Here is a 52881-nt window from a genome sequence, read left to right as displayed (position 1 = left end):
TACCTCCTCAACGCAAAAAGAACAAGCTATTGGAAGCTATTTTCGTGGCACATTATGTTTAATTAAACAACATCATCAGTGTTTCGGTTCAGTTCACGTTCACCCAAAATATAAACGCGTTCGTGAACGATCGTTCTTTGAACACTTTCGGGTACAACACTGCCCCTTCCTATATACGAACCAATTTCAAACTCAATTTTAACCAGCGAGAGAGCCTCGGAGTAGAGTCGCTGCTTCTTTGCTTGGAAAGGAGCCAGTTTAGGTGGTTCAGGGCATCTGGTTAGGATGCCTCTCCAGTGTTTCACTATAGGGAGGTCCTCGATGCACGTCCCACTGGGGGGAGACCTCGGGGCAGATAACTGGCCCTGCCTCGGGAAGGATCCCCAGGAGGAAGTTGCTGTTGCTCTAGAGAGGGACGTCTGGAGCTCTCTGGTGGAGCTGTTGCCCCCTTGACCCGACTACGGATAATCGGCTGAAGATATGGATGGATTTTAACCATGAATCCATGACAGATTCAATGGAAGAAAAATAGACAAACTAAAACATTTCAGACAACTAAAATGTGACTAAAACTAAATCAAATCAATCAATTTGCTGTAAAAATCAACACTCCATATCCATCCATCCCACCTCAGCTCCCTCTTGTGCCAACCGTTAAACGCTCACGTGACAACAAAACGGCACGAGGATGCTGCAGAGCAGCAGCGCTGAGCGCCAGAACGTTTGAGAACTGAATACCCCGAGAAGGAGGTAGATTTCTCCCGTCTCCCGTGTTTATATATAGTAGCCTAGCCTACCCGAACCGAACCCAGCTAGTATATGATCCACTGATCTGCAGTTAACTGCCTGATCGGTACCAGCTGCAAGTATACGAGACGGGCCGGTTGGAGGATGATGATCAGCGCGCGAGCACTGCAGTAATGATGCGTTTTATTCTGGACTGTCTGAGGACGCCGAGAGCGCGAGGAGCCCACCATGGAGAAGAGGGGTCTGTAAAGCATGCACGATCAGGATCATGGATTCATTGTTTAGTCCCATTTATTGATCATTTATCGATTTATTGGTTCTTACAAGACAGTGAGTCGGGGGGTAGGAAAGAAAATGCATCCTATTTTAGACGAAGGATTAAACTGGATTAAAACTAGCCCAAACATTTAGATTCTCGTAGAGGTTTGAATCGAAAAAAAACCTCTACGAGAATCTAAATGTTTGGGCTAGATTAAAACAATGCAGAATTTTGGGTTACACATGTGAAAGGCTGCAGTTTTGTGTTGTTAGCCTATATATTTACTGTAATGAAATTACATGTTCTCATGATGATGAGCCTTAATCATTTTATTCCCCTTTTAAAATAATCTCTACATCTCTGAACCCCCAAACGTAGTAATGGTATTGTTGTGAATGGATGGGATGTGTGATTTGTGAAGGGCCAGGCTCTCGTTTCCTTCAGATAATAGATAATAAGAGATATCGATTGGCGTTATTGCAGATGTAGGCTACCGGAACTGTCACAGCTGTCCTACCATAGCTGCAATCAACTGAGAAGAAGTCCCCCAGGCCTGATGATATAGCTAACAGTGATTATTGCTGCTTGACGTCACACATTTAATGGAGGGGGGATGTAGAGAAAGTGGGATATTCCTAACAGGATGATTGACTCACTCAAGGTTCAGATTAGTGAATATATTGCTATGTATGAATATAATTGTTTGCGATCTAACATGCCAATTGCAACCCCAATGGAATATAATGTAGTCAGAAATCTCTTTTGAATAATTAACCTACAATCTCTCAGGTCCCACAAGGCCTCAGCAAACATGATATTCATCTTTTTCTCCATCACTGCCAAGTCAGTTCTTTCACTACCAGGTCAAGTCTTCTGCAGAAAGACTGCTGCAACAATAACTCAGTAGGCCTAATCTTTAGACATCAATGTTTAAGTCTTAGTTTATGGGTTTGTAGGCCTATACCTAAAACTATAGGCCTGTTAATAATTAAGGTAGGCCTATAAACTTTTGGAAATGTGGTTAGAGCCCACATGATGTTTCTTTAGGCTTATTACAGAAGCCTTTGAGTCTCCTAAGCTTAGTTTATAGTTTGCTGTGCGACTGCACCACTCGCTGAAAATAAACACTTATTATAATTATAAAATGTTATGTCTATAATAATCTAATAATAATGAATAGTTTCTAATTGTAGCCAACCTATATTGTCAAATCATTTAGCTGATATCATGCCAACTTATTTGCAGACTCACTGCACAACTGCTGTCTCAAGCTCTCTAAATCCACATTCCACAATCTATTTAATGACTGCACATTTCATAATTAATTTAGTGCTAGCCTGTCATTTAACCCTGGCAAATCTTATCATGTCTTATCAGGTCTAACATCATTAGGCTATTGTAAGTGTGATCTTTCTTTATATAAAGGTCTAAGCCTTTATATAAATATAAACCCCAACCTTTAGACCTTAGACTCTCTAAGGTCATTAATATGTATTGCTGTGTGATTCTTTCTGTATGGCCTACCAATGAATGGATATATTAAGTACTGTATGGATGTACACATTATTGCTAACTTTAGAAAGTTAGATCCTCATCTATTTTATGCAGATTAGGCCTAAATGGAATCTGGTATTTGAAGTATGAGTTTGTAATTGAGGTAGGATACTGTAGTAGGTAACTAGGTGTAATGTAAGGACCATATAGCCACTATAGCTACTGTTATGCAACGGTTTTGTTCTCTGCTATGAATGGCCATAATTCATAACAATGGCTAAATTAAATGATGATAGGTGATTATCGATTGATCTGCCTCTGGTTTGCTTGTAGTAGTGTAAATCATGGTTGTGTTCTGCTCTGGGAATTTTATGAATGGCTCAGTTGGCATGCACTCTCACCCTACATGTGAGGGAGAGAGAGAGAGAGAGAGAGAGAGTGTGTGTGTGTGTGTGTGTGTGTGTGTGTGTGTGTGTGTGTGTGTGTGTGTGTGCGTGCGTGCGTGCGTGCGTGCGTGCGTGCGTGCGTGCATGCGCGCGAGCAGACTCACATCAACCATGACTGATATAGGCTACTACTGTATACTGCAATGAGTATACAGTAGTATATAGAGGGAGGGGGATGGAGTCCATTAACGTGGGGGGGGCGGGGGGGGGGGGGGGGGTGCTAGGGAAAGGTAGGGGGCAGGGCAGTAGAAAGATGAAAGGGGGAGGGAAGAAAAGGAATGAAAGGAGGGAAGCACTCATGTAGCCTTATGGATTGGTTAGGTCCCCCCCCCCCCGGCCCACTCCCTCTGCCCATTCTTTTCACATAATCGTCATGGTTCATTCCAGCTCTTGGCCGTTGGCACACAAAAACACATCTCCTCATGGTTCATTCCAGTTCCATCACACACACACAGGACACTCATGTACCGCACACACACACACACACACACACACACACACACACACACACACACACACACACACACACACACACACACACAGCTCCTCCTCTGCGGCGTCAAGATAGAGAGAGAGACAGAGAAACGGAGAGCCAAAGAGAGAATAAAAGGAGAGTAGAGAGGGGGACATGGAGGAAGAAGCAGCCATGCAGCAGCAGGAGCAGACAGAGGTGGCAGGGGATGGAGGGACGGGGACGGGGAAGGCGGGATGGATGCATGAGTGCTCCCTCTCCTCCATGCTCAAACGGTCCTGTCTCCTGTGCTGGTCGTCTCCCAGGGACACGGGCGTTGTGGAGACGGACGAGCCGGTCGTCGCCAAGGCGACGGAGATCAGAGTAAGACCACGGCCGCAGCACCTAGCACTGGTGTGTTGTGTGTGTTTGGGGCATGTGCATGCTGTGTTGTTATTATTATTATGTCTGTGTTAATGTGTATTATATTTGTGTGTGTGTGTGTGTGTGTGTGTGTGTGTGTGTGTGTGTGTGTGTCTGTGTGTCTGTGTGTCTGTGTGCGTGTGTCTACATGCGTGCGTGCGTGCGTGCGTGAGTATTTCCCATTCTTGCCACAGATAAACATAAAGCACAGGTCAACATAAAGCTCTGTATGTGGGTGTCAAGTAGCATCCCTATTGCCAAAAATAGCAGATCTACAAGCTGTGGATCGGGTATTTTTGTCGAAATGATTTGGTGCACATAAAAAGAGAGCACACCAAGTCGCGTAAAACGCAACTCGGGTCTGTTTTTACAAAGTATAGAGTGTCAATTTAAGTCAGATTACAACTTGAAAAGGAAACTTATAGTATTCAATGAGGCTACAGTTGACACACATTTTAAATGCTTCTTTTTTACCATCCCTCCAATGTTTCTGCATTAGAATAGAACTTCAGACATCATAATGACAGACTGTCTGATATAATATAACTGGGAATTGTATACTTCACAGTAGTGTATATTTAGCATCATCATCATCATCATTAGAGTGTACAAAAGCCACACACAGGCATACACATAGGCACACACGCGCACTCACGCACGCACGCACACACACACACACACACACACACCATCTGTCACATCCCTCCTCTCATCGGGCTCAGCCGGCAGTGGGTGACTCATTCCGCATCATTTCTATTTTAACATTGATGGATTGCTCAGGTGTGCGTATGTAGGTTTGTTTGTCTGTCTGTTGTTGGTATCGGCATGTATGTGCAATTGTGCATGCTTTCCTGTTTCAGTCCAAAGTTGTTATGTTAAATCACACAATGCTTTAACAGGTGTAAGGTTAAAGGTTAAGGTGTAATTGTTTAGAGACTTATGTCATATTTCGGTACGTAAATACTGTATGCACATCTTTCCCGCTAAGATACAATATGTCACAGAGAAAAACTATCAGTTTCCATTATAGGATAGACTGAAAATTACTTTATACTTGACGTTTAGCAACTTGAACAACAGGGTCCCTATTAAGGGGGAACGTTCACCAACAATAGCTGATCTACAACCTCACGTGTATAGATCTGCTATTTTCGGTGAAGAAAGTTGTTGTACTGTAGATGGAAAAATAACTCAAGTTCAGTGCAACTCGGGTCCGTTACAAGTCGAGTGTCTAGGTCATTAAACTGAAGTGAAGTTGATCAATTCCAAATATTATCAAAGTATTATTCTGACCCTGGACTTGTGTCACAGCGCCGAGGGTGCCACGGTACCCACTTTGAGAAACCCTGCTCTATCGGAGTTAAATTAATCCCGGCTTTCACTGTGAATGTGTGTGCATGCATGCGGGCGTGTTGTGTGCTCGTGTGTTTCTATAGGAGTTGGAGAATGCAGTGTCGGTGGAACACTTGGAGCTACAGGAGCAGCAGACCGACCGCAAAGAGCTGCAGGAAACGCTTGAAAAACTAGATGCACACAGGACGAAGTTACAGGAGGAGCTCAAGAACACTAGACAGCTGTGCTCTGAGGAGAGCCAACAGGTAGGCATTCAACTAACCATATATCAGCTGTGCTCTAAGGAGAGCCAACAGGTAGGCATTCAACTAACCATATATCAGCTGTGCTCTAAGGAGAGCCAACAGGTAGGCATTCAACTAACCATATATCAGCTGTGCTCTAAGGAGAGCCAACAGGTAGGCATTCAACTAACCATATATCAGCTGTGCTCTAAGGAGAGCCAACAGGTAGGCATTCAACTAACCATATATCAGCTGTGCTCTAAGGAGAGCCAACAGGTAGGCATTCAACTAACCATATATCAGCTGTGCTCTAAGGAGAGCCAACAGGTAGGCATTCAACTAACCATATATCAGCTGTGCTCTAAGGAGAGCCAACAGGTAGGCATTTAACTAACCATATATCAGCTGTGCTCTAAGGAGAGCCAACAGGTAGGCATTCAACTAACCATATATCAGCTGTGCTCTAAGGAGAGCCAACAGGTAGGCATTCAACTAACCATATATCAGCTGTGCTCTAAGGAGAGTCAACAGGTAGGCATTTAACAAACCATATATCAGCTGTGCTCTAAGGAGAGCCAACAGGTAGGCATTCAACTAACCATATATCAGCTGTGCTCTAAGGAGAGCCAACAGGTAGGCATTCAACTAACCATATATCAGCTGTGCTCTAAGGAGAGCCAACAGGTAGGCATTCAACTAACCATATATCAGCTGTGCTCTAAGGAGAGTCAACAGGTAGGCATTCAACTAACCATATATCAGCTGTGCTCTAAGGAGAGCCAACAGGTAGGCATTCAACTAACCATATATCAGCTGTGCTCTAAGGAGAGCCAACAGGTAGGCATTTAACAAACCATATATCAGCTGTGCTCTAAGGAGAGCCAACAGGTAGGCATTCAACTAACCATATATCAGCTGTGCTCTAAGGAGAGCCAACAGGTAGGCATTTAACTAACCATATATCAGCTGTGCTCTAAGGAGAGCCAACAGGTAGGCATTTAACAAACCATATATCAGCTGTGCTCTAAGGAGAGCCAACAGGTAGGCATTCAACTAACCATATATCAGCTGTGCTCTAAGGAGAGCCAACAGGTAGGCATTCAACTAACCATATATCAGCTGTGCTCTAAGGAGAGCCAACAGGTAGGCATTCAACTAACCATATATCGTAAATTGATTCAAAACTATTCAAACTGGTTTCAATTTAAATCGCCCTTAAACATGATGCAAACAGCAGAGGGTGTGTAAAAAAAAGAGTCGAAAATACAGGATCTTTGTAAGAGAATTGATGAAAACATTTGTTTTCAGTCATTTGCTATATTGAAAAGAGGATAAGAAAGAAAATACTGGATTTTACTGGAAATTAAATAAATAAAAAAATCTCATTGTATCGTGAGTTGAGTGAATGCCTACCAACATGCAAGGAGACACTCCATTCTGGTACTGACACAACTGTATAATCTTTTAATTGAACGGAACCATTTGGCTACATGTTACACTCATTTTGCACAGAATTTGACTGTGTAACTTGACTTTGTTTTATTATAGAAATGCATGCTTTCTATGATATCATATAACATTGATGTATATCTTGGTATAATATGCAATGCATCATTTCTATATTATAGAGTGATGTGAAATGACACTTCTTGTGGGGTTTTTATGGTAATAATAAAACTGACACTGCGATTGGTCAGGCAGTAGTCGTGTCTAGCCTGACCTTATGATTTACTGTACTTTCCTTGCTGTACTATAGTTGTATGTTTCAGTGCTCGCTTTGTTTGTAGTAACATTTCATTTTACATAATAGCTATACTGATTGAGATAGTGTTGCTGTACACATCATCATCCTTCCCCCTCAACACCCCATCCAGATCTTGTCTCTGCAGACAGAGGAGGTGAAGAAGGAAGGCCAGGTGGAAGAGTACGAGCGGGAGCTAGCCAGGGCCCGGTGGAGGCTCAAAAAGCTGAGGGAGGAGACGAAAAGGCAAAGGAGGCGAGTGGAGGAGGCTGGAGAGAGGGACATCCCTCTGCAAGACTCCATCAAACAGTCGTATGAGGAGATCCTAGAGGTAAACAGACAAGAATGCTGTAACATTATCTTCGTTATCAAAATCAATTGCAGTAGTACTAAACCTGGAGAAGAAGAAAAACCGTATACTGTACAGCATTTTATTAATTAAAATGCTGTAAGTGAAGACAGTGTGCGGGACTTTCTACTTCTCCAGTTCCAATTAGCCGACGCACCTGTCCTCCGTAGGTGTGCATAAGGACCTTTTGAGTGGTGCAACCACTCCCTTACGGAGCTATGTGTGTGGGTGGCTGGATGGCTGGGTGGGTGCCTGGGTGGGTCTGAGCACGAAAACAGCCAACGCAGGGAAGCTGGAAGTACCCTCACTAAAAACGCCGGGACAACGCTCCACACGTCCCAAACTCTTCTCCCTTCTGGCTCCAAAACTGTGGAATGCACTTCCCATTGCAGTCAGAACTGCAGCATCACTCCCAATCTTCCGCCGTAGTCTGAAAACCCACCTTTTTAGACTCCATCATGGCCCATAGCACTTACCCTACCCCCTTAGATAGCATTTCTGTAGACGTAGATAGCATCTGATACAGACTTATAGCATGTTATGTAGACGGCACTATAATTGTATTGTATATAGTCATAGCACGCCATAGTACATATGTACTGTATAGCATAGTAGTATATATATATAGCTTATATGTATAGTCTCATAATATAGATATTCCACTGTTACTTTCTTAGCTTACGCATGTTTTATGATAAATGCTTTTGTGATGTATTCCCATGCTTTTGTTCCTGATTATTGTAAGTCGCTCTGGATTAAGAGCGTCTGCTAAATGCCTAAATTGTAAATTGTAAATGGTTGTTTTTCATCACCTGTGCGCAACCTAACACACACACAACACACACGCACATATTAACTGTATATTTGAAGATCTTCGGTTGTGCCAGTACAGTACAGTACAGTACAGTACAGTACAGTACAGTACAGTACAGTACAGTACAGTACAGTACAGTACAGTACAGTACAGTACAGTACAGTACAGTACAGTACAGTACAGTACAGTAGAGGGACACCCACACAGTAACTCTGTCATTTCTCAACCGTGGAGCGGTACGCCGGAACCGGCCCGCCCCCCTGGGCATGTTCCCCCGGGAAAAAGAGGCGTTTTCAATTTAACCAATAGTTATTGCTCATTTTTGAAGTAAGGTTGTATTGCATAACTGGGCTTATAGACATGAGGTAAATTCAAACCAATTTTTTTAGTTGAAGCATTCAGAGCTGAACATTATGTCCCGGTTTCTGTGTGGCTGCAATTTGGTAAAGTGCTTACAATATAAATTGTCTTTTGCAGGGCAGACAGCAGACAGCAGACACCACGTGGTTGCGGTTATGAGTTATATTTATTAAAGTATAATACCAATTATCCACGTTGTTGATCACATACAAATACAATTCATAGTGTTATCATCCGGTAGATATGGGACCTGGCTGGGTAACATCTGTGTTCCAGATGCCAGGTCAGCAGATAGAATTAATTAGGATCATTAATGCAAAGGGCGCATTTCCCCTCAGATCAATAAAGCTCTGGTCCATATCAGAAGGCAGGGTTCCAGTATCCTGGCCCCCTCTTGGGGCTGAGCTGTGACTTATTTTTGTAATCCCATTGTTGCATTTGCATTCCAGCTGTTTCCACAATTGTGTGTTGTTAGAATAATATATCTGTTCCTGTGACATTGCTGCTTAAAGATGCACGTGTGTGGCTTGCGTGTGTGTGTGTGTGTGACTGTGTGTGTGTGTGTGTGTGTGTGTGTGTGTGTGACTGTGTGTGTGTGTGTGTGTGTGTGTGTGTGTGTGTGTAGGGTGGGTGAACTTGGTGACTACTTGAGATCAATTTGTTTTGTATTAAACTATATCTTTATAGTTAGTTATATTTATTATTTTAGTTATATTATCATTATATTATATTAGGTATACTGCTAGGTGTTTTTAGTCTACTGGTCTGTATTCTCACCTCCTTCCTGTCTCTTCCTCACAGGAGGAGGTGACTCTGGGCTCTCTCTCAGGAAGTGCAGTGACTCCATCGAGCCAGCTGGACGAGTCGGCATCTCCAACCGACACTACTGAAGAAGAGCCAATTCCCGTGAGGCCATGGGGAAGGAGCCAGTCGCTGCCTGCCTATGCAGACTACATAATGGTGTGTATGTTTTATATGTCAGTTAAGAAAAAGCCAACCACAAAAAGAATGCGTTGGCCTGGGAGAGTTGTTACTGTGGCAAGGGGAACAAACACACACATTCAGTGTATAAATATGGTATAATATAGAAGTAGTATATGAAATATAACACTATGAATAGAATACTATATAGTACTATATATAGTACTATGTAGTAATGAACAAATAAATAACAAATAAATAAATGAACGGTTCTGTCTGTCTGTCTGTCTGTCTGTCTGTCTGTCTGTCTGTCTGTCTGTCTGTCTGTCTGTCTGTCTGTCTGTCTGTCTGTCTGTCTGTCTGTCTGTCTGTCTGTCTGTCTGTTCTGTCTGTTCTGTCTGTTCTGTCTGTCTACCTATACCTATTACCTACCAGAGGACCAGTGGTTCGTCCTTCAGTAATAATCTCACAGAGACCAGGGAGGAGGAAGATGACAGTCGTTCCAGCACACCAAAGGTAGACCAGGCCCTGAAAGTAAATATTGCTATTTGCTAACATATGAATGATTCTGGCTAAACCAAAAACTGTCTAAACTAAGCACTGCACCCCTGGCTGGATGAGAGCTGGTTTGCGGAATAAAACCATTAAGGCTAAGAACCGGATTACTTCAAAACTAAATAATGTATTTGATAAATGTGTGTGTGTGTGTGTGTGTGTGTGTGTGTGTGTGTTAAGGCTGTACCCTAGCCCTGTTTTTAGGACTCGAACATTTGCAGGAATTTCCGAGCGAACATCCGAACCATTTGGTTAATTGGTTCTAATTAATTAATTTCTCCGAGTGCTTTTAACCAGGCTGCAATTCATAAATAGATCCTCCGGGGCGACGTTGCATAGACGATCAGTGAAATAATGGTTAAGTTCATCAGGGGTTGGTGAGGGTTGCTACCGGGTTGGCCGACCGGGAAGGTGTGCATTTTGATTGTGGATACAACCGTCTTTACTTTTAATACACTATAATGACAACACGAGATATCCGTCTTGAACATGATCAGAGCGCAGCGCGTCTCCCCCTCCCTCTCTCTCTCTCTCCCAACACGCGCGCGCACACACACACACAGCGTCTAGTGGCTCTGATGACATGTGCTCCGCTGCTGGGGCCGTGCCACGAGTGGCCGTGTGTGCATCCTCGCAAACAGCGAAAATAGCCGATCTGTGACTGCATGAGGAATAGGCTCGCAGCACTCTCGTCGGGAGGGGGGCAGCACAAATATCCTACGAGTAGGGCAACCAAATGGTCAGCTACTCCCTGATGCGAGCTCATCATTCCATAAAAATGAGCCATGAGTTGAATGAGTTGCTGGCAGCCTGGCAGGCAACGAGAGCGTAGCTTGATCGTTAGTCTCTCTTTCATTAATTTGTTCCACCTGTGTATGTAGGCTACTCTCAGAAGCGCATTGAGTGTGTGTGTGTTACTGTGTTTGTCTCTTCTGCCGTCTGCAGGAGTTTCAAATTATTGTAAACACAACATGAACATAGTACTCTTATTATGCATATCGCATTCTCGCCGAGATATATTTCTGAGTAAAAAAATATATATATATAATAATAAAAAAATATAATAATCAAAATTAAAAAAACGAATGGTTCAAGGCCATAAATTAAGATTCGAGTGCCAACCTTAACGAGCGAACATTCGAACCCTGAATGTTCGGGGACAGCCTTAGTGTGTGTGTGTGTGTGTGTGTGTGTGTGTGTGTGTGACTGTGTGTGTGTGCGTGTGCGTGTGCGTGTGTGTGTGTGTGTGTGTGTGTGTGTGTGTGTGTGTGTGTGTGTGTGTGTGTCTGTCTGTCTGTCTGTCTGTCTGTCTGTCTGTCTGTCTGTCTGTATACAGTATACATACACATGAACTTCACAGAAAGCACTACCTTCTCCTCTTCCACATACAGATAAACAGATGTGACAGAGAGGAGGGACAGGGGAAGATCAGAAATGACACGGAGAAGAAGGTGAAGGAAGGGTTGTCCACCAATCCCAACCCCACTGACCAACTGGACTTCTACCAAGCTGACCCCTTTGTCCACTGCCAGACTGAACGTATGCGCCTAACACCTAACCTCCACTGTCTGAATGGACATTATCTAACCTCCACTGTCTGAATGGACATTATCTAACCTCCACTGTCAAAGTGAACAAAAACAATCTAATACTATAGATACCACTTGGGAGAGACCATTAGGGTCCCATTAGCACATTATGAAGTTCCTCAGCTTTACAAAGTAGCCTTTTTCAATTACAGTAACGTTTTTGTGTGTGTGAAATTGTTTTGTTTGCCTTTTGTTTTTCTTTCCATTCTACAGTCAATTTATTGATCTGGCAGTTGTTTAAATAAGTTGGATTATATATATATAAATTAAACTGACTTTTGTCATCTGCATTAGGCTGCATCATTGTGGTTAAACATTCCAGGATATACTGTATCAGAGTTTAGAAGAACAGTAAAAAATATATATATATTCTATCAACATAAAAAATGACACACAATGATTACCGAAATGATGTTTTGTCTCCGGTTTTCTAGATGACCTATTTGATGAAGACTTATTCCCAAAGACGGACTCTTCTGGTGAGTAATGATAAACTACAAATCACTTTTCTAGATATCTTTCATTTAGAACTTTTGGTAGGATTACAAAAATGCACTGTTACCATGGGGTGGTTTTTCTTCACACTGCTGTTATAACTTGAAACCCCTCAAAACCCACCAATTTTAGTTCATGCAGGGGGTTTCTTAGGTGAAGGTTTCCATGGTCCTTTATGGGCTGGGTAGTTAGGAATATCAAATTGAGCTATTTTAGCTCATTGCTAAATATACAAATATTTCCAGGTGCATTTGGGTCCGACCCTTTCAAAGGCACCGACCCGTTTGCAGCAGACACGTTGTTCGGAGATGCGGCGGGCAGAGGTGAAGGTGAAGGTGACGAGGCAGACCTGTCCTGCACTGAGAACAAAGCCTCGACAGCAACTCAGTGTTTTGAGTCAGAGTTCCCCGATGAAGATAGCGACATAGAGATCAGCTACAGCCGAGAGGACCTGGACGCCATAGCAACGGGAGGCGAGGCAGCCCACGAGGTGATGGGTTTCAAACCAATCCAGAGTTCGTCAGAGGAACTGGGGCCAGTTCGAGGCTGGAGGTCGCAGGGACAGTATTCGACGGAGTCGGATCCCAATGGATATGAGCTGGACCTGGGGGCCTTCTCACCTCCTTCAGACATAGAAGAGCTCAGTATGGGCTCTCTGCCCGGAGGGGATGTCACAGAGACTGCAGTGAGCAAACAACAAGGTATTTAAACATATTTTTTAAACTAGAAACATATATTTTACATTTTGCCATCATACCAGTAACATGTTATACAAGTTATAAATGGAAAGATAGAATAATATGAGTAAGTAGTGTCATCCATCCATTTTCAACAGAGAAATATCCCAGCCGGGATATTAAGCAATATTTAAACGGCAATATACAAGAGAAAAACACTTGAGTTTATTCCAGATGAATGCAGCCACTGCAAGGAGTGTTTGGTTGACTCCTCACTAGTAAGAAGTCAATTCCCTAGGTATTTAGCCAAGCAGGAGGCCTAGCTGTCTAGAGATCACATTATGAAGCTGTTGTGTGTTTTAGTTCAAATCTGCTGAGCCAAACAAACAGGAATGCCGCCTTCTGGAAAAGGGAACTACAGTCGTTAACAGAGCCTATACACAGCAGTAGCAGAACAACCACCTAACAGGCCACCTAACCCTAAACCACAATGCAGTGAATTGAAAATCGTAATGAAATTAAAAACGTAATTGTCGCCACAGGATTGGAAATCAAAGAAAATGTTCCCTTATTTCCATCTTTAATGAATGTCCAATGTTGAACTTACATTGCCTTCTATTTCCAGGTCTGGTCATTGATCCAGCTCACAATGTGTCTGAGCTCCAGATACATGCTTGCAGCTCTGCTTCTCAAGCCACCACATCAGTGGAATCAGACTGGATTGACCTTGGTGCGACAGAACATGCCTTCCCCTGTGAGGAGGTGGAGTCACTGGAACATGAATGTTCCGTGACTCCCCATACCTCAGTGGACACCCAGGGCCCACTGGGCCGGTCCAGCTCTAAACCAAGCAGAGAGCCGAGTTATGAATTGAGCTATGAACCATCATTTGATCCATATGGGTTCAAGTTGAGCCCAGAACATTCCATTCACGACCTCTTAGACTCTGATGAGGCAGTATCTAGCCCAGAGCTAAATGAGCCAGATCTGACCTTTGACCCCGAGCCTTCCTCTGCTCAGCCCAATCAGCTCAGCTTTGACCCATATGGGTTTGAGCTCAGGACCTCTGAGGCAGTGGGTCAAGACGCCTTTGACCCTTATGGCTTCAAGCTCACTCCCGAAGGAGAAAACCAGGAAGTTGTAGACAACTGTAGCACGGACAACCAGCAAGAGCTGGAAGCTTGTAACTATGACAACCAAGAACTGATGCAAACAAGTCACTATGACAACATGGAAGTACTGGAACCGTGTACAGATGACAACCAGGAAGTGCTGGAATCCGGTAGCCCTGACAACGACGGACGTAACAATGGAAATCAGGAAGTGGTGGAACCCTGGAGTAATGTCACTTACGAGGTTCTGAATGTATTTAGCTCTGAAAATCAGGAAGTCCTGGACTTTTGCAACCAGGGCAACCAGGAAGTGCTGGAACCCTGCGAATACGGCAACCAGGAGCTATTAGAATCACAAGACAACCAGGTACTACCGGAGCCCTGTAGCTATGGCAACCAGGAAGTGCTGGAACCCTGTAACCGTGACAACCAGGAATTACTGGATTTCTGTAGCAATGAAAACCAGGAGGTGCTGGATCCAGGTAGCCACGACAACCAGGAAGTGCTAGATCTTTTTAGTAAGGACGCTGAAGCTAACAATAACGATTGTGTAGCGGAGGAAGAGCTGGACGTTAACGCCACCATCAACTCCTCCGACAGCTCCACCAATTCAGCCAACAACAGCTCAACCAGCATTGCATCATCAGTGGTCTCTAACAGTCCTGCCACCCTGGACCTGCTGGGCTTAGAGCTTAGCAACACAACTATTGGCAACACTGACGCCACCAACAACCCCGCTGAGCCTCTCTACGCGGCTGCAGGTGACGACCTGGCCACGCGCAACACAGCCGCCAACCAGAACCCGGCATCGTTCAGCATGGCCGCCACCAACAGCTTGCTGGACGGCGATCTGGGATCTATATTCGGGACCGGAGGCTATGTTGGCTGTCAGGACGTGGCGGACGATCTGGAGCCCCTGGCCCGCAAGCAGGTGAAACCTGTAGCAGAGCCGGTACGACCCGTCAGACCTGTCCGACCCCCGCGGCCCTCGCTCATGGTAAGTTACACTCGCTTGTACATGCATTGATGCATCGCACCAATTAGGGCTGCAACTATCGTTTATGTTCTTAGCAATTGTTCTATCTATAGATTACTCTTTCAATTAATGAAATAATCGAGAAGCTGTTTCATAAAATATATTAGTGTTATTTTATACTTTGTCATACAAAGGTGTCTTGCAAAAATAGCCAATATACAAACTCATTTCAATATTTGTATATATCTGTCTTATATATATATATTATATATGTATTATGTAATATCTGTATCTATTTGTTCAAGATTTGTAATATCAGATTTATAGTGTGTATAGTCAATTATGAATTGATTATTTCATTAAATGATGGATGATATATTTATAGAGTTGAAGGTCTCTGTCTCTTACCTGGGTTGTTCTGTCTGTGCAGGCCAAGGACCAGGCTCAGTCCAAAACTCAGGGCCTTGACCTGAAGTGAACTCTGAACTGTGGCCTGGTGGTGACGTCACTACATCGACCAACACCCACCTGGGGTTAATGTGACAACTGATAACATTCTCCTGGGGCTCCTGTGACAGCAGGGGCAAAAAGAGAAACACAAGAGAGGGTGGGAGAAAAACGGTGAGGAGGACGCATATTGAAGGACAATGACGTGGGGGGGAAGAGCAAGGACAGGAGAAATGAGGCAGTAAGTTATTTATTTGGTTGTTTGTGGTTAATCCAAATGTTTTAGGGTCTATTATTGGACGGTTAGATGAACAGTAAGTCAGACAGCAAGGTCAATGAACTTCCTGGTGTATTTAAACAACTCCCGAGCTGACATGGAGCCAGAGGTGAACAGAACCAGAGAGCTTGTTTGGTCCAAAAATATCTCTGGTGTCATCGCCGTCAGCAAAATGTCACACTTTTGCTGCTTAGGCCTGAATAGCCTAGAGACCTTAGGCCGGGGAAGGGTGTTGAGCAACAGCGCTCTCTGCTGGAAAGAACAGTGAACAACATTCCCAGAAAATGGTTTTTAGAATAAGCCATTTACCCAGCGACTGTAGCCTACCCTAGGTGGAGCCTGTGAGTCAACTATAAAATATATTTATGTATATTAATTTATTTTAATATTTATTTATGAGTGCCGTCAACGCAACTTCATTTCTTGGGAATCATCCTTATTTTCATTTCAACTTTTCTTTTTTAAAGGATTAACTTTCAGTAGGACCACTCAGTCCAAATGGAAAATGATTTCCCTTTTTTTTTGTCAACTTGGGGTTGGAAGCCAGTCTAGCGGTCTCTGAGAAAGCATGTATATACATTAATTTAATCTAAAAAGAGTCTATTGTGGATTAGTGCTTCTTTAGGTAAATAGTAGTTATAAGTATAGGTTAGAGCCGTATGGTGAGCCAGGTGGAACCATGGCCGCCTTGTTCCTGTGACCTTTTCTAGTACCAGGAAACGTGGCTGTAAAATAAATACACAACAAGCTCCATATGTTATCTGGAGAGGTTGATGCGATCTCCTGATCCGCTTGAAGCAGGCCGGGCTATGGAGTCCTATGGCTCTATTCTCGCCAGTGCCCTAAACTTCTTTGCCATTTTGAAAAACATTTTTTCTACAAGCTCACAAAACGTGTCAATATAGATCGCCTATTTGAAGTTGTTGCTGAGTGTTGAATGTTTTTCAAAATACAATAAAGGCAAAAAAGTTTAGGGATAAGGGGTAAGGCACCGGCAAAAATAGGGCTCCTAATCTCAGCTCCCGCTGAACTGCGAAATGACGCAAACTCTGCATTTCTTGGGCTCTGGATTAGGCGATGAATGATGTGTATGAAACTTGGTTAACAGATCGGCTGTAGATCAAACTGCATGAAGTGAAACATATTTCATCACCTGTACACTCTTAAAAAAAGATCTGTTGGGAAAAAAAACATTGAATGCACATACTATAACTATTCATAAACAGATGTATTGAAAAATGAACTAAAATGTGTTGTTGTAGACAAATGTAATTTTTCTACACATCCGGTATCTGTTCAGTTGTGTACAATACATCTTGTTTTATCTCATTGTTTCTTTTTTTCTATTCAGAGTGTAGAAAACAGAAACATTACTGCCTGGTGAAAAGAAACAATGCACATTAAAATATTCCATACAACTAATCTGTGTTCTTGTACTGCCTGGAAAGTATACCATGCAACCATATTTCCTCTGTTTACAACTTCGACTAAACATGAGAATGTATCATGGGATATTGTTGTGCCCATGCAAATGCTATAGCCTATAGAGACAGATAAATACACATAGAAGATGACTGGCTACATTTACACAGGTAACAATGTATTTGCTCTGTTCATGCCTACCTCATTGACAACTTTGCTAAGGTTGCATGAAAACACTGTGAACATTTAATTTGTGGATTGTGGATTGTATGGAATCAGAAAGTGGTAAAAAGAAACAACACTTCAAATGTAATGCTGGTGCTGCAAATGCACCCAAGTTTCACTGAAGTCATCGCCTGTGGCGACATACATTTGAGCAAACTAATGCTGAAGTATGAATGATCAAATGCTTACATACTGTATCTGATTCTGCCTGAATGCACCCATTTAGGCACATCACATCATGTTCAGCTTCAGTCCCAAGATTCCTGTGTAGATGCTGTCATGGACTCAGTCTCTAGAAAGCACACAGACCACCCTGGCCACTAAAAACCAATGACGGGTCTGGCTGGCTTCCAATATATCTTGGAGGAACCTGGTCTTCTCTCGCCCAGTATAACTTTTGTCCTAAACTGTGATGCCCTTTGATTTCAAACAGACATCATATAGACCTTAATGTAGGTTCCTCTCTGCTGTTTACTTCCCCCCTCCATAGCGTGTCTTTCCTTGCCAGAATCAAGAGTTTTTCCACTCATTCATTGTATGCAGAGAAAATGCAAGGGAAGTGTGAAAGTCATTTTTAATAGTGCGGCTTAGTGCCCATGGAATTTTCTTCATACAGAAGCCGACTTAATTATGGCATACGTGTACTGTTAATAAATAGTATGAACACACAACTGTATACCAAATTGTTAGTCAGAACACATACTGTAAAACCTAAACTAATGACATAATGCATCCTGACCTAACTAATGACTAATGGCATAATGAAACAGCAATATTAGGTAAAAATGGTGCACTTGGTAGTTTTTCTAAAATGATTAAAATATGTTTTTCTTAATTTTTCTGACTTTTTTTTCTTGACATTCAAGATTAAGATTATTGATCCAGGATAGCACCCCTTCTATCCTCTCTGTTTACTTGCATACTGCCTAAGAGAGTTTGGCAGTTTACTGGGTTTCCTGCAGTCTGTCTTGCAATTTTTGATCAAGAGGTGATTTGTTGTTGAAATTGAACCAAATGGCCGGATTGGGTAATTGTGCTACTGTAAATGGGTCTGTCATTTTTTTTTTTTTTTTTCATGTTCCTATGTAAAAATTCTTTGTGGTTGAAACAACATGCAATAATAGAATAGTGTTAAGCTGTAACTGATCAGCGGTATTAATAGAGCCAAAACACTTGATGCTGTTTTCCTGGGACTAGTTTGAATTCACTTCACTTCTGTTGATGAAATAGACGTGATACTTCCAGCATGAGAAGATAGTCACATCTAATTATTGAGAATATGGTTTTTGTCATTTGCAAATTTTTCAGTTTTCTGTTTTTACTCTAGTTGTGAGTTTAATGAATGTGAAGTGAAATGAGGCCAGTCTCAAGACTACCGTATATTCATAATCCATGTGTCCTCAATCACACCAATTCTCTGTTTCTGCAGAAACTCCCATCTTAACATGTGTTTTACTCTTGGATTCAAACATTTGAATTAGAATATTATTCAAATATAAAGTGTCACAGTATGTGGGGTCATGGCACTTAATTCCAGTGATGTTGACAAGAGAATGGTGTTTGGAATTGGAAGAAATTTTCTCTACATTTAGAAAATAAGAGAAATATTTGTAAATACAAGATTTAAAACACTTGTTTGATAGACCATGTTTTTTCTGGGTTTTTTGTAGTGCTCTCATTGGCTTCCAGTTCAGTTCTCACTGTATAGTGTACATAGACAAATGTTACTGTAGCATAGCAAACATGTCCACAATGTCCATGTTTCTTTTTTTTTCTCTTCATATTCAAGTTTTTCAAACTAGTGCCCCTATTCTGGGCATGTCAATAAAGGTGAACAGTTTAAAAATAAATCCAAAGATTTCAATTAATCTAAAAACCTCTGAGCTAACAAGTGAACTATTTTCACTATTCGTTGTACGACTAAGTGTATATAGGGCTAGTCATTAAAGTATTTAATTGGAATCATCGATAATTTTACTGGCTTCAGTACATTTTTACTGGTGGATCAGAGATTCAAGAGGATAATATCCACTTTAACTACAGTATATGATCAAGACATAATCAGGAAACAAATTAAACTAGTTCAAGGTAACTGTGTAGTAAGATTAATGAAGGTATTTTACATGAGAGAGATCAAATAAAAGCTTGTCATTTTTGTCAGTGGGTGTTTTCTATTATCCAGACAAAGAATTCAAGGTACTTGATTCAGATATATGCACTTTAAAAGCCACGGTCTAATAAATAATAATAATAATAATAGAAAATAACATCATTATAACTGTGTTGCCATGGTAATCTCACAGTTGACTGTAATTATACTAATAACTTCTTTGCCATGGTTACCATGGTAAAGAGTCATGGTTGCATTGGTTGGGTGTAATAAATACAATAATATTAACTAATAATGATAATATAATATAATATAAATGTGTGATGCTGTATGTGTTGTTGTCTAAATGTGACATTCTGTGTTGGAACAGTAAAGAAATAAAAGTATCAAACATATATAATTTAACCATACGTATGTGTTTTGTCTTTATTTAGGTCTATAACAGTCTCCCACAGAAAGAAGACATATGTTATGGGTTATGAATAATGATAGTCAGGAAACAGCCATTATAATAACAACACAGGACTAAAGCATTCCATAGAAAAACAACATAATTGTCCACGAACCCGAGGACCCACGGGTCCTTGAGGGGGTTCCTGGGGGTTCAAAACAAAATATGGAACAGTTTAACGATTTTAAGCCTATTTTCTATAGGCCTACCATTTTTGATGGTTCGCTCAAAATAGTGAAAGGATTAACCCCTGCCTGCCTCACTGCTGCTCTTTCCCTGTGATCCTGCTATCCCATTAGTATTCCCCACTGACACATGCTGACAATAACCTACTGAGCAACTAGTGAGTAATGCCCCAGTCGAAATGAATACATAGACATGAATGTATGAAAAAATAACTGTATTGACATAGTGGTTAAAACAAAGTGTTACATGTACAGTAGAGTAGAATCTCAAAAGCCTGCTAATGAGATTCCCGACAGACACAAATGCATATAATATATTGTATGGACATCGGTCATCATCTCACTGAAAATTAATACTGTGATGCAGCAGCAAAAACACATCATAAAACTCATACAACAAGATGGAAATACAGATGGAAAAAAAACTAACAGGAGACCAGCTCCCTTTGTATCTCTCTCTCGTTCACAAGCACGCGCACGCACGCGCACGCACGCATGCACGCACGCGCACGCACGCATGCACGCACGCACGCACGCACGCACACACGCACGCACACACACACACACACACACACACACACACACACACACACACACACACACACACACACAGACAGACACACACACACACACACACACACACACACACACTCATACCACCTGGCCCTGGGCAGTACGTTCAGGTAGCTGATGTTCAGGTAGCCTTGTCTGCTGGCGCTGGGGTGCTCGTCTGCAGCAGAGGAATGCCACGGTGAGGATGATGACAATGACAATGATGAGCAATATAAAGATGATTCCCAGCAGAAGTCCTATATTCAACTCTGGAGGAGTTAAGAGAGAGAAGGAGAGGGAGAAAACAGAGTCAGTGTAAGTGTCTGTGACACTTGATTTTTGTTTTGTTTTAACTTCAATCATTTCTTTAGTTTGAGGTTAATTTGTTTCTATGTTGCTTATTTTGGTATACTATATTTTGAAACTTCCTGTATATTTTGGTTTCCTTTATTTTGAAACTTCCTGTTACTGCACCTGATTCCTGAATGCACATAGCTGAAGCAGCTAGCTTCACTCACTCATTGCTGAGGTGGAGAGATACACACCAGCATGTGTTTGATTCACAGCGCTACACACACAGTACGAAATGTTTGATAGTTTATTTGCAACATTCATGTCATATGTATACTCAATTATTTAAGTAATGTTGAAACCTGTAAGATGTTTGCACTTTAAGTGCACAGTTGAGTGAAGTTATTTATTATATCCACATTCCACAGTGCCTACCCTGCAGTGCCTGCTATGCCGTGACTCTTTGATGTACCTGAAGTTCAAGGTGGCTTTTCCCTTCGCACCTTTGATTAGCGGAGCAAGGTACGGGATTGTTTCTTTGTTTATTGATTGTTTGGGTTTTCATTCATAATTTACTTTGGGATCTAATTAATTGTATTTTGTTTATGGTATTTTGTTTTGGTTTATGGTACATTTGGTTATGGTGCATTTTGCCTTTTATATTGAAATTAATTGAGTTATTGCATCACTGAATTATAATATCTTGGTGATTTAAACTATTGAAAGTGATTCATTGATTCAATTGTTATAGTTTTCACGGTGCTCGAATGTCAGTGTAAAGACGAACATGTCGCATCGCATTTTCACTTGGAAATCTGTCAAGCCTCATGATTTGTGTGTGTGAGTCTCCTGTTAGTTAGTGTGTGTGGGCTGTTTTAAGACCTTAAAGCATATATAGCTAATATAATTTTTAGAATGTATAGTATAATGTAAGTGTGGGTCATGACCGAAAGAATAAGGGCGTGAATACAAGCGGCCGAAATGAGTTTTCTTCGACGGGTGGCTGGCATCTCCCTTAGAGATGGTGTAAGAAGTTCAGTCACGCGGGAGAGACTCAGAGTAGAGCCGCTGCTTCTTTGGCTGGAAAGGAGCCAGCTTAGGTGGTTCGGGCATCTGGTTAGGATGCCTCTCGGGCTACTCCCTAGGGAGGTCCTTGAGGCACGTCCCACTCGGAGGAGACCCCGGGGCAGACCAAGGCACAGTTGTAAGAACTTGAGGAAGCACATCGACTCACTGGCCTTGGAACGTCTCGGGATCCCCCAGGAGGAAGTCACTAATGTTGCTCTGGAGAGGGAAGTCTGGAACACTCTGGTGGAGCTGTTGCCCCCGCGACCAGACTACGGATAAGCGGTTGAATACATCAATGTATACATCAATAACAGAAAGCACAGTCTACCTCCCAAGCTGTCTGTAGATGTGCACTGCTGCATGCTCAATGCTCCGAGCTGGGAATGTTTGGGTCTGGACGGGATGTATGCTGCCACAGTGAAACAGTAACCCTGTCCTGGGTCTAAGTTAGGCACCACTGCAACACTGCTGTCAGATATGTACTCTCTCTGTAAAACAACATGGTAAATTATTGTAAGTTAGGAAGAAATTTTACCGTTACAGGTCTGTAACAGTGAGAGTGTAGGCCTACCAATGGAACAAAATGGACATTTATAGTCCTCAATTTGAGTCAATTTGGTTCTATTTGTACACTTTCAGAGTTAAATGAACACTGAGGATTTTACTTAGCCGAAAAGGTGGCTTCAACATCTAACGTCTATTCAGTATTTTAGCCGTGACGTGAGCGCCCCCTCCAGAGATACTTCCGGGTCCGACTTTGTGTCGCTTTTCTTTCCCCATAGAGTTATACTGTGACGTTCTGTGGGACTAAATCTGAGACGAAAACAACCACGAAAGTCTCATTTTTCCTCTTTCCCCGCAACAACAAAGCTGCTGCTCTCCCAAATCTGGCTGTGACAGGCCGTCTGCCCCACACGGAATACTATTGCCATTTTATTTCATTGTGTCAACTAAATCCTCATTAATTGCAAACTAGATTCAACATACTCAAGCCTGCACACATTCTAAATATGCCCCCGAAATATTGTACTGAGCTAATGGACTGTTACCACCTTCAATAATAATGATAATAATAGTCTCTATTGTCTCCACATCATATATTTTTGTTGTCATGGACACTTGTACAAAACATTAATAATTCTACTAGAGTTGGAAGCATTAAGACCCATTTTAACCCTCAATGGCTTCCTTTCTGAAAAATAACGTCATTGTAAAAAGATTCACACGTTTAGATATTCTATTTACAATGAGATGCGGACAGGAGCTGGTGCCACTTGGACCCGGACATAACGTAGCACTACAAAATGACGTCGCATGAATTGTGTGTACAGTATAATACCTTTCCAGTACTTCCAGCCTTGTTGTAGTTGATCTTGTACTTGAGATCCTGCTTGAGGACATCTCTGATGGTGAGCGGCTGCCCGTGGTTGTTGGTGAGGCTTGTGATGGGGTCGCTGATGTTCAGAATCACGCTGTTGTCTTTAGTAGGCTCCGCATTGAATGACACCGCAGTGATCTGACCTGACACACACACAGACAGGCAGGCACAAATTTGTGTGTGTGTGTGTGTGTGTGTGTGTGTGTGTGTGTGTGTGTGTGTGTGTGTGTGTGTGTGTGTGTGTGTGTGTGTGTGTGTGTGTGTGTGTGTGGGTGTGGGTGTGGGTGTGGGTGTGGGTGTGGGTGTGTGGACCTACTTTCTTTATAAGGGTTGAACTCTTCAGACATGGTGTGAGGAAGATCCTCATCGTAGCTATCAGAGGTCGAGGATTCTGATAGGATGTCAGCAGTCCAGGCCCTGTCCAATAGGAATACAGTATGATAATACCCAGATGTCAAATATCCTCAAATGCAGTTAACAAATCAGATTTTCTTCTACCTCTAGTATGATCTATTTCGATAGTTGCCTATTCAGAAAAGTGGGAGTAAAAAACAACTGTCTAAGAAACATGCAATGGTAAGACTGGCAAAAAGTCACACACTTCTCTGCAAAGTAAAATCATCAGTGTTCATTTAATAGACTTTGACTGGAAGACAATCACACTTTCACAATCATGTGATTTGTATGAAATGGAAACATTGCCTTATTACCTCAGCTGAAGGGATAAACATCAGTAACAACCTGGCAAAAAACAACTAAACAAAGAGAAAAACATTTTCCTGTTCCATGTAACAATGAGGCACTTCTTTCAGTCGGCCAAGTGATGAACTAAGGCTTTCTAGCCTCTCCTCTAAGCCTTGCCCAAATAAAGTGCATGGCCACAGCCACACACATAAACAAAGAAGTGCTTTTACAGCTGTATCTGGTTATCAGATACCATCATTCATTCAAACTGTAGTTAGACCACAGGAATGCGTTGAGCAAGAAAGCCCCATATTTTCAGCACAGCTGATTGCAGTTCAATGCTATAGCATTGAAAATCACATTCTTTCTTTTTCTTTGCAATTTGTTCCAAGTACTGTGAGGCACAAGAGCAGAGTTCATTTTAGAGCCTGAATACAGGCCACTAGCCACAGGCGTGTGAATATTCTTCATAGAATAGAATAGAACATGTATAGGCTCCTACCTGTCTAGTGGTAAAAGGTGGTTGGTCATATCACATTCTGTCTCTGATGTTGTGATACAGTGTGTCTGCATCCAGTCATCATCCTCCCTACAACATCACACAGTACAGTTAGTAACACAATAAGATTATTATATAATTGCAATTATTTTTGCAATCGTTTTCATTCATGTGAAATGTAATGTAATTGACAAATGGCAGATCTACACACAGATTTGGTATTTTTACTATTATTCAAAACCTTTAAAGGTATAACATTATTTAATGTATAGCCTGTTCTGGCCTATTTTGATTATGGGACAGGTCAGTCCTTTCTGTGTATATGCAAGTTAATTGTCATATCTGCCTTGTGCAATTTTTGTTTACCAAGCCTAAAAGTAAAAATAAATGTAATTGTTATTTGACATATTACAATGTTCAAAGCCAAATAATCAATCAAAGCCAAGTTAATCGCAATTATTTACGCGACAATTCATCATCAACTAATATTTAGTGATCGTGAGTCGTGACTGCCATAGTTTGTATGTGTGCTTGTTCGTACATGTCTGTGCATTCATTCATTCATGTGCATGCGTGCTGTGTACTCACTTAGTGTACTGGACAGTGTATGTGTAGTCACTTGATGACGTAGTCCAGGTGAGGAGAGTCTTAAAGTTGTCAGAGACCCAACGCACATTCTCTGCTCTGACATCAAAGTCCTCACCTTGGATAAAACAATTTAAAATACATTTTTATCTTACAAAACATACTGGATGTAGGCATACTGTATATCTATTATGGATTATAGATTTTCAGTTGTAGTGATGAGTCTTACTACTTCATGTGATTCATTATATCTAGTCATCCTGCCAAATGAACATATGTCAGTAATTTAAAACACAGCTCAGGAGAATAGCGCATTACTCAGTTTTGTAACACTACTTCATGTACTTCTCTGCAACCTGACTCATTAAATGAGGCCTTTATCTATATCTACTACAAAATATGTTTTCTCTTCAGCAACATTCTCAGCATTCCAAACCAACAGTATTCACTTTAGTACTTTGTCAGGGCATGTACTGTTTTTATACATGACCCATGCATGGGTGCCACTGGCATGATTAGATTCAGCTGTTTGCTGCCTGACTCATTGTCTCCCTGAGTCTCTGTCTCACTGCACTGTAGTGTAAATGTAAAGTATATGAAGTAGAGCTGTTCGCCAACTCACACTGGGCCAGGTCAAATTGTTAATTTACAAAGATAACTACAGTATTTATCCTACAATTATACCACAGTACATTTAACACAGTACATTGAGTACAAGTATTATAACGACTGTATAGTAGGCCTAGTTATAATACTTGTAGCCTCGTCTGATATCTTGTTAATATCATAATCCCATAAAGGCAACAATAAGTATTCTGTGTTGGAGTCTGTTTCCAACTTACATATTCTAAGAAAGGCTGTCATATCTGTCAATGTTATTTTCACTACAGGCACAGGCACCGAAACGTGTTCGTTGTTATGCTGTCTGTTAGCAGCATACCATACCTATAATGAAACAATAAAGTGCCTTAATGGACGGTTCTGTGAGTGCTGATATTCTCTGCTTTAAATGCACTACAGGCACATGCAACATTTCTTCTTCTTTTGTCATTGAGAAGGGTTAAATCAGTACAAAATATGTTCTCACTACAGCAAGGGCAACATCTGTCAAACCAATTCAATATTATTTGATAAATATTTGTTTATTTGGGTAACTAAAAATGCCTAGAAAGGAAAATTTGGGGTGTAGTGGAATTCATCTTTTTCAATGTGTTACAAAAATGCCAAACACACTCCCAGGTGCAATGTAGGAAATAACAGTTACATGTATACCACATGTGAAACATTTCTGGGATAAGAGGGTTTTTCCCTAGAGTTCCTGAGAAGTATAGTAAAGTTGGTGAAGATAATTGTGAGTCAAGCTAAATCGATTGATTGTAGAAAAACTAATCTTTGACAATTGTAATGCAAGTCTGAATCCCCTGTGCATTTGTCTTCAGACTGTACACCATGAATAAAATACTGTATAGAAATTGTCGCAATTCATCTGGCAATTTAGGTAATGTAATTTGATCCCAATAGAAGAGAAAAACAACCACTCAGTCGAGTTTCAGTCTGTACATGCAGTTTACCGGGTGCACGGCTCAAGAAGATTTCTTTCTCATGTAATTTGATCCCCCTGAGACAGATTGGTTTTTTCTACAGAAATAAGTCTTGTTTTTCTCTTGCTAGTAGAAAGAAAGACTATTGTTCAATCTGTAATAATGTCTGTCTTTGATTATGGTGATGTGATGTGCTGTGCATGCTTCTCTCCACGCTGAAGCCTCTTGAAGCACAGTGCTCTGTGATTTATTAGCCTACTGGTGATGGCTATCTCACCCATCGTGGCATTTCATATGAAAAAGTGGATTGGGCATTCTCGCAGTTCGTAGAGACCAACATTATATTTTTGAGTGGTGCAACCACTCCAAGGAACAGCAATGTCCGTGACTATGTGACTGTTACTATGTTTAGAGTACCAGTAGGGGCAAAAGTGGCGCTGTTGTGCCAGAAACAGAGAGAGATAGTGCTGCACTGTTGCCTGCTAATGAGAGAGCGAGAGAGAGAGAGAGAGAGAGAGAGAGAGGGAGAGGGGGAGGGGAAAGGGGAGGGGGAGAGGGGAGTTGCACCACTCAGTTCACACGGGTGTGATTTTTTATTTATGTGGTAAGTTTCCTTTGTACCTATCCTCGCTTTTAGATTCAAAAGTCACTGAACATTCAATTGATTGATTGAAATATTTATTAACAGTTTGCAGAATTACAGTACATTTCAAGCACAAACTCAATACAAAGACTGTTAACTGTGAGTGGACGACCCAATTAAGCATTACACTTGTTTACAACAGGGTCCACCATGTTCAATTCATCAAAACATTTAGAGACGTACAAATAGACACTTCTATATAGTTAAAGAACAGAACAGGAATTCAACACAGTCAGTTAGTCACACACACATAGATAGGCCTACCACGTAAGAATGGTGAACGCAAAAATGGAACAAACTTCAGGACTCTCTGAAACTGTTTTGATTGGTCTAGAGGCAATGTGTGCTTCTTGAGGCCACACTACATATAGTCACTGCAACGGTTCATGTAATAGCTGACTATTTATTGTCTCCACCAGGCCGAAGGCATGGGGAGAGAGTATGTTTTGTGCTCCGTCCGTCCATGTGTATGTGTGTCCCCGTCCGTCCGTGTGTCCGTCCGTCTGTGTACAGCTAATCTCCGGCACCGTTGGCTTGATCGCAGCCATACTCGCACACAAACTCAATTCAATTCAAAGGGCTTTATTGGCATGAGAAAACATACGTTTACATTGCCAAAGCAGAAAGAACAATACAGCAATACAATCAAAACAAAAATGATGTACATTTGAATGCCACAGCTGAACCTCTGCCCCAAGGTTTTCACATTGGCCTCTTATAACCTACAGATTTGGTCCAAACATCACGCAAATTGGTACACACTAGCCATTCAACGAAACGGGTCTTTCAGATTTTTCAGACTCCATCCTGATTGGCTAAAATTGGCTACCAAAGTTTGCAGGAGTGCACGGTTTCAAACAAAATGCCGCAAATCATGAACACATCGTATGATTTCCATGAAATTGTGCACGCACATTCCCACTAGGCCGAGGAAGAAATGCCATTGGAACATTTTCAACTCAGCCTCATGGTGGTGCTATAACTTGCCAATTAGTGTTTTTACCTCTACCTGCACGGATCTGTGTAAAACTTTGTATGCACACTTCCTAGAGGCCAAGGAAAAACCTATGGGTGGAATTTGTCCACATCTACTCTATATAGCGCCACCAGGAGGCCGACATAATGTAAAACACATTTTATTATTACTCCTTCAGATTTTATCCAAATTTCACGCAAATCGGTACACATGCTCTCCATAGTTATGTGATCAAGATGGGTTTGTTTGATTTCTCATCCATCCTGATTGGATACGATTGGCTTCTAAAGTTTTCAGGAGTAGCCCGCTTTGTACCCGTTTTGTACGAATCACCACAACTCCTCAACGCAGCGTCCAATTGAGGTGAAACTGTGCATGCATATTCCCACTAGGCTGAGGAAGAAATGCCACTTCCCAGTTTTCAAATCGGCGTCATGGTGGCGCTACAACAGGCCAAGTCGCGACACACACACACACGCACGCGCGCACACACACACGTGTTTATATTTCTCCTAAACATTTTGCCAAACATCACACACACTCCTATCCTCCTGGTGGAGACCTGTGCCCAGAAGGGCACTTTTTCTAGTTTGCATCTGTGACGTTGCACTGTGGTTTCAATAGGTTTTTTTTCATTGTGTGTATTGTGTTTTATTTTATATGCAGCTGTGATGAATGGGCTTCTCGAAAGAAAGAAAGAAAGAAAGAAAGAAAGAGACTGAGATGGGCCTAAACTATAGGTAGTTGGGTGGTTGGGCACAGGGTACTTGGTATAGGTATAGCATTTTAATTGCTCATATTATATATAAGAGTTCTTCAAAGCAATGTCAATATTATGCCACTCTTGCTAAATCATATTGTCAAATATAATTGGGAGGAGTCTATTTCACACAACATGTAGGCCTATTTATCATATGAATAGTCAAAGGGGTTTTACATTTTAATCTTTTTAACCTGGGCTTTCTCTTCACTGAGAGCATCAGGATGCATTCCATTTGTGTCCGAGAGGGGGCAGAATCATCTTTATACAATAACAAAACTCATCTGAACTGCACAAAAAGTAGGCCTACATTTTATAGTTGGGAAGGCTAAGGAATAGGCTACACATTTCCTGTTTTGACTATAATGTATAGTATATTCGTACGTCTCTTAATGTTTTGATGAATTGAAAATGGTGGACCCTATTGTAAACAAGTGTAATGCTTTATGGTGTCATCCACTCACAGTTAACAGATTTTTTTGTATTGAGTTGTACTTGAAATGTACTGTAATTCTGCAAACTGTTAATCAATCAATCAATCAAAAAATCTAATGTAATTAATTAATTTGACAGTTTTCTCCCTCTGTTTTCAGACTCCAGACAAATTCTCTAATGTTTCTCTCTAAATTGTAAGCTCTCTGGATGTCTCTAGGAATGTGTATTGGAATAGGCCTATACATCTGCTGTCCATAATATGTTTAAGTCTTCATCCATCTTCTGGATCAACCTAATTGATACGTTTTTTCTTTTCTTTTCTTTTCTTTTTTTTATGTAAGAGCAGTGAGTTTGAAGAAATCTTGTATAGGGGTCCCTGGCGACATAATATTTTCAGATGGGGTTTGCAGTCCAATACATTGGGCCGCAGACCCCACTGTTGTACAGTATGTCAGACCGCAGCCCGGTGAAATAGCACGGATTGGCAATTCCGTACATATACACGCATAGAAAATCCGTACATATTATACTAGGCCTAATACTGTTTTTACCGTGATGGAGCCTCGTGGCTACTATATTGTATGTACGTTATTGCCAATCCGTGCTATTTCACCATGTTTGGGTGAGATCGAGAGAGACTTCGCCTGGAGCCAGGTTAGGTGGTTCGGGCATCTGGTTAGGACTGCCTGCCCTGCCTAATGGCATAATGGTAGTAGGCTACATAATGAAAGTAGGGTACTTTACTGTAGTTGGCACAATTCCAAGCAGCGAAAGGCTCATTAATTTGGTGGGGAGCTGGTTTTTCAGTTCACTGAGCAGTGAATGGTTTACATTGTGCTTGTAGTGCTCAGAAGTGGTTTGGGGGGGCAAAGCACATTCCTTACATGAACCTCACACTGGGTATGGACAACAGCTGCAGGCCAGACTGATAAACACTACATGCCTCTATCCAAATAGCCCATATTCTGCTACAGTCTGTAGCAGAATACCGAATACATATTATGCTACAGTCATTTGCAGTTATGATCAAACTTCATGTACACTGCAAATGAATGAAAACCACTTCCAAAACAAAGACCTTCAAACTGTTCAAATCCAATCTCCACACAGACAGGACCACATATAGTGGGCATATTCCTTTTCTTCTTTCGTAATAACACATAATCGTAACTAACAGTATGATTCACATCATTTCAAATGGGCTTGTTAATAAACTGCTTCTGCATACTGCTCTGCCTTGGACAAAAAAATATCCAATGAAAGTGTATTAGCCTATACTAAATAGTAAATACAATTTAACCATGTCTGCATGTCTATCTGTCTATCTATCTGATACCGTGTGTAGATTACTATCACATTGTTATAGACTAGTATAAAGTAGCCTAATGTATGATGTATATATACCTGCAGTTGTCGTCATCAAGGTTCCAAGATAAATCACAGTCTTGAGGAAATCCATGTCTGCTCTGAGTCTAACAACTGCGTAAAAGAAAACGGATCGATACGTTGTACTTGATCGCAGGTGAAAGAACTTGTATTCTTCTGTTTCTACCAAAAGTATTCCTTCCGCGATGGTCTTGTAGTTTAGTGTGGATTTCTATGGAATGGTTGGAGAGATTTTACTGCAGATGAAAGTTGTGGAGTGTCCTACAAGTTCGAATACAACCTGAGAAGAGACGGTTGGAATGTGGGGTGATGGGAGCATGGGACCAGGGAGTTTTCTCCTCATGTGGTCCCCCGCCCCGCCTACTGACTTCATCGTGACAACTGTACAAAGATTTGTTCAGTTTGATACCATGACTGACTGACAGAATCAGAATGACCGTGACTGCATGGTCCAGTCAGATCATATAAAACGGAGAATCAACCCTGTAACGTTTCTTCTTCCACCCGAAAAATGTTATGTATCGCTATGAAATAGAACGTCAGCGTTGGTGGTATAGTGGTGAGCATAGCTGCCTTCCAAGCAGTTGACCCGGGTTCGATTCCCGGCCAACGCATATACTTTTCACTACAATGAAACATGTTCATTTTTGCGATCGATTTTCCAACCTTATTATCTTTTACTACAACGTGATTTGTACGTTTATTTTCTCGGAATTGCAGCTGCAATTTTATATTGTATTATTTATATGATCCGCTTGCGTTTTCTGCCATTTGCAGCATACTACACACAAGCCGCGTCTAACGCGCACACAGCGGCGAAGTTATATAGTTTGATATATGTAGGCCTAATCCACGCAAATGTGGAAACCTAATAACCTAGTAACCTAGTCTGTTTAGTTTGAAACCAAACAGGGAGTGAAAGATAAATGTTTTCTTTTTTCCCGAGAACAGGAAACTATGGAGCTGTGTATGCTGCCTATCTCACAAACAGTGAATCAGGTTTCATTATGCTGACATAGTGTTGTCCATACATGGTCATCCGGATGGATGCGCCGGCTGGCGGCAACACCTGGATTTCTGGAATGATTAAAACATGAGCAATAGCTGATGAGAATAGCGGTCTATTACACGTATCTGAGAGATTATGAAAGTCATATCTAGAATATGTCTGATATGACATATTAAAAAAGAGGCCATATAAGAAGTTGCGAATAGGCTAATAGAAATAGACTCACCCAGGAAATGTAGCCACAGCACAGCACAGCACAAAACAGCACAGACTTCTTCGGAAGCATGACACTTAAATAAAGAATCGATCATCATTCACAGACTTCAGTTTTGTTAGAAGTAGTAAAAGTAACAAAAAAGAAGTATAAGTAAATGATTAGCCGAAATTCACAACAAGTAAATATTTAAAATAAAATAAAACATAAATGGATGATTTGTTCAAACTAATGGAAGGATAAGAGGGGACCATAATTATACTCTATTTGAGCAATATTCTTTATGAAATCACAAGCCTGAACAAATGACTGGAACCTAGGTGTTTGGAGACTGACTTCTGATTTGTGGCAACATGGGAACCATAATTGTGTTGGCAATTTATCTAATATGTCTGATCAGGTCTAAATACAATAAACAACAGTCACTATGTCAATGTCATCCAGTCAATATAATCCCAATAGAATATAATGTGAACATTATTGATTGTAGGCTACTAAAGCTTTTTCCATTATTACCGTATAGGCTATTCATATTTTAAATCCACATGTACTAATCTGTTGTCTGAAATGTCACATAATACTGTACATATAGGCCTTAATAATAAATGTCACATAATACTGTACATATAGGCCTTAATAATAAATGTCACATAATACTGTACATATAATAAGAAATGTCACATAATACTGTACATATAGGCCTTAATAAGAAATGTCACATAATACTGTACATATTAGGCCTTAATAAGAAATGTCACATAATACTGTACATATAGGCCTTAATAAGAAATGTCACATAATACTGTACATATAGGCCTTAATAAGAAATGTCACATAATACTGTACATATAGGCCTTAATAAGAAATGTCACATAATACTGTACATAGGCCTTAATAAGAAATGTCACATAATGCTGTACATATAGGCCTTAATAATAAATATCACATAATACTGTACATATAGGCCTTAATAATAAATGTCACATAATACTGTACATATATAGGCCTTAATAAGAAATGTCACATAATACTGTACATATAGGCCTTAATAAGAAATGTCACATAATACTGTACATATAGGCCTTAATAATAAATATCACATAATACTGTACATAGGCCTTAATAATAAATATAACATAATACTGTACATATAGGCCTTAATAATAAATATCACATAATTCTGTACATATAGGCCTTAATAAGACATGTCACATAATACTGTACATATAGGCCTTAATAATAAATATCACATAATACTGTACATATAGGCCTTAATAAGAAATGTCACATAATGCTGTACATATAGGCCTTAATAATAAATATCACATAATTCTGTACATATAGGCCTTAATAAGAAATGTCACATAATACTGTACATATAGGCCTTAATAAAAAAACAATCTTAAGATCTTAAATCTTAATAACACCAATAAGACGTCCTGAGGGCGAGAAGCAGCATCCACCTGGGTGATGGCAGATTGCTGGGCTGCGGGGCAGCGGTGGCCGAACGGTTTGCGGAGCGGTCTTGATATCGGAAGGTTGCTTGTTCATATCCCCGGACTGGCACATTAAAATTACCACCGCTCAAGTGCCCTTGAGCAAGGCATTGAACCCCTACCATGAAATGTTCTATATGAGCAGGTCCTGGCTGTAAACAAGTTCTTGACCTTAGTCCAGTTACCCTGGGTAAACATATAGTACCTTTCCTTTCCTGGCGCTTTGGCATGGGGGGAGGGGGGGGGGGGAATTCAACATATGGAATGAATTCTGTACTGGGCTACTGGCCATATATGGAGCGTGTCTTGAGTGTACAGGGTTTGATGAGGTCAAATCAACATATGGAATTTTGGAACAGGTCAGCTCCATATATGGAGATCTAAGGGTGGCGACGGGGGCTGTGTCTTGAGTGTACAGGGTTTGATGAGGTCTGGACATATGGAGCGTATCTTGAGTGTACTGCAGGGTTTGATGATCATCATATGGAAGGAGAGCACAGGTCAACTCCATATATGGAGATCTAAGGGTGGCAGCGGGGGCAGTGTCTTGAGTGGCCGGTTGAATGAACTGCAGGTATCAGTCAAAAGGGAGACATCGAAGAGGAAGGACATTCCTCTTCGATGAATGTCCTTCATCGAAGAGGCTGTTGGTAGGGCGTTTCACATTTTGGTGGCATAGGAGCGAAATTAATTTAGTCCCTTGTTTTTGCCGAATCTGGGTTGCACATGGTTTGTTGAACTCCCTCTGGTGTTGTGGGTGTGAACTTCGTTGACATTAAGGAAGTATTTAGACAGTTACATGGGTATCTTGGTGGTGTAGCGAATCTGGCGGACCAGACCTTGTGACCTTGTGGCCCCTGTTAGCCATTTGCTCCGTGTTACACCCCATCTCTCTCTCTCCCCATTTCCTGTCTACCTATACTGTACTATCAATAAAGGCATAAAAACAAAATAAACCTTTAATGGGCTTAAGTTAAGTGGTTAACGTATAACAAAAACATCACACCTGTGTGAACTGAGCGGTGCAGGCTGCTCAACAACACCGCTGGCTGGTAGACATACACACGCAGCCAGTCATTGGAGCAGTCACGGCTCAAAAATGTGTGTTCATCTGTCCTTCCGACCATCCATGCGTATGTGTAGCCTACGTGTGCGGAGGGGGGGGGGGGGGGGGGGGGGAATTAAAAAACTTGTGTGTAGGCACAGTGCAAGGAATAAATGCATTCGCCATGTATCCGAAGGAAGTCTGATCCAATCACTTTTAGATTTCTCCAGTTTAATCCTGAGTTTAAGTTTTGTTGTGTTCAAGATCTGATTAGGCATGTTTAAGCCTCCAGGAAAATCCGTGTTGAGGTTCTTAATCCACTGTTTTTCATTAAAACGTCTTTGTCCTACTGTCCAGTTGGGATTGTGTTGAAGTCCAGCGCATTTTAGAGCTTCAATGCCGTGAGCCATGAAATGTTGCACAAACCTTGTGGTTGTCTTTTTTCCATTGTTAATATTGTATCTGTGTTGTCCCAGCCTTTATACCTATTGTTTTACCCGTTTCTCCGACATATTGTAAACCACATTTTTCACATGTGATTAAGTAAATGCAGTTGCTGGTTCTGGCTGTTATTTGTTGTTTAATCTCTAACACGCGTTTTGTAGTTCTATTTTTGACTAATTGTTTGGGTTTGAAGTATTCTGGTCCCTGGCGTGCTGGTGTGTTTTCTTTTAGCTTGCTGTGTACTAGATAATCTTTAAGGTTTTTGTTTTTTCTGTAGGCCGATATAATTTTATAATCTTTTAGAAGATCATCCGTTCGGTTCTCAAAATTCCTTTTTATTCTGTTCTGGAATGACGTTTTGTGTAATAGGGTGTGGGTGTCTGTTTCTTTAAAAAATACTTTTAAGTCTAGTTTCCCATTTGTGTTAAAGTTTGGGCCCTTGAAGATTGTTACATCAAGAAAGTCAATCCTATCAGTGTGTGTCACAAATTTTATCGTTATGGATCTATGATGGCTATTTAGAAAATCAATACATTCCTGGAATTCTTCTTTGCTATGTTCCCATATTCCAAATATATCATCCAGAAACCTATAGTAATGTGTCGGTTTAAGTCTGCATTTTTCTAGTGCTGTCTGCTCCCATATGCTCATGTAAATGTTTGCATAAGATGGTGCAAATCGCTTTCCCATGGCCGTCCCTTTGATTTGTAAATAAAACTTGTTGTTAAAGGAAAAATCATTCTGGGTTAGATTTAAGTCTAGTAATTGGAGTAATTCCTCCTCTGGTCGATTTGTGTCTGGGTATTTACTAAAGACTTCTTTAACTGCTAGTAGGCCTGCTTCTGTCTCAATGTTTGTGTAGAGGCTGTCTATATCTATCGAAAACAGAAAGGCCTCCTTTCCTACTATAATAGCTTTAATTTTGTCCACAAAATCGCAAGTGTCTTTTATAAAACTGGGGTGTTTTATCGACAGTGGGTTCAGGAAATATTCAATAAACTCTGCTGTCTGATAAGTCTCACTGCCACAGTCCGACACAATTGGTCTCCCGGGGGGAATTTCATATGGTATTGTCCATGAATCCGGGCTTTTGTGTATTTTTGGTAAAAGATAAAATATCCTAGCTCGTGGGCTGTCCTGTCCTATTAAATATTGTTGTTGTTTGGCATTTATGTGCTTTTTTTCCCTCAGTTTGTTTACGATGGCTTTGGCCTTTACAGCTGTCTCTGTGTAAATTGGTTGGTCTAATTGCCTATAATGATCCTGATTGTTGAGCTGTCTCTCACCATCTAACAGGTATTGGTGTCTGTCCATAATTACTATGCAGGAGCCTTTGTCTGCTGGCTTGATTACGATTTGTTTGTTGTTGATTAGTTCCCTAAGTGCCCTGGTTTGTTCTGTTGTGAGATTATCTTTTTCCTTAATATGTCCTGGTATGCGTTTTACCGTATTCATGTCCTCCTGGATTAGTTGTTTAAGGCTGGTAGGGAGCACCGTCTCTGCAGGTTCCCAGTTTGATCCTGGTCGAAAGGGTTGCATTTCCCTTCCCTGGTCATTTCCAAAGTGTGTGGCTAGTTTCAGTCTGCAGTGATACTGGGAAAGGTCTTTCTTTAACCTGTTGGTTTGTTGTTTGTAGATGTCCAGAGTTGGAACAAATGAAAGTCCCTTTTCCAGCAGTTCGGTCTGGTGTTGATCTGGCTGGAAGTAATGGGACAGATTAATTATGTTTGACTTACCCCCCCTCCTTTCTTGGTTTATGGGGTCATTTTTAAACTAGTTTAAACTAATAAGCCAATTTTCAAGCATTGCTTTGCCTGTCTCTTTTTTCCAATGTATGTTATCAGGACCTACTTTAAAGTCCCTTTCATCCAATTTCGGGAGGAAACTATGGCCATGGCCTTTTACAATATTGCGATTTAACTCTCTTAAGTTTACTTTATCCTTGTTTGAGAGGCCATTTGAGAAGTTGATTAAAGGGACATGGATACTTGCGGTTGGAAATGCGTTCTGTGCTGCTGCGATGGTCTCTCTCAAGGCCCTCTGTACTGTTTTTTGACTGTGGCCTCTCTCGTTATCCCAACCGATAGGATGCAATGTGCTACAGTGGTGTTCTTTGGTATCCTCTCCAGTAGGACCTTCGTATGTTGGAATGCCATTCCTGGGTAGCCATCCACTTGCAGATCCGGTCGTCTGAGAGATGGGATGAGAGATGGGATGTTGCACATGTTTGAGTCTCCCACGATGACGATGCTTTTCTCTGGGTATAGTCTCCAACGTATGTTCTTCTTCCCCGTGGAGATGTGTTTGTAGACTTCCCCTGGGGTCCTTGGCTCATCTATCTCTGGTTCGTCTGTTTCCTGTACCCGGTTCTCTCCTGGGTCTGTAGTGGTCCTACTCGGGGCTGCTTCTGTGTCCTGGGTCTGGTTCTGTGTGGTCCTCTCCTTTGTTGGTTCCGTCCTTCTGCGGTCAGCCCTCTGGGGTTGTGGCGTGTCATTTGGATTTGCTCCCTTGGTTTTGTCTTTTTGACTTCGTGTTTGCCTCTGTGGTGGGCTCTTCTGTATTGGTGCGGCCAGGGGAGGGAAGTCTTCTTGCGAAAGGGGGACTTGCACTATGGTTGGTAGTGGTCCCTTGGTGATAAGTATGTCGGGGAACCTAGAAGGGGTGGGGGTCAGAGAAGGCGGGGAGAGGGGAGCAGTGGATATACAAGGGTAGGGTAATGGTGGAGAACAATGGGGTATTCTACAAGTAGATGGGGTAGGGGGAGTGGAGGCATGCATAACAGGAATAGGGGAAGGAGGGCGTGAGGGCGGGGGGGGGGGGGGGGGGGGGAGCTCCAAGGAAAAGGTTTGGGAACCACTGTGGGTCCACTCCCCTGGGATAGCTAAAGATTTTGTATAGCTGCGTTTCTAATACCTTTGTTGATGGTTTTGGGGGTTATGGGGGTTAATACCACTGCTCTTTTATAAAAAGTCATGTCATATTCAATTATCATTTAGTCAACATTTAGTTATAACATTTAGTTGGACATCATGATCTTTTTTCAGGACTAGTGTGTTGCAATGCAACATGATGACATTAGCAGCTTTGCTCTCGGTCTGTCCCTAGAGTCATGGGCAGAAGGGAGAGGGGCCAGGAAACAGGGTAGAAGGAATCTCCCTGGTAGAACTTCACAACTTATCAGAATCCCAGAAAAGGAATTATGAACTCTCACAGGATCATACCAGCCATATGTCAATAGTTTTTTTTTCTTTCTTTCTTTTTCATTTATTTTTCTGATACTAAACACGAGGAAAACAGTTCAATCATAGCTGAGCTGTGGGAACATCTCAGAAAACATTCCGGCAGAAATGATAAACAATCTGAGAAGTGCACTTTGGTGCACAGAGGGTCCAGGTTTGACTCACTAAATCCACACACACACACACACACACACACACACACACACACACACACACACACACACACACACACACACACACACACACACACACACACACACACACACACACTATCACCCACATTATACTAACTTTCAGACATGTTACTAATATGATCTGATGACAAAAGAACAGTCTTGGTAAGGAAACACCTTTTCTGGTTTTCCACACGATTGTGTGAATATAAATTATTTATTTTGGTGGTCCATTCAGTCATTTGGATTTGATTAAATAAGTAGACCATTGTCATTAACAAATCACTTAAGAGTTTCAAATGACGAAAGATAAAGCATAGACTGTCATGACAAAGTTCATGATTTTAAGAATATTGGGAAAAGCCAAAAGGTCACATGTACTGGCATGTGGGAATGCAAGGGAACAATTCATTCCCTTCGTTAGATGAAAAGAAAATTAAATGATACATTTAGGAAGGAACAGCAAATCCCTCATTGGAGAACTATGCCAGCTGAAAGTTATTCTCCCTTTCATCTGGGGAAAAACATATAATGACCACAAAGTTTCCTTTTTACTATCTCAGAAAACTAGCCCTGGGTTTGTATTGGCCGGTTGTGTCGGCTACATGTAGAAGATGCTAGATGCATAAAAGGACAATGTAAATAAACGTTCAAACTAAATTATATATAAATAACTTCAAATTCCAATCATGAGTTTATTATGTCTATGTCTCTCTGTAGATCCCAATGCAAGTTACATTTTAAGGAATGAAAGGCATATAAATACATTAATGTTCTACCCATCATTTGCCCTATCGATGTATTTCTGTGTTTTGGTAGTTCAAAAACACCCCTGCCCTGTCTACCAAAACAAACAGTAAATATCTAATATCTACTACTGAATCAAGCAACTTAAAAACTGTCTGGTGTGTTCACATAAGCCTGAGTAATCATCATCATAGTCATAGGCTACTGTAGATTTGGACCTTACCCTTATCCCTAAATCTAGGTTACAGTAGGCTATTTGCCATTTTTTACTATTTTGAAAAACATAGTTCAACTAGCCGATCTACATCGACACGTTGTGAGCTTGTAGATCGGCTATTGTAACTATTTTAAAAGGTAAGGTGCAAGATATAGCACATAGTGTCAGGATCTGTTGCCTTCTACCTTTATTTTGTAGTGACGTCCTAGTGTTTCCTGTTTTGTCTAGTTACTGTTACCTGTCTTGTCTCACCTCTCTGTGATTAGGCCTACTAGTTTTACCCCCATGTGTCCTGTTGTCTCCCAGCCAATCCCTAGTGTTAATTGTCTTTGCGTTTCACCTGTGTCTATTTAAACCCCCAGCAGTTGAGTTCCCTCCTGGCTCCTGCTGCCAGATCTTGGACGTTGTTCTCTTGTGACTTGTTGTAGTGGTTTCAGTCCTGTGCGTATTCTACAGACTTAACGATTTAAGTCTGATCTTTCCGACAAAGTTTGGTGGTCGGAGACAGTATGGACTGCCCTTAAGGCTGTTTGACCTGAGGTAGGGTTAGATGGGAGTGATACATTTTGTTCACTATGTTGCGGCTGATTCATTTATTGGGGATTGTTATCAGCCACAACACTTTGGTTTCATCCTTTTAGCAGACCTTGTTTTGTATTGTACTGTACCTATCCATGCAACCATGTACTCGATCAATAAAAAAGAAAAAGAAATGGCAGCTGACACTACTTCATGAGAGAGGGACACTGATGAGATGTTCTTGTTCAACCAAAATGATTCCAAGATACCCCTCGAACAATACTATAGACTTTAGAGGAAAGTTGTGTCACAGAGATCTGAAATAGAGGAATAAAATATACCAGTAGGCTATTGTGAGTTTTGGACATCTATATTTCTTTGCAGAGTAAGAATGTCTGTTAAATAAACGTAACACATAACCTGACATACTGAAATGTACTGTAAGGAAATTCCCCCCTTTTACGTATACCGGTACTTTGACCTGAAGGTCATTGTGTGGTTTTACTTTCTAAATGTTAGGACTCTCAGGCTGAAACAAAATACTCTAGGCTGTTGAGTACTGAGCTCACTGTATACGTTAACATTCCTGTTGGTATTTACAACTGGAATAATGTACTATCTACACTAGCTGTATCCAAATCAATCCACTTTATTTATAATAGCACATTTCACAACTCAATGTTTAGAACGTGCTGTACAGAAAGTTATAAAGCTAAATGCACTGTAAAGCTAAAACATAGAAACAACAGCGAGAACGACAAAGTAAAAAAAGAACATAACAGTGAAACCAAACAAAACCACAGAAACGGAATTAAAAGCCATGGTGTAAAGGTGTGTAGGCTCGCTTAGCCAGCCTTCAATCTGCCTTTGCAATGCATTTTGCAGTGATATTAGTATGACTACGCAAGGCTAGTAACTACCTGGTAAATGGTATCCAATCCGAGTGCGTGGCCTCATGCATAGCAACCTGGGGGTCCTTGAAATTAAAAAGGGTTTAGAATCCGTGTGTCCGTCTTTGTGTGTCCCCGTATGTGGACATATAATCTCCGGCACCGTTGGCATGATGCCAGCGAAACTGTGCACACAGTCACACACTACTGCAGAACCTCTGCCCCACATTTTTCACATGGGCCTGTTGTAGCACCACGAGACGGCCGATTTATGCACAGCACGTTTTTTGTCCAAACATCATGCAAATCGGTATACATAGTATCTCTAGTCCATAGTCATTATCCATATTCCATTTTGATTGGCTAAGATTGGCTTCCAAAGTTTGCAGGAATGCTCCCTTTTGAACAAAATGCCTCAAATCATGAACACAGCGTGACATCCCACTAGGCAGAGGAAGAAATATGCCAGTTGAAAATGACCAAATCAGTGGCGCTATAACAGGCCATGGGATTCACACACTATAGTTCTGTGCCAACGGCTCGACTAGTTGGTCATGTCCTTAAAGGGAAAATCACTGGATTTTACATTGTCATTGTGTCCCCACACAAAGCATCACAAAACCTCACTGGCAGCTGCTTCACATCAGTGAGGAATCCAACCCAGACTTTACTGCATGCTTATAAACATTTGGAGTTAATTTAGCCAGCCTTCATGAGAGCAGCCTGATTGATAATTCAGTGCCTTGTTTGTGCCAAATTATTCCAAGATAACCCCTCGAACACTACTTTAGAGGAAGAGTGTGTAACAGATCTTGGGCACATGGTGAAAGGTGAATTTAAAAATAAATGTAAAAGTTATCAAGGAACTGATGGCGTTTGTAAATATTATTTTCTTAGAATGTCTGTTAATTATAAACTAGAAATGACAACTCTATTGAAACAAATTTACCTGAAATATTGAAATGTACTGTAAACCAAACATTTCCTTCTTACACGTTGTACATTGACCTGAACGTCATTGTGTGGTTTTACATTCTAATACTAAAAATAGTCCTAATATAGGACTCAGGCTGAAACAAAATACTGTAGCATGTTGTTGAGTGCTGAGCTCGATTCCTAACTGGAAAATACACTACAAAGTATCCAAATACTGCTTATTTTGTAACTTATGGTTCACAGATGCAAAGATACAGTCTACCATTCATTGTCAATGGAAGCTGTTGAGCTAGTTTCAACTTCAACTACACAGATGCAAAGCTACAAGTACGCTGTGTAGCTTTGCATCTGCCCGTGTGACCGCAACATTAGAGTAGGCCTACATTAAATAGGACAGCTGTTTGGGACCAGCTAGGAACCTCACAGCTGTTGGAAAACTGTTCTCCATTGCGTTCCCATCAATACTCTGCCGACCGTTACATAAAAAGTACAGTATATTATCAAAAGGCATCAAGGGAGAAGGAAAATGTAGCCCACAGGCCGCAGCTATCTTTCATATTGTTTCTTAAATCACAATTACACAGTACTATATCTTCAGACTATTGAGTGCGCTCAAGTCAATCAACACTTTATATCTGTGAGAGCTTTATAACAGTAAAATACACAACACACTGTGCACACAGAAGTAAATGGTATGGTATTCAAAAAGAGCATAAAAAACAATAATCCCCATTCCCAAATGGAAGATGACACATTTTCTAACATTTTCTTGTCTAACAAAAAATTTGATTGATTGACACATTTGTAAATTAGCATTGCTATTTAGTTCTAAGCATGCTAAGCATACTCAAGCACTTTTGTACTGTATACACCCTTAAATATAAGAGGGGAATGAGTCATTGTTCCCGATACCGTGGCAGGGAGGGTGGGGATAAAAGCTCGAAGGATAGCAGCGTTAGAGGGGATAAGCTCATTAAGACAACATGTGTTTTTAATTAACATCACATCACAGTAAGAAACAGTGGACGTCATGTTTGTAACCAAGTTGTTTGGGCTGAACACACACAAGGGATCAGTAAATGCTGTTGGGTTGAGTTCAGAAGACCTACACTATAGGTTAAAGGTCAAATGCAGACCAAACTGTGATCCATGATGATGGGCGCGTTCAGAAATACCACACCGGAGCACACTCGCCTATTAGTTTGCATTGCACAGTGCGCTCAGTGCGCTATTTCCGAACGCGCCCAGTATGTGACCCCTGGAATCTGGTTCCATAGACGGAGAGCTTACTTTAAAACATACACTTTATGTCGTCTAGTTTTTATTTTTGTTTATTAAAGCCATAATAATCAGATTAGATTATAGTATTAGGAGGTATTGAGGACTTGGAAATTCCAATGGTATAACTGTGTTATTGTTTATATGAATTGTGAAAACATCAGCATCATATTGTTAACAACCAAGGCTGCTGTGGTAGCCTACCTACAGTGAACATCACTGCCTCCACTCTTATCTTGAATAGAGTTCTAGATTACGTGACTGTCTGAGTCTCACAAGAGACAGTACGGGCTGTAGCATGCCACTTGGACACAGGGCGGGGTCTGATCAGCCTTGGTCGAGTCGCCTGGAGGAGGGTGTCTGTTGCAAGACCCAGAAACATCCAATGATTCCAAATTACAACACAGATGATGTGTCCAAGTTTGTGCATGAGTAATTTTTTATTCATGCAATTACCTAGATTGGAACAAATGTTATGTTGTAATTATTTGCCATTGTATCAGAACAAGCAGGAGTAATAGCAATTAGTTTGCTGTTACATACCATATACTCAGACAAACAGATAACAGACAAACTATACAGAAATAAAATTGTATTAGTCTTACATCAACTGACAAATTATATATAGAGCAATAGGTATGGTAGTATGGTCGTACAACTTAGCGTACAAGTACTTTGTTTGGAAACATCTCATAGAAATGAAAACCGTGGGGAAAACATAAACATATGTGGTATATTTTCACAAGTTCTCCTGTACAAGTGGCTCTGAGAGATTCTAGGCTAAACTGGGACAGATGTTTTGAGAAGCAGGCAGGCAGATAGGAGATGTTGATCAGGTCCATTTATCTGCAGAGTACAGAGATGACTAGAAAAAGTGCCCTTCCGGGCACAGGTCTCCACCAGGTTATCCACAGATCCGTGCAGTTAGAGGTAAAAACACTTTTCGGCCAGTTATAGCGCCACCTTGAGGCTGAGTTGAAATTGTTCATGTGGCATTTCGTCCTCGGCCTAGTGGGAATGTGGGTGCACAATTTCACGGAAATCACGCGATGTGTTCATGATTTGCAGCATTTTGTTTGAAACTGAGCACTCCTGTGAACTTTGGAAGCCAATCTTAACCAATCAGGATGGAGTCTGATAAATCTGAAAGACCCGTTTCGTTGAATGGCTCTAGAGAGACTGTGTACCAATTTGCGTGATGTTTGGACAAAATCTGTAGGTGTACTGTGCAAAAACTTGTTTTGCACAAAGCGGCCTCCTGGTGGCGCTATAACAGGCCGTTCTGGAAAGTTTGGGGCAGAGGTTCATCGTTGGCATCCAGGGAGTGTGTGTGCAAAATATGGCATCGACCGGGTTAACGGTGGCCGAGATTAGCTGTTCACGGACACACGGACGGACGGACGGACGGACACACAAACGGACGGACGGAGTGCAAAACATACTCTCCCCACATGCCTTCGGCCTGGTGGAGACAATAAAACAGATACATAAAGTTGCGCAACTTATTACTGATGCTGTGCTAAGTGGAAGCACTACTCAGTGGGATTGGAACACAGAGTGTGTGTGACCACAGGGCCCCTATACTGCCTCAGCGGGGACTGTTATGTAATGGATGGTTACATTCCAGGAAGCGTGAGAGAGAAAGAGAGAGCCTGGAGAAACTCAGACCTGACTTGAATAATTATGAACATATTTCACCCGAACAGCTCCCTTTATCTTGAGGTGCTGAAAAGTATATCGCCAATCATGTTAGGAATGTTAGATTCTTTCCTGGGAGTGTAGTATACTAGGCAGAGAAAAATAAATAAACGCTCGCACACAGAGGGCTCCAATGTGACAGACGCTTTATTGCATCACAAAAAAGCTGTGACGTTTTATGCTTCAAAGCTCTTCCTCTGACCCCTTTTTTCAGTGTGGTATACTAGGAGTCTAGGACAGACTCGGTTCTTGTCCAAAGGGATGTGGCTTATTAAATGACCCAACTGTTAGCTGAAAGTCAAGTAACCACCCCACCCAAACACTTGATGCCTTTTGCCCTTCACACATATTTCATAAAGGAGTCGGGCGTTTCTTTTTTAAATTATGCTTCAGTACAGGGATTTTCTGTACGGTTTTACATGTTAATGGAACAGAATTCCAGTCGTTGCCGTCTCATCATGTGTAATCTATTTCTCCTCCACCCTCCAATGTCTCTGTGACCTCATATACTCCTACATATACCGCACACACTAATAGACCACTAGAGTCAATTAGTAAATCAGCAGACATAACTGATTTGTACCCTTTTCCTGTAGTGATGAAAGGTCCTGTCAGGCATGTTGTTAGCCAGCCGGGATCCCGGCGTCTAGACCTCCAACTCCAAGGACAGGACGCTAATAGGAAGTGACAGGCCCGTGACATCCATGACAACCACTATCGCGGAAACACATTTTCAATCTGACACTCGGGGTCCTGACTTCTCCCTCACACACACACACACACACACACACACACACACACACACACACACACACACACACACAGTTGAGGGCCTGCCCCTCAATTGTACTCCGAGTTGAAATAAAGGTTAGTCAATAATGATAAGGATAGGAAGAATAATCTGCCATATTGATGATTACATCATGCTGTATGGCTGCCCAGGCTCTCTGAATGTGTGTGTGTGTGTGTGTGTGTGTGTGTGTGTGTGTGTGTGTGTGTGTGTGTGTGTGTGTGTGTGTGTGTGTGTGTGTGTGTGTGTGTGTGTGTGTGTGTGTGTGTGTGTGTGTGTGTGTGTGTGTGTGTGTGTGTGTGTGTGTGTGTGTGTGTGTGTGTGTTCCATTCAGTCGTGTTCTGAGTGAATAAGAAGGAAAGAGTGTGAGAGGAAAGAGCGATAGAGAGAGAAATTAGAAACCATCTCATGACACCATGAAGCTGATGTGATCTCACTCATGCATGCGTGTACTCTATCTCACCGGCTCCAGCATTCTCTCCGTGTTTTGTCAGAGAATTTGACACTGTGTGACTGGGCTGCTAAGATAGAATAGAACTGTTGTATTTGGAACGAATTAGGCACATTAGACAAACTGCTCATTGTTGTCCATACAGTTCACTTAACGTTCTTCACATTATCCTTGGCAAGTCTATCTGTCACTAACCTGCATATAACCCAGACAATGACATGCTCATCATTCTAGCTGTCTCTGATCCAGTAGGCCTACAGTAGCCGACACTGAGTGGAGGCTGGGGCTTCCCATTTACATGAGCAAGACGAATGAAACACTGAAGCTGAAACACACTAGCTGTTCCTGATGAGGGTGGGTCCTTTTAGATTTATCAGTCAGACTATAGTTTCTTTGACCATTCTTTGTTCAGGTCTGACTCCTCTAAATGTATACTTCACACTGTCATACGAAAATGACCCAACCCAAACCGTCTGAATCATACAACCCTGATATTGACCCAGACAGACAGACTCCCAATATCCTCATAATTTTTCTCCATCTGGACCATTATTAGTAGGCTGTATTTCCTTCCTGATAAAACAGTATTACATCTCCCATCCCCACAATAAACATGTGTTCAGCATGTGTTTTCCATACAACTAATGCCCCCCTAGGGTTCATTGCAGGAGAAACTTATATCCTGTTGCAGCAATCCTCCAACTGGTTGTATTAAACCTTACTTATCTCCCAAATTCCCAATGCAATATATACACTGGGTATACACTGGCCACAAGCAAAGCTGAGTTTTATTTTCTTATGTGGTGTTCATTCATTAATTCATATGTACTGTATGTGCACTACTTTAAAACATTTCCATACAGGAAAATATAGGTCATATTGATAAATCCTGTAGTAATAGCCATTATGTTAGAATGTAATCTTTTTTTATGGGAACTGTCATCGTACTATGTTGTATGTAGACAGTGGTGTAAAGTAACAAAGTACATTTACACAAGTAAAATTTTGAGGTATTGTTATCTGCATATTGTATCTGTCTCTCAGTCTGTGACCATCTCTCAGTCTCACAAGATACAGCGGGACTGTAGAGTAGCATGCCACTTGGACACCAATCTGGGAACTTGGACACAGGACAGGGTCTGATCAGCCTTGGTCGGGTCGCCTGGGGGAGGGTGTCTGTTGTAAGACCCAGAAACATCCAACGATTCCAAGTTTGTGCATCAGTAGATGTTTGATTTACTTACTACTACTGGAGTATTTCCAATTTTCAGTACTTTTACTTCTACTTCACTACATCTCAGAGGCAAATATTGTACTTTTACTCCACTACAATTATTTGAAAACTTTAGTTACTTTGTAGATTTTGATTATTATTACAAACATCAACAACATACATTAACCACTTCAGGCCTATACATTTTGGCCATTTCAAAATAGCGGATCTACAAGCTCACGATGCGATGCATCGTGAGCTTGTAGATCTGCCATTTTCAAAAGATTATACATTTGAAAACTTGTGAAATGTGACATTCTGCATAATAAGTACTTTCTACTTTTGGTACTTTAAGTACATTTTTATACCGATGATTGTGTACTTGTATTCAAGTAGATTTTGAATTTCGGACTTTTACATTGCGGTATTGATACTTTTAATTAAGTATAACATGTGCGTGCGTTTTCCACAACTGCATGAGGACAGTGGAAATAAAGACATCAGCAACGGGTTCCTAACGCCAAATGAAATGGGTTCAGATCTGAGCCGAGTCTCCTGAGGAGGCGCATCTGAAGCCTGTCCTCTAGGGGGTAAAAGCAAAAGCAAATCCATAATTGTCAGTGGGCATATGAGGAGGTGTGTGCTTCAATTGCAAAAGTACTTTAAACTTAACAGAAGAGGATCAGCTCACTGAAATGTCCACTTGGTCTACTACTCTGTCAAGAGGTCACGTGAATGAAACACAGCCCCTGAATGAATTGCCAGAGCTAACAGTAAAAGCAAAGTGATACTTTTGCTGTAAAAGTGTTACTTTTGCAACTTTTACTACTGTATCTCTGTGAGTGTTTTTCTCCTGACATACCTGAAGAATAAGTACAGGATTAGGTTGATTAGGAAAATGACACAAGAAGGTCCCTGTCCACCATTATAGCCAAGTAGTGCAGCCTATGGAACTCGGGGGGGGGGGGGGGGGGATCTTAGCCCATATCACAACAGTGGTCCGCTGGTTGATTCTTACTAGTCAGGGTGGTGGTCCCTGGTTCACAATCAGTTAAAAAAACAAAAAAACTTAGGCCTAAACGTAGCTACATTTAGTACATTGTTGTTATACCCATCACTCTTCAATCAAGAATTAACTAAAAACACACGCCACCAACATTCTGTTGCAATCTAACCACAACGGCTCCAGAATCAACAACCCGAGAGTCCCTTTTCCCTTTAGGCCGAAATGAATTGATTACATTCCGTTCCAATGAGTCTTAACTACAATTTACAGAGTCTGGTGCAGAGAGGGATTGCCAATAACCGCTGACACATACAGTATTGTGTTTTCATTCTGATATGGCATTAAGTTGCATCCTGCCTCAGTGTCTCCTCTGCTCTGCTAACGTTACACACAGACAGATGATGGAAAAGGACCCGTTAAAACAAAACAATGATGAAAAGGATATAATTCCCTGTTTAACCAGTGTCCAAACTAAAATGAGTGAAAGAGCCTATTATGGAACATTTGCAATTAAAGCATCAACGTTTGGTCTGGACTGAATCTTGTCCTGTTCTATAACGAGAAGGCTATTTCTATACTGTACTGTTTCAGCAAGTTTCCCCCATTTGTCCTGGGCAAATGGTGGATTTTTATTGGCTTTTGAGGCAAAACACATTGTTAGAAAGGTATTTTGTTTAAAGGCCTACATCTAAATTAATTAATATAAATATTACTTAAATGAAAAAAGGTTTACAGGAGAGTAGTACTTATTATGGGAGAAAGGGGACATGTAGTAACAAATGGCTGCCACAAGAGGGAGCCTTGGGACTGGTTTATAAAGTATGGCGCACCCAGACACCCAGAGAATATTCCATCTCTGCTCTCCAGGCAAGACGAGAACTGTTCTTTCAACTGGAGATACACGTTCCATTAATCTGACTGAAACAAAAAAGTTGTCTCAGGCTGTTAGGTTTATAGGCACCGATTGATTGGCCTATTCAGATTTTTTGTCAGGTGAAACCACCTGACTATAATGATAATATGAAAGCTCATGAAATGTAGACAACCTAGTCATAAGCTACTGACAAGTTTGACAGTTTGTTGTGTACATCTCGAAGTGACTAAAAACGAAACCTTTATTAAACACAATGAAAACAATTTAGCTAATTTTCAAGATTCAAGGAATATAATTTAGACACAAATGAACAAGTGGACCCGTAGTCTAGCTGTAGGCCTATGTGAATTTCTCTTAATACGTATTTCTTTGCTGTGTTGCCTTGGCGGAGCTGGTTGGTTCTGCCCTGCTGCAGCGAAGGAGTTCACTGCAGAATATATCTCCACAGGCACTCAGGATGTTTACAACAGCTTCATGCTCCAGTAACCCTCTCAGTTCCAAGCCAAACACCACATATGCTCCAAATATCTAACAAAATGTGGTCCAATGTTTATCTCTATCTCCCCCTCAGACTGTTAGGAAGCATATGCCACTTGATCCATCTGCTACACAATAAACCCAACATTTTGACTCAATACAAAGAGGGGTAAGAAACTGAGACCAGAATTCTCCATTGACCCAGGCCCCAGCATTATGCACGGCCTGGTATTCCTGAAGTAACCGAAGTAAATTATTCTTAACCCTCTAAGACCCAGCGTTGCTTTTTAGCTACAATTTTATTTTATTTAATTACAAAATTAATATTTTTTTCTGTTCTTTTTTCACCTAAACGTCATCAGTGATGTTAATTGCAATGCCATTTCAATGCCATTGGTCATGATATTTGCATATAAATACCCCCCACAGAGGCTGAAATTCACACAAATAAAAAATGTCTGGACTCTGCAATTTTGAACATTTTTTAACCTAAGACCTTGACCTTTACCCTAATAAAAGTAGGTAAAATAATTGTAATATGTTTTTTTGTGATTAGAATGTCTAGAACATGTTTTATTTATTATTGTGAAAGATATCCCCAAAATGTAAATTATTAATTTATTATATTATATAATTATTATAACTTTTTCATCAAACTTTATTTTTTAATTTTTTGTAACATATTTTTTAGTCTTAGTCCTAGTAGTACAAAGTAGTAGTAAGGTTGAAATCTATTTTTTGCAAGTAGAAATTAATGTGGGTGTTAGAGGGTTAAACGGTTAAACCTAACCTTATTCCAGTAAAACTATGCCTAAACCTAACCCCAGTAAAACTATGCCTAACCCTAAATTTATTTCTGACCTTATTCTCAGAAACAAAAAAAAGAATACAAGAACCGCGTCACCGATTGGTCGGCGGGGAAATAAATCGAGGGCCGAGATGGTTTAGGGGTGACCGTACCTAATACCACTCTCATAACTCTGAAGGTGTACAAATGGACCCATAAGTCCATGTAAGGGTCCACTTGGTTCCTAACTATCAATGATTTAGCTGGGGACCCCCTACTGAATATTTGTTATAGAATGCTAAGATGTCTTATTTTTCCATTCCTGTAGATTCTACAGTGTAGAATATCTCACTAGCAACCTTTGTACACTGACCAGCTAGAAGCACCATCCTGTGGTGGCATGGTAAACAATTTAGGGACAGATGTTGTAGAAAATCACTAATATGCTGATCAGATCTTAGAGACTTGGGGCCAGCAGTTGAACGGGTAGGTAAAATGTCCTTTGGGGATATGGTTATGTAGGCTATGTAGGAAATAAACATGGCGAACTCAGTGTGTAGACTGTAGGGTTAGGGTCACTCATTATTCATTGATCAGTCAATTCTAGGCCTTCCTTCACTTAATGATATACTGCCACCTCCAGGAATTTACAAGTAAGCCGTCAGTGAGTATTTATATTATAAACATGTAATTTGGACAAATTCAATCTGGAATATTCTCCTCCAATAGTTTGCATTTTTGGTTCTCTGGTAGGGGAGGGATGCATTTATTAAAGTTAAAGTTTTAAGCAGAAGAAAGTTCATTGGGCACCTTTTAAAAGCAAGGAATACAAAAATGGCGTGTCTATAATATGTAACACACAGGCACCCCGTTATCAAATTAAAATGTCTGTCACTGGTAACGCATTTAAGAAAGTACACAGGATTTAATTACAAAATGCAGCAAAAGTATAGGTAAGGTATTTGTCAGCATTTGCACCTTGCCCTCACCATTAAACAAAGATTAACCATAACCATGTACAACCCATCTCTCCATTCACAACTCCCAGGACTCTGAGAACAATAAAACCATTAAGACATTGACACACTATTTGATCCAAGACATAAGAAGCATCATCAATAATTGTGAGTACAATAATCAGTCAAATAATCAAATGTATCAGGATTACCATTTTAGATTTATCGGTAATCATTCAGGCGTTGACACAAAGGTTTCAGCGGCACTTGCCCATTGAGCAAGTACAGGTCATGTTCTACTTGCCCAAAGTTCATGCCCACTTGCCCGAAAAGTAAATCGTGATAGGTCAAATTGGAATTACTGTTCATTTTAACACGCATGCGTTTACTTTGCTTTACTAGTGTCAACACCTGATCATACTGTCACACATCCAAACAGGATACACACACAGATCCGACACGCCAAAGGTCCGACATGTGGAAATCACCTGTCGCTCCCTATATTGCATTGGTCCGACATGTGTTGCGCCCTTATACTCTAAGGTTGCACCGTGCTTGCGTTTAGGGTTTTGGGTAGGGTGTCGGTCTAATGACAGTCATAACAATAGTATGTCGGAACTAAAACAAACAGCACTCTTTGAACATAATTTGCGTTGATCCATCCAACTTTTACTAGTCCATAAACGCCATCCTAAATTCTCATAGTTACACCACCAACTACGAGTTCTTAGTCTTTGGTCCCGACACTGATCCTGGAGTGTCATGGGGCAGGGCTGCAGGGGGTTACCAGTTTTTCTAAAGATCTGTGGGAATCACATGCTGAGAACAACCAGGTTCAATGCTAGGTTAGTTACCAATGACTAAACTAAGAAATTAAAACTAAGTGTTGGAGAAAATGAAAATAATAAAAATATAGCCCTAGATCTTGCACCACCCCTTACCCCTTATCCCTAAACTTATTTGCAATTTCTTTCCATTTTAAAACATTTTAAAATAGTACAAATACAAGCTAACGTGTCAATGTAGATTGGCTAGTTGAACTATTTTTAAAGTAGTAAAAAATGGCAAATAAGTTTAGGGATAAGGGGTAAGGGGTGGCGCAAGATGGAGCCCAAAGTGTTTTTAATGTTTTCGTAATTTTAAACTACGAAAACATTTGAGAACTACTGATTTAGAAGGCATTTGTAGAATCTTCCTCGGGTCATAAAGGGTTAAAGAAAATACTGAAAATGTCTTTTAGTCTGCATTTGGTCAACTATGTAAACACAACTAAGCATGAGGAGGCATTGGCATTATTCTGACATTCTTAAATCATACTGTCAAATATCTGGCATTATTCTGACCTTCTTATATCATACTTTCAAATATCTTGCTACTCCATATAGTATAGTAATACTAATAATTAAAGTAATACAAAATAGACTGAAATGAGCAAAGCCACACTGGAAACTAATGCTTAACTGAACTTAAGTCAAACACTAAACAAAAACTTGTCAAAAATACAAAACTGGCCAGTTCAGC

At 41.0% G+C, this 52881-nt stretch overlaps 2 protein-coding genes across 2 annotated transcripts; one reads left to right on the top strand and one right to left on the bottom strand.

The window, feature by feature from the left end:
• Positions 1-880: 880 nt before the first annotated feature.
• LOC310871194 (uncharacterized protein) lies at positions 881-19877 on the top strand. Its single transcript, XM_083782683.1, has 11 exons — positions 881-988; positions 3724-3781; positions 5257-5418; positions 7272-7469; positions 9463-9621; positions 10018-10098; positions 11529-11676; positions 12161-12205; positions 12467-12922; positions 13524-15007; positions 15417-19877. The coding sequence occupies exons 1-11, from the start codon at positions 921-923 to the stop codon at positions 15462-15464; spliced, it is 2907 nt and encodes a 968-aa protein (XP_083638809.1). The 5' UTR covers positions 881-920; the 3' UTR covers positions 15465-19877.
• Positions 19878-20301: 424 nt separating this feature from the next.
• On the bottom strand, positions 20302-31290 carry LOC310870743 (tissue factor-like). The gene is made up of 7 exons (XM_083782021.1): positions 30920-31290; positions 25164-25278; positions 24579-24665; positions 23709-23809; positions 23354-23535; positions 22343-22502; positions 20302-20924 (listed from the first exon to the last, which is right to left on the bottom strand). Exons 1-7 carry the CDS (start codon positions 30972-30974, stop codon positions 20755-20757), a joined length of 870 nt encoding a protein of 289 aa, XP_083638147.1. The 5' UTR covers positions 30975-31290; the 3' UTR covers positions 20302-20754.
• Between the last annotated feature and the right edge of the window lie 21591 nt (positions 31291-52881).

The sequence above is a fragment of the Protomyctophum parallelum genome, assembly GCF_964188405.1.
Source record: "Protomyctophum parallelum genome assembly, chromosome: 14".
NCBI classification, from domain to species: domain Eukaryota; kingdom Metazoa; phylum Chordata; class Actinopteri; order Myctophiformes; family Myctophidae; genus Protomyctophum; species Protomyctophum parallelum.
This window is presented reverse-complemented; position numbering and strand designations above follow the sequence as displayed.

Bases quoted from the DNA above. Each gene is read 5' to 3' on its own strand.
- LOC310871194 (XM_083782683.1), top strand. From the start codon at position 921: ATGATGCGTTTTATTCTGGACTGTCTGAGGACGCCGAGAGCGCGAGGA. The intron at 11,677-12,160 runs GTATGCGCCTAA...CCGGTTTTCTAG, and splicing joins TGTCCACTGCCAGACTGAAC to ATGACCTATTTGATGAAGAC. The intron at 15,008-15,416 runs GTAAGTTACACT...CTGTCTGTGCAG, and splicing joins CCCCGCGGCCCTCGCTCATG to GCCAAGGACCAGGCTCAGTC.
- LOC310870743 (XM_083782021.1), bottom strand. From the start codon at position 30,974: ATGGATTTCCTCAAGACTGTGATTTATCTTGGAACCTTGATGACGACA. The intron at 23,810-24,578 runs GTAGGAGCCTAT...CCTATTGGACAG, and splicing joins CACCTTTTACCACTAGACAG to GGCCTGGACTGCTGACATCC. The intron at 20,925-22,342 runs GTAGACTGTGCT...TAACTCCTCCAG, and splicing joins ATCTACAGACAGCTTGGGAG to AGTTGAATATAGGACTTCTG.